The sequence below is a fragment of the Oncorhynchus mykiss genome, chromosome 25 (genome assembly GCF_057628025.1).
Source record: "Oncorhynchus mykiss isolate SJ-2025 chromosome 25, ASM5762802v1, whole genome shotgun sequence".
Classification (NCBI taxonomy): Eukaryota; Metazoa; Chordata; class Actinopteri; order Salmoniformes; family Salmonidae; genus Oncorhynchus; species Oncorhynchus mykiss.
The window spans coordinates 25,373,765-25,445,853 of NC_143046.1; the positions used below are offsets into that span (position 1 = coordinate 25,373,765).

The 72,089-nt window shown below is 42.9% G+C and overlaps 3 protein-coding genes and 1 pseudogene across 42 annotated transcripts; 2 read left to right on the forward strand and 2 right to left on the reverse strand.

Moving 5' to 3' along the window:
- Positions 1 to 4,030: 4,030 nt before the first annotated feature.
- On the reverse strand, positions 4,031 to 31,283 carry slc34a1a (solute carrier family 34 member 1a). 2 transcript variants are annotated; one of them, XM_036970061.2, is made up of 14 exons: positions 31,144 to 31,283; positions 27,408 to 27,488; positions 27,078 to 27,266; positions 25,009 to 25,155; positions 24,645 to 24,788; positions 23,611 to 23,722; positions 21,951 to 22,146; positions 14,696 to 14,791; positions 14,209 to 14,329; positions 13,437 to 13,604; positions 12,847 to 12,963; positions 7,467 to 7,591; positions 5,627 to 5,896; positions 4,031 to 5,436 (listed from the first exon to the last, which is right to left on the reverse strand). In XM_036970061.2, the coding sequence occupies exons 2-14, from the start codon at positions 27,466 to 27,468 to the stop codon at positions 5,119 to 5,121; spliced, it is 2,064 nt and encodes a 687-aa protein (XP_036825956.2). In that variant the 5' UTR covers positions 27,469 to 27,488; positions 31,144 to 31,283; the 3' UTR covers positions 4,031 to 5,118. The 2 variants fall into 2 exon arrangements, with proteins under 2 accessions (XP_036825956.2, XP_090075579.1); XM_090219453.1 differs by having other exon boundaries at positions 14,209 to 14,266; positions 31,144 to 31,259.
- LOC149971575 (somatostatin receptor type 2-like) lies at positions 11,451 to 12,256 on the forward strand (annotated as a pseudogene).
- A 4,375-nt stretch (positions 31,284 to 35,658) lies between the features above and the next one.
- LOC100136252 (regulator of G-protein signalling 14) lies at positions 35,659 to 52,833 on the reverse strand. 39 transcript variants are annotated; one of them, XM_090219197.1, is made up of 18 exons: positions 52,766 to 52,833; positions 52,441 to 52,581; positions 48,918 to 48,939; positions 48,628 to 48,776; positions 47,442 to 47,534; positions 46,080 to 46,223; positions 45,699 to 45,878; positions 45,529 to 45,565; positions 45,346 to 45,410; positions 44,940 to 45,149; positions 44,754 to 44,830; positions 44,544 to 44,670; positions 44,262 to 44,337; positions 43,919 to 43,959; positions 43,734 to 43,833; positions 43,370 to 43,515; positions 36,051 to 36,083; positions 35,659 to 35,933 (listed from the first exon to the last, which is right to left on the reverse strand). In XM_090219197.1, the coding sequence occupies exons 2-17, from the start codon at positions 52,555 to 52,557 to the stop codon at positions 36,051 to 36,053; spliced, it is 1,617 nt and encodes a 538-aa protein (XP_090075323.1). In that variant the 5' UTR covers positions 52,558 to 52,581; positions 52,766 to 52,833; the 3' UTR covers positions 35,659 to 35,933.
- Positions 52,834 to 54,236: 1,403 nt separating this feature from the next.
- LOC110504822 (uncharacterized) lies at positions 54,237 to 61,388 on the forward strand. The gene is made up of 8 exons (XM_021583649.3): positions 54,237 to 54,302; positions 54,521 to 54,584; positions 54,829 to 54,921; positions 55,851 to 55,901; positions 60,285 to 60,305; positions 60,411 to 60,683; positions 60,873 to 60,971; positions 61,067 to 61,388. Exons 1-8 carry the CDS (start codon positions 54,279 to 54,281, stop codon positions 61,126 to 61,128), a joined length of 687 nt encoding a protein of 228 aa, XP_021439324.3. The 5' UTR covers positions 54,237 to 54,278; the 3' UTR covers positions 61,129 to 61,388.
- The last annotated feature ends 10,701 nt before the right edge of the window (positions 61,389 to 72,089 follow it).

A 72,089-nucleotide genomic window follows, 5' to 3' on the forward strand; every position in this document is an offset into this window, starting at 1 on the left:
CTTGAGCTGCCGATAGAACCACCCATATATACAGCCATAGAAGGGCAGCGGGAGCAGCCAACTGAAGGAGGGGGATCAATCAGAATGACACCCAACCATGGTAGCCCTTTTCCAGCAGCTTCTCACCTGCCTTGAGAGGAGGGACGAAGACCTCAAGCAGGAGTTCCGGGGCCTACAACAATCTATCCTCACATCTCCTCATGATGCAGAACTCAGTGAGAGCCAGAGATTGGGTCTGCCAACACCTGGACAACGGAGGATTGACACAGCAGGGACTTCAACTCCACAGCATGGTCCCCAGCACCAGGAGACCAGTCCAGCCACACTAACGTCCACCCTCTAGCATTCCCGAGGAAGGAGCTGAAGATGCCTTCATACCAGCAGGGAGAGGACATTGATAACCTCCTACTGAGGTTTGAGCAAATGACCAAGATGTGGCGTTAACCAGAGGTGGAGTGGGCCTGCAGGCTTGTCCCATTTCTCATGGGCAAGGCCTTAGAGGCTTACACAGCAAAGGATGAGGGGTTGTCCAACGTCTACAAGGACCTGAAGGAAGCGGTGCTGGAGAAGTTTGACATCTCCCCAGAGAACCTACCATCAAAGCGTCAGAGCTGCATGGATGCCATCGGGTTAGTCACCAACGGAGACGTAGATGGGTTCGACGATGGGTTTGACCGGAGGGGAAGACAGGATGAGATTGGTGAAGTTGTCATCCTTGAGCAACTTCTACAAGTTTTCCCAAACGACACTCGAACCTGGGTCCGAGAGCACGAGCCCAAGGATGGGCTTATGGCGACCATGTTAGCGCTTCCGAACCTTAACTCATGTAAAGGGAGCCCACCACGACCTTGCAACAACCACTCCAAGGAGTTTCAGTGTGAGGAAGCGTTCATGCTGACACTGATAAAATGCTTTTGCTCATCCCTTGTTCTCCAGAGCCCTGATTTTCAGAAGAGGTTCCTCGTACAGGTGGACGCTTCGTGTGTGTGTGCGCGCATGTGCAAATAGTCTTCCTAAATACATCTGTATAGTGTCATCTCCCTCAATGTGAGCAAGACGAAGGAGAGGATTTTGGACTACAGGAAAAGCCGGGCCGAACAGGCCCGCATTAACATCGAAGGGGCTGTAGTGGAGAGGGTTGAGAGTTTCAAGTTCCTTGGTGTCCACATCACTAACCAACTATCATGGTCCAAACACATCAAGACAGTCGTAAAGAGGGCACAACAAAACCTTTTCCCCCTCATGACATTGAAAAGATTTGGCATGGGTCCCCAGAAAGCTCAAAAGGTTCTAGAGCTGCACCATCGAGAGCATCCTGGTTTCATCACCCCCTGGTATGGCAACTGCTCAGCATCTGACCGTAAGGCGCTACAGAGGGTAGTGCGTACGGTCCAGTACATCACTGGGGCCAAGTTTCCTGCCATCCAGGACCTATATAATAGGCAGCGTCAGAGGAAAGCCCATAAAATTGTCAGAGACTTCAGTCATAAACTGTTTTCTCTGCTACCGCACGGCGAACGGTACCGGAGCACCAAGTCTAGAACCAAAAGGCTCCATAACAGCCTCCAGGCTGACCCAGACACCATCATGAGGAGGGAAACCAGTAAGTCTACTGGTTCCTCCAGTCTGACCCAGACTGTATCATGAGGAGAGAAACCAGCAGGTCTATGGTCCCTCCAGTCTGACCCAGACAGTATCATGAGGAGAGAGACCAGCAGGTCTATGGTCCCTCCAGTCTGACCCAGACAGTATCATGAGGAGAGAGACCAGCAGGTCTGTGGTCCCTCCAGTCTGACCCAGACAGTATCACGAGGAGAGAGACCAGCAGGTCTGTGGTCCCTCCAGGCTGACCCAGACAGTATCATGAGGAGGGAGACCAGCAGGTGTGTGGTCCCGCCAGTCTGACCCAGACCGTATCATGAGGAGGGAGACCAGCAGGTCTAATGGTCCCTCCAGGCTGACCCAGACACCATCATGAGGAGGGAGACCAGCAGGTCTATGGCCCCTCCAGGCTGACCCAGACAGTATCATCAGGAGGGAGACCAGCAGGTCTGTGGTCTCTCCAGTCTGACCCAGACAGTATCATGAGGAGAGAGACCAGCAGGTCTATGGTCCCTACAGTCTGACCCAGACGGTATTATGAGGAGGGAGACCAGCAGGTCTATGGTCCCTCCAGTTTGACCCAGACAGTATCATGAGGAGGGAGACCAGCAGGTCTGTGGTCTCTCCAGTCTGACCCAGACAGTATCATGAGGAGAGACACCAGTAGGTCTATGGTCCCTACAGTCTGACCCAGACAGTATCATGAAGGTAGGGGCCTGACAGGGTGGAGGGTGGAGTGTAGGGGAATGACAGGGTGGAGTGTAGGGGACTGACAGGGTGGAGGTTGGAGGCTAGGGGACAGACAGGGTGGAGGTTGGAGGGTAGGGTACTGACAGGGTGGAGGTTGGAGGCTAGGGGACAGACAGGATGAAAGTTGGAGGGTAGGGGACTGACAGGGTGGGGGTTGGAGGCTAGAGGACAGACAGGGTGGAGGTTGGAGGGTAGGGGACTGACAAGGCGGAGGTTGGAGTGTAGAGGACTGACAGGGTGGAGGTGGAAGGGTAGGGGACTGACATGGTGGAGGTTGGAGGGTAAGGGACTGATGGGTGGAGGGTAGCGGAATGACAGGGTAGAGATTAGGGGACTGACAGGGTGGAGGATGGAGGGTAGGCGACTAACAAGGTGGAGGTTGGAGGGTAGGGGACTGACATGGTGGAGGTTGGAGGGTAGGGGACTGACGGGGTGGAGGGTAGGGGAATGACAGGGTGGAGTGTAGGGGAATGACACGGTGGAGATTGGAGGGTAGGGGTCTGACAGGGTGGAGGTTGGAGGGTAGGGGACTGACAGGGTGGAGGTTGGAGTGTAGGGGACTGACAAGGTGGAGGTTGGAGGGTAGGGGATTGACAGGGTGAGGGTAGGGGACTTACAGGGTGGAGGTTGGAGGGTAGGGGACTGACAGGGTGAGGGTAGGGGACTGACAGGGTGGAGGTTGGATGGTAGGGGACTGACAGGGTGGAGGTTGGAGGGTATTGGAAATGGGGGAAAGTAACTCACTGCCGGCGTGGAGTGGAGGGCTACTGACTGAATAATTGACGAGGTGGCAGGGTGGAGGGCTACTGACTGAATGATTGACGGGGTGGCAGGGTGGAGGGCTACTGACTGAATAATCGATGGGGTGAAAGGGTGGTTGGCTGCTGATTGAATGGCCGATGGGGTGGCAGGGTGGACGGCTGCTGATTGAATGGCCGATGGGGTGGCAGGGTGGTTGGCTGCTGATTGAATGACCGACGGGGTGGCAGGGTGGAGGGCTGCTGATTGAATGATCGACGGGGTGGCAGGGTGGAGGGCTGCTGATTGAATGACCGACGGGGTGGCAGGGTGGAGGGCTGCTGATTGAATGATCGACGGGGTGGCAGGGTGGACGGCTGCTGATTGAATGATCGACTGGGTGGCAGGGTGGAGGGCTGCTGATTGAATGACCGACGGGGTGGCAGGGTGGAGGGCTGCTGATTGAATGATCGACTGGGTGGCAGGGTGGAGGGCTGCTGATTGAATGACCGACGGGGTGGCAGGGTGGAGGGCTGCTGATTGAATGATCGACGGGGTGGCAGGGTGGAGGGCTGCTGATTGAATGACCGATGGGGTGAAAGGGTGGAGGGATCCTGAGGGGGGATGGATGATGTGGAGGAGTCTAAGGCCATGTTGAGTAGCCAGAAATAAAGTAGATGTTCTAAATGGAAAATGATCTTCTGTGTTCTTATTGGGAAGTTTAACTAGCATAACCTTTTAGAAACTGTTCTACTGTTTTGCCCACTAACTACAACACAGGTTTTTAGCTATATGATGTGATACTGACTTGATACTGCTATGACTTCAGACATGGCACGGCAAATATAGTGTTTTTCTCTGGATTTTTGTTAGTTATGATTGCTTTTTTTATTTGAAAGGACTGGCTACCGATATATCAATCAAATGTATGTACACAATGTTTGACAAGATATCATTGTTTTATTTAAATGTGGCTATATCATTAGATAGACACTTGTCAAGGAAACGATCAATGGCATATACAGAGAGCTGTATTATACAGCAAGCACTATATTAGTATCTTTGAATTTCTTCTAAATATTTTTTCCACCCATGTCTGACAAACAAGTTCCTTTTAGTGTTTCATATCATTGCACACTCTGCACTCTGGTTTTGTTCATGGAGCAAAGAGAGACACTGTTTACCTGAACATTTCATTCTGTTCCCAAAGTGCTAGCAAAGTATTTCTCCCCTACAGGGAACAGCATCATCAAGGGGCTTGAAGCATGATCTTCTTCTGCATAATCAACTGACTTCTGTGAAGCTACATTTGCTAGAGTAGGTGCACGCTTGTATGACGAACACATAAGCAAACCCACAAACAGACACATTTACACAGACAAAACACACCTACGATGAATATTTTAACCCACACAGTACACATTCATTTCATGTACACCCATCTGGTTTAGATTATCTGTGAAGTGAGCCCTCTTTGATTCCACTGGGATGTCTTGGAGTGCTTATCCATCCCAACCCCACTTAGGGAACTAGATACTGGCTAGGTAGAAAATATACTGGTTAGGACAATAGAATAATTCCATGTGACAGCGTTCGAAAATAAACAAATTCATTGGACCAGCACCGATGTTAACTAGCATAGCTGGTCCCATTTTTGCAAAGAGTTATGGGATATTAAAATCTGTTGTCTTAACCTCTGTTATCTTCAATCTAGACTACTGGATCCAGTCTGGTTCACTATGATAATAAAACATATTCACAGAAGAGGGTGAACAACTCCAGTCCTCAAGGACTATAAGATCTCCTTCTGGGCTTTATACTGTACAGTAATCTCCCAGGCACTTAATTTATCAATATGTGTCATTGATTAGCTATAGAGAGACTGCACAGCTGGCAGAAATCAATCATAGATTATAAGCCAAGGACCAGAACACTCTATGGCCCTTGAGGCCCAGAGCAGTGCACTCCTGAGATTAAATAGAAAATATTAAACCAACCCTTCCCATGTCAGACCAAGACCCATCTCCTTTAGAGGGGTGTGCTGTTACACCTCTCCAGACCCTTCAGTTTAAACACAGGTACACCTGGCTTTGTCTCATCCAGGAACTCAAAGACGGGGTGATCATACGCCAGGTCAGCCTTCCTCTGGGCGGATGCAATCTTGGGGTCAACATGGGTCGTTACCGCGTTCATGGGCGCCGCCTGGTCGTCTCCGGTTGCTTGGCCAGTGCTGCAGCAGCCAGTTGCCTTGGTGATGACCCTGTCAAGGGGTTTGAGGGAGCGCATCCAGCGAGGCAGGAAGTCCCAGCTCTGGAGACGGGCGGGCAGGTGGCCGGGGCTGTGAGCCTGCAGCACAGAGAAATGTTGTTACCAACCAACCATAGACCAATCAAATTTGATACATCTGAACTATTCAACCACTCCTGGATGACAATGAAAGTTGCGTAGAAAATCTTCGTAAAAATGTACAGTCTCCATTATCAATTTGACTTCAAATGTTCTCCAAGAATGGCTGATTACAGTATTTCTAACCCACCTGCATCAGGTTCACCAAGGCAATGAAAACAGTCACACCCACAAATGGTGCGCCCACTCCCACCATCACTCTCCAGCCAGCCAATGAGAGGCCTAGGACCAGGGACGGGAGGAGCAGGAAACAGATGAGGAGGTAGAGGACAGCAAACCAGCGGTACTTGGCGGTGCGTTCACCCAGGGCACGAGCCATGCGGATAGGGACACGTGTCACAGGGATGGGGTACCACAGCAGGATTCCCAGGATGTTGAAGAAGAAGTGACACAGAGCAATCTGGAGACAAGATGGTCAGTATTAGGTGTACATTTGAGAGGAAAGACAAGATGGACCATATTAGATGGACATTTGAGAGGAAAGACAAGATGGACGGTATTAGATGGACATTTGAGAGGAAAGACAAGATGGACAGTATTAGATGAACATTTGAGAGGAAATACAAGATGGACGGTATTAGATGAACATTTGAAAGGAAAGACAAGATGGACGGTATTAGATGGACATTTGAGAAGAAAGAAGATGGTCAGTATTAGATGGACATTTGAGAGAAAGACAAGATGGATGGTATTAGGTGGACATTTGAGAGGAAAGACAAGATGGACGGTATTAGGTGGACATTTGAGAGGAAAGACAAGATGGACCATATTAGATGGACATTTGAGAGGAAAGACAAGATGGACAGTATTAGATGGACATTTGAGAGGAAAGACAAGATGGTCAGTATTAAATGGACATTTGAGAGGAAAGACAAGATGGACGGTATTAGGTGGACATTTGAGAGGAAAGACAAGATGGACGGAATTAGGTGGACATTTGAGAGGAAAGACAAGATGGACAGTATTAGATGGACATTTGAGAGGAAAGACAAGATGGTCAGTTTTAGATGGACATTTGAGAGGAAAGACAAGATGGACGGTATTAGATGGACATTTGAGAGGAAAGTCAAGATGGACGGTATTAGATGGACATTTGAGAGGAAAGACAAGATGGACGGTATTAGGTGGACATTTGAGAGGAAAGACAAAATGGTCAGTATTAGATGGACATTTGAGAGGAAAGACAAGATGGTCAGTATTAGATGGACATTTGAGAGGAAAGACAAGATGGACGGTATTAGATGGACATTTGAGAGGAAAGACAAGATGGACAGTATTAGATGGACATTTGAGAGGAAAGACAAGATGGACAGTATTAGATGGACATTGGGGGAAAGACAAGATGGACAGTATTAGATGGACATTTGAGAGGAAAGACAAGATGGACAGTATTAGATGGACATTGGGGGAAAGACAAGATGGACAGTATTAGATGGACATTTGAGAGGAAAGACAAGATGGACAGTATTAGATGGACATTGGGGGAAAGACAAGATGGACGGTATTAGGTGGACATTTGAGAGGAAAGACAAAATGGTCAGTATTAGATGGACATTTGAGAGGAAAGACAAGATGGACGGTATTAGGTGGACATTTGAGAGGAAAGACAAAATGGTCAGTATTAGATGGACATTTGAGAGGAAAGACAAGATGGTCAGTATTAGATGGACATTTGAGAAGAAAGACAAGATGGACGGTATTAGATGGACATTTGAGAGGAAAGACAAGATGGACAGTATTAGATGGACATTGGGGGAAAGACAAGATGGACAGTATTAGATGGACATTTGAGAGGAAAGACAAGATGGACAGTATTAGATGGACATTGGGGGAAAGACAAGATGGACGGTATTAGATGGACATTTGAGAGGAAAGACAAGATGGACAGTATTAGATGGACATTGGGGGAAAGATATCTTTTGCTGTTTCTCAGCCCTTTTACTTGAATGTAAGTTGCAAACGGTCCATACCTGTATGGCAGCAGCCAGTTTGTCCCCAGGGCTGGCCAGGGCTGCCAGCAGGGCTGTGGTTGTGGTGCCGATGTTGGAGCCCAGAGTCAGTGGATAGGCCCTCTCCAGACTGATCACACCAATACCTGCAAACCAGGAGCAGGGTTCATCATTGTTCATGTGGCACACAGAAAAGCGTGTCTGCTGTAAGATGACCATAGGCTTACAGGTAAAATGCACATAAAAAGGTACATATTGGTGATACTGGTACAGTTTGAGAACCACTGGCTTACACCACCAACGTGTAGCCCGTCATCTGAACATGTATAACAACACTCATCCACCCAATATGTTTCAAGTTAGAATAGGAACCCACCTTCCTGTCCAAAGGTTGTCCAAGATTCTAACTAGAAAATTCAAGATGAACTGACAAACAAGATAATCATGTGTCATGAGTTCAGTATATTCAGATGTCCCATGAAAATACATATTGACACACAACATCCAACCAGAGCTTTTCCCAAACCACCACTTCACTGAGACTGTATTTGAATAGGAAATATTCACATGACAGAAAACCAGCTGTTCTAAAAACTGTCTGATGTCATTAACTCAGTACCACCTCTGGTAGAGCAGAGGTCTAAACATGGAGCTGACTTCGTTCCAGTCAACCAGTCCATTAATCTCTCTGTTAGAAATGGAGCAACTTGTCCACCTTAAACTATTCCACCTCCAACACTTCCTTCCTCAGTCCTTCAGCCTTCTCCTGGAACTGTGGACATCTAGCCTCTAGCGTGATCCTGTCTCTCTACTTCCTTCCTCAGTCCTTCATCCTTCTCCTGGAACTGTGGACGTCTAGACTCTAGCGTGGTCCTGTCTCTCTACTTCCTTCCTCAGTCCTTCAGCCTTCTCCTGGAACTGTGGACATCTAGCCTCTAGCGTGGTCCTGTCTCTCTACTTCCTTCCTCAGTCCTTCAGCCTTCTCCTGGAACTGTGGACGTCTAGCCTCTAGCGTGGTCCTGTCTCTCTGCTTCCTTCCTCAGTCCTTCAACCTTCTCCTGGAACTGTGGACGTCTAGCCTCTAGCGTGGTCCTGTCTCTCTGCTTCCTTCCTCAGTCCTTCAGCCTTCTCCTGGAACTGTGGACGTCTAGCCTCTAGCGTGGTCCTGTCTCTCTGCTTCCTTCCTCAGTCCTTCAGCCTTCTCCTGGAACTGTGGACGTCTAGTCTCTAGCGTGGTCCTGTCTCTCTGCTTCCTTCCTCAGTCCTTCAGCCTTCTCCTGGAACTGTGGACGTCTAGCCTCTAGCGTGGTCCTGTCTCTCTGCTTCCTTCCTCAGTCCTTCAGCCTTCTCCTGGAACTGTGGACGTCTAGCCTCTAGCGTGGTCCTGTCTCTATGCTTCCTTCCTCAGTCCTTCAGCCTTCTCCTGGAACTGTGGACGTCTAGTCTCTAGCGTGGTCCTGTCTCTCTGCTTCCTTCCTCAGTCCTTCAGCCTTCTCCTGGAACTGTGGACGACTAGCCTCTAGCGTGGTCCTGTCTCTCTGCTTCCTTCCTCAGTCCTTCAGCCTTCTCCTGGAACTGTGGACGTCTAGCCTCTAGCATGGTCCTGTCTCTCTACTTCCTTCCTCAGTCCTTCAGGCTTCTCCTGGAACTGTGGACGACTAGCCTCTAGCGTGGTCCTGTCTCTCTGCTTCCTTCCTCAGTCCTTCAGCCTTCTCCTGGAACTGTGGACATCTAGCCTCTAGCATGGTCCTGCCTCTCTGCTTCCTGATCGGAGTTCCAGGGAACATCGCAGTGATGTTCAACCTTCGTTAAAACCACAATCTTTCCAGTTTGAGCCGGAGACTGAGTTTATCAACTATCAAAGCAGAATTACTTTCCCATTGTTCCTCAATTATAGTGTATGATACACAATTTTCTAGCTCTGAGTCTCTACTTACTGTATATCCAATGTAAAAAACACAATTTCAAATTTTGCTAGTCAAATGGCTACCCAGACTATTTGCATTGCCCACCCTCCCCTCTCCTCACCACGGCCACTCTCTGTTGTCATCTACGCATAATCACTTTAAATAACTCTACCTACATGTACATACTACCTCAACTAACCGGTGCCCCCGCAAATTGACACTGTACCGGCACCCCCCTGTATATATTGTTATTTTTTACTGTTGCTCTTTAATTTCTTGTTACTTTTATCTATTATTCTTATCCGTTTTTTTTTTAAACTGCACTGTTGGTTAGGGGCTCGTAAGTAAGCATTTCACTGTATGGTGAAATACCTGTTGTATTCGGCGCATTTGACTAATACAATTTGATTTGATATGCTACGTAAGACCGAATCGATCCGGTCAGTCACATTTTAGCAATTACTGTAAAGGTCCTGTGTGTAGCTGGTGTAGAGAGTCAGGCGCAGGACAGCAGATATGAGAGCAATCAAGGTATTTTACTCAAAAATACACAAATACAAAGCAATATAGCGAGCCCACAAAAACGGACCGATTTACAACGAACAATTACTGACAAACAAACATGGGGGAACAGAGGGTAAATAATGAACAAGTGCGGGATTGAAATCAGGTGTGTAAGACAAAGACAAAACAAATGGAAAATGAAAAGTGGATCGGCGATGGCTAGAAGGCTGGTGACGTCAACTGCCGAACGCCGCCCGAACAAGTCGTGACAATTACATTTACTTTTGATACTTAAGTATATTTAAAACCAAATACTTTTTGATTTTTACTGAAGTAGTATTTTACTATGTGACATTTTCTACTAAGGTATCTCTACTTTTACTCAAGTATGACAGTTGTGTACTTTTTCCACCACTGACCAGTAGTCACCAGTCATCCGAAAGCCACAATCTTGTAGAATTTCCAGACACTCATTGGTTATTTCAACAGTGTAATATACGAATGTACGATTACTTAAGTATTTGTATTTGATATACTTATTTTCTGTGTATTTGAGTATTTTCAAATACACAGCCCACTACAACTACTTAAATTAGAAGTAGGTTTAAATACAAGCCAATACTTTCCAAATGTATTTGCAAATACATTCCAACATTCAACTATTTTCAAACAAACTTTGGCTAAATACTTATTTAAGAATGTATTTGAAGGTAATTGAAATATAAGAAGAGAGAGATCTGCACACCGTCAAAATGAGGAATAATGAGTCTTAGACTGAGTCTTAGATGCAAATATAAGTATGACATATTGGGCAGTGGAGGCTGCTGAGGGGAGGACGGCTCATAATAATGGCTGGAACGGAGCAAATGGAATGGCATTGAATAGATAGAAAGCGTGTGTTTGAAGTATTTGATACCATTCCACCAATTCCGCTCCAGTCATTACCACAAGCCCACCCTCCACAATTAAGGTGCCATCAACCTTCTGCGATATTGGGACAATGTACATTGTTTACATTATAAATGAAAGAACATTTCCATTTCCATTTCCTAAAATACTCCAGAGATCAGATATGAAATCGATATGAGGGGTTGATTTTACTTTCCATGTGTTAGAGCAGAAACAACTCTGATTGTTCATTGGTTGCTTGGTTATCCAACATTCTCCAGGTAAATTAAAATAAACACATCGTCATTTGTGGTTTCACATAAGAAGTTCAGGATATTCAGAGGGCCCATGCAAAGTCCCACTGACACACAACATCTAACCAGGGCCTTTCCATAACTACCAACTCACTAAGACTATATTTGGATAGCAAATTCACTGGACAGAAAAACAGCTCTTCAGAGTACTGTACCTCCTGTCAGATGAGAACAGTACTTTATATGACAGCCTAGCGCGGTCATGTCTCTCTGCTGCCTAATCAGCATTCCCAAGAACATCCCAGTGATTGGTTGTCCTTCGCTAAAACCAAGATAGAGCCAGTTTGAGCCAGATGCTGACTGTTTCTGATCTACTTGAAACCCTGTCTCTTTGTATGTTCATATAGAATATATACCATTTAGCAGACATTTTTATTCTAAGCGACATAGTCATGCTTGCGTACGGGTGGTCCCAGGAATCAAACCCACTATTCTGGCATTGCAAGCTCCATGCTCTAGTTTCTGAGCTACAGAGGATCACATTTCCATGCTATTCTTCAGTAGTTTCTAAGCCAGCCTGCTTACTGTGACACTACTGAGCATTCAATGCTACCTCCTGTTTCTCTACCCCACAGCTGGGTCAGACTGGCAGAGTCAGGGGCAGGGAAGACAGGTCTGCTGGCTGTCCTTTGGGGACTAACAGGGGTTGTGAATATGTCTTCTAGGGTGATGTTACCGGATTTGAAGCCAGATGAGAGTGGACAGGTACAGTGTCAGTATGTTTTCACATCAGACACTCAGGAAATGGCCGGTATACTCCTCAATACTGTCCTGGGATTTGTTGTTCCCTTCTCGTGGCGTCCGCCTATATCCACCTCCACAGAAAGGTGAACCAAACAGCCTTCTTCAGGAGTCCCAGGATGACTAGGTTAGTGACCAGCATCATTGTGACCTTCATCATTCCATGCACTCCTCACCATGTCATGAATGTGCTGGGAGTGGCAGCCATCTTTGTGGGGGATAAGGCTATGAGAGGGTTCTGGGAATCCAATTGGATAATTGTTGGATCTCTGACCTACAGCTGCTTGGATCCATTCCTCTACGCCTTCACATCCAGTAACATCCAGCCAGAGAACAGTATGATTCCAATGTGTCTTACAAGTCACTGATCAACTGAAGATTTACACCCATTTATTGTTATATCAGCCAATGAAATATTCCCTTTGATTTAAGAAACGTGATTTATGCTGTGCCTTACTGAGATTTGCATAACTGGTTAACCTGATGATAACCCAAAAAAAGACCTATTAATCCATTGTTCATGTTTTTGTAAATATTCAAACCATATATCAAATGAAGATGCATGAGGAAGTTTTACTCTGGCTTCATCAAACTATGTGATGTGAAGTGGGTCAATGTTTATCTGATTGTACTTGTTTACCTGCCTGCTGTCTTTCTAAGGTATATTAACATGTTATCTCACAGACCACAGGGGTTTTAGAATGGACCAGCATGTCAGCAATGAGATACAACTAGAATGTATGTCTCTGTGTGAGTTCATAGATTGTGTTTGTAGGCTAGGTATTTCAGGTATACATCAATGCTTTTTCTAAGAATAGATTTCATAACCCATGTGAATCTGTTTGTCTTGTCCAAACTATTGACCTTCTCTTCTACCCCCTGAACCACTGATTTGAATAAACCAAATTGATAAATGGCCTTTATCTATGATTATTCTGTCTATAACAATCACAATCAATCATTATAGAAAACCTACAAATGTTGTTTTAATTGTTATTCATGCAAGAATGGGGTAGGTAGATGTTCCCCTAGCCAGAGGTCACTCACCTATAAGTGGTGTCAGGGCAGAGGTGAACACAGAGCTGCTCTGCACTACAACGGTCATCCCTGCTCCCACAAACATGGCCAGGTAGCCCGCCAGCCAGCCAAACGGATATGGCAAGTCTACATTGAAACGGTTAGAGCAAGATCCTGATTAGGTCTACCTGTCTGTCTTTCTTGTCTGTCTGTAAATCTTGCTAGTGGATTTCAGAAATAGGCTGGATTTAGACAAAATTAGACTTTGTTGCTGTGGTAACTAGTGACGACCCTGATTAGGTCTGTCCGTCTGTCTGTCCGTCTGTCCATCTGTATGTCTGTCTGTCTGTCGGCGTGTCCGTCTACTCTGTCTGTCTGTCTGTCTGTCTGTCTGTCTGTCTGTCTGTCTGTCTGTCTGTCGGCGTGTCCGTCTACTCTGTCTGTCTGTCTGTCTGTCTGTCTGTCTGTCCGTCCGTCCGTCCGTCCGTCCGTCCGTCCGTCCGTCGGTCCGTCTGTCCGTCCGTCTGTCTGTCTTGTCCATGTAAAATGTATTGCTAGTGGAGGTTATATTTAGTATGTTCAGACTTGGCATTCTCAATCTATCGCCGACCGGCGCCCACCTGTGTTGATGACCTTTTGGATGACCTTTGCCACTTGACCTTGGAGGAGCGAGTTGAGCAGCTTGACCAGGAGCACCAGGCAGGTGCAGAGCAGGGCCAGGGAGCCGGCCAGGAGGATCAGCCCCACCGTCAGGTCTGACAGATGGGCATCAGCAAACAGATGCCTACCTGGAGAAAACCAGGAGCACCCGACAAATAACACAACAATGTTCTTGTCTGTAGTTCGATTGGTAGAGCATGGCATTTGCAACACTAGGGTAGTGGGTTCGACTCCGGGGACCACCCATATGTAAAAAATGTATGCACACATGACTGTGAGTCTCTTTGGAGATAAGTGTCTGCTAAATGGCATGCATTATTTTCTTTAAGATGTAGGATCTTAACTTGAGCACTCTTTTTTGCTGAAAATGTTCCTGCACAGCAGTAAAAGCAAAAGTGTAGTGTATTCAAGGTTTTAATTCTTCTAAAGTTTGTAATTTCCATTTTAAAAATGTCAGATTTGCGCTACAAAAAATATCCATTAAATATAATTCACATTTCTTGTTGCTGCAGGATTCTTATCCTGCTGTAGCAAACTAGCTGAAATTGAGATTCTACATATGTATAAAGTTCTTATTCTGCTAAAACAATGAAAATTAACTATAAATAACCCAAATCTAAAAATAATCTAATAACCTTAAAGAAATAATAAGTAAAATAAGTGTGATGTCAAAAATAGTATATAAAACTATACATATGTCAGTTTAATGTAAGTAATTTATGTTGGATTTACATTTCTGGATGTTAACCTCGGAGGGGAGATTCTGAGTGGTCCAGGTGATGTCACCTTCCTGCAAGCAGAGGTGGGCGGAGCTACAGTTGTAAGAACCAGGGATGCTGATATTCATAGAGGACTGATAGAAAAGAGAATGGGAGAGAGTTTAGAAGCATATAAGATAGATAGGAGAGAGAGTGCGAGGTAGAGAGAAGATAAACATAGCAAACAGTATGCCTTATGTCTTATCATTCACAGACAGTATATTCATAAATCACTGTGATAGTGACAGAGAAAGTCTCATCAGCGACAGAGCTTATCGCACCAAAGCCTTAACAGCTGGTGGGGGTGACAGGCTCAAGAGTGACGGTGGTGACAGTCATGATAATGACGGTGTTGGCCGTGACAGTGTTGAGACCGTGATGTGGTGAGGCAGAGGGTCTGGGAGTGAAAGTGATGACAATGATGACAGTGTTGAGACATTGATGGTGTTGAGGGTCTGTACCGTAACTAGCCCGGTGTGGCACCACTTCTTCACTAGGCTCCTGTTCCTCATCCTCTCATCTCCCATGGCGATGCCGGTGATCACCTGCCTATCCAACTGATGGCGACAAGACAGATTGGTTGTTTACTTTTATTTTATTTGAGTCATTTAGCAGATGTTCTTATCCAGATAGACTTACAGTTAGTGCATCCATCTTAAGATAGCTAGGTGGGACAACCACATATCACAGTCATAGTAAATATATTTTTGTAGTGGATGCGAGCTTCGAGTGAAAGTCATTGGAGTGTGCGGAGGAGCGGGGTGACATGGGAGAACTTGGGAAGGTTGAACACCAGGCCGGAAGCAACATTTGGGATAAGTTGCAGGAGTTTGATGGCATAAGCAGGCAGCACAGCCAACAGGGGGAGCCCAGCCAACATGTTCATGACAGGTATTCATTAGGTGTTATATTGACAGTTTTTTATATTGTATTATGAGTTTAATAACTGGTTAATACATGTATGATACGTTTAATGACTGGTTAACTTCTTTGGGGCTGGGGGGCAGTATTGAGTAGCTTGGATAAAAAGGTGCCCAGAGTAAACTGCCTGCTACTCAGGCCCAAAAGCTAGAATATGCATATAATTAGTATATTTGGATAGAAAACACTCTGAAGTTTCTAAAACTGTTTGAATGATGTCTGTGTATAACAGAACTCATATGGCAGGCAAAAACCTTCATATGGCAGGCAAAAATCTAACCAGGAAGTGGGGAATCTGGGGTTTGTAGTTTTTCAAGTCATTGCCTATTGAATATACAGTGTCTATGGGGTTACATTGCACTTTCTAAGGCTTCCACTGGATGTCAACAGTCTTTAGAACCTTGTTTGAGGCTTCTACTGTGAAGGAGGAGAATGAGAGCTGTTTGAGCCAGAGGTCTGGCAGAGTGCCATGAGCTGATCACTCGTGCGCCCGTGAGAGGTAGCTGCATTCCATTGCATTTCTAAAGACAAAGGAATTCTCTGGTTGGAACATTATTGAAGATTTATGTTATAAACATCCTAAAGATTGATTCTATAAATCGTTTGACATGTTTATACGTACTGTAATATAACTTTTTTGACATTTCGTCTGAACAAGTGATCATGCATTATGCATTTGGATTACTGGGCTAAATGCGTGAACAAAAAGGAGGTATTTGGACATAAATGATGGATTTATCGAACAAAACAAACATTTATTGTGGAACTGGGATTCCTGGGAGTGCATTCCGATCAAGATCATCAAAGGTAAGTGAATATTTATAACGCTACTTCTGACTTTTCTGACACCTCTCCTTCTTTGGAAAATGGCTGGATGTTTTTCTGTGACTAACGCTGACCTAACATAATCGCAAGGTGTGCTTTCGCCTTAAAGCCATTTTGAAATCTGACACAGCGGTTGCATGAAGGAGAAGTTTATCTATATTTCCATGCATAACACTTGTATCTTTTATCAAGGTTTATTATGAGTATTTCTGTATTTTGATGTGGCTCTCTCCACTTTCACCAGATGTTTGTTTGAGACAATGCATTTCTGATCATGACACTCTAGACCCAAACTGCTACAGACCTATACTAGATCTATCCTACCCTGTCTTTCTAAGGTCTTCGAAAGCCAAGTTAACAAACAGATTACTGACCATTTCGAATCCCACCATACCTTCTCCGCTATGCAATCTGGTCATGGGTGCACCTCAGCCACGCTCAAGGTTCTAAACGACATCATAACCGCCATCGATAAGAGACATTACTGTGCAGCCGTATTCATCGACCTGGCCAAGGCTTTCGACTCTGTCAATCACAGCATTCTTATTGGCAGACTCGACAGCCTAGTTTTCTCAAATGATTGCCTTGCCTGGTTTACCAACTACTTCTCTGATAGAGTTAAGTGGGCCTGTTGTTGGAGGGCCTGTTGTCTGGACCTCTGACAGTCTCTATGGGTGTGCCACAGGGTTCAATTCTCGGGCCGACTTTCTTTTCTGTATAATTCAATGATGTTGCTCTTGCTGCTGGTGATTCTCTGATCCACCTCTACGCAGACGACATCATTCTGTATACTTCTGGCCCCTCCTTGGACACTGTGTTAACTAACCTCCAGACGAGCGTCAATGCCATACAACTCTCCTTCCGTGGCCTCCAACTGCTCTTAAACGCAAGTAAAACAAAATGCATGCTTTTCAATCGATCGCTGCCGGCACCTGCTCGCCCGTCCAGCATCACTACTCTGGACGTCTCTGACTTAGAATACGTGGACAACTACAAATACCTGGGTGTCTGGTTAGACTGTAAACTCTCCTTCCAGACGCACATTAAGCATCTCCAATTCCAAAATTAAATCTAGAAGCGACTTCCTATATCGTAACAAAGCGTCCTTCACTCATGCTGCTAAACATACCATCGTAAAACTGACCATCCTACCGATCCTCGACTTCGGTGATGTCATCTATAAAATAGCCTCCAACACTCTACTCAACAAACTGGATGCAGTCTATCACAGTGCCATCCGTTTTGTCACCAAAGCCCCATACACTACCCACCATTGCGACCTGTACGCTCTCGTTGGCTGGCCCTCGCTTCATACTCGTCGCCAAACCCACTGGCTACAGGTTATCTACAAGTCTCTGCTAGGTAAAGCCCCACCTTATCTCAGCTCACTGGTCACCATAGCAGCACCCACTCGTAGCACGCGCTCCAGCAGGTATAACTCACTGGTCACCCCGAAAGCCAATTCCTCCTTTGGTCGTCTTTCCTTTCAGTTCTCTGCTGCCCATGACTGGAACAAATTGCAAAAATCTCTGAAGCTAGAGACTCACATCTCCCTCATTAGCTTTAAGCACCAGCTGTCAGAGCAGTTTACAGATCACTGCACCTGTACTTAGCCTATCTGTAAACTGCCCATCTATCTACCTGCCTCATCCCCATACTGGTATTTATTTATTTATTTTGCTCCTTTGCACCCCAGTATCTCTACCTGCACATTCATCTTCTGCCGATCTACCATTCCAGTGTTTAATTGCTATATTGTAATTATATTGTAATATATTGTAATTGTAATTAATATATTGTAATTACTTCCTCACCTTGGACTAATGCCTATATTCTTCACCATGGCCTATATTTGTATATAGACGTTTTGTTTTATTTTGTTCTACTGTATTATTGACTGTATGTTTTGTTTATTCCATGTGTAACTCTGTGTTGTTGTATGTGTCGAATTGCTACGCTTTATCTTGGCCAGGTCGCAGTTGCAAATGAGAACTTGTTCTCAACTAGCCTACCTGGTTAAATAAAGGTGAAATAAAAATAAATAAAAATATAATACACCAATTTCAAATGAGGTTTTTGGACATAAAGATTAACTTTGTTGAACAAAACACTCATTTATTGTGTAACATGTCATGTGAGTGCCATCTGATGAAGATCATCAAAGGTTAGTGATTAATTTAATCGCTATTTCTGATTTTTGTGAGCCCTCTCCTTGGCTGGAAAATGGCTGTATGTTTTTCTGTGACAAGATGCTGACCTAACATAATCGTTTGGTGTGCTTTCGCCGTAAAGCCTTTTTGAAATTGGACACTGTGGATGGATTTAGAAGAAGTTTTTCTTTAAAATGGTGTAAAATACTTGTATGTTTGAGGAATTTTAATTATGGGATTTCTGTTGTTTTGAATTTGGCTCCCTGCAATTTAACTGGCTGTTGGCGAGGTGAGACGCTACCGTCCCACATATCCCAGAGAAGTTAACACCTGTATGATGAGTTTAATGACTGGTTAACACCTGTATGATACGTTTAATGACTGGTTAACACCTGTATGATACGTTTAATGAATGGTTAACACCCGTATGATGAGTTTAATGACTGGTTAATACCTGTATGATGAGTTTAATGACTGGTTAGCACCTGCATAATGTGTTTAATGACTGGTTAACACTTGTATGATACGTTTAATGACTGGTTAACACCTGTATGATACGTTTAATGACTGGTTTAATGACTGGTTAGCACCTGCATTATACGTTTAATGACTGGTTAACACTTGTATGATACCTTTAATGACTGGTTAACACCTGTATGATGAGTTTAATGACTGGTAACACCTGTATGATGAGTTTAATGACTGGTTAACACCTGTATGATGAGTTTAATGACTGGTAACACCTGTATGATGAGTTTAATGACTGGTTAACACCTGTATGATGAGTGTAATGACTGGTTAACACCTGTATGATGAGTTTAATGACTGGTTAACACCTGTATGATGAGTTTAATGACTGGTAACACCTGTATGATGAGTTTAATGACTGGTAACACCTGTATGATGAGTTTAATGACTGGTAACACCTGTATGATGAGTTTAATGACTGGTTAACACCTGTATGATGAGTTTAATGACTGGTTAACACCTGTATGATGAGTTTAATGACTGGTAACACCTGTATGATGAGTTTAATGACTGGTTAACACCTGTATGATGAGTTTAATGACTGGTTAACACCTGTATGATGAGTTTAATGACTGGTAACACCTGTATGATGAGTTTAATGACTGGTTAACACCTGTATGATGAGTTTAATGACTGGTAACACCTGTATGATACGTTTAATGACTGGTAACACCTGTATGATGAGTTGAATGACTGGTAACACCTGTATGATGAGTTTAATGACTGGTAACACCTGTATGATGAGTTTAATGACTGGTAACACCTGTATGATGAGTTTAATGACTGGTTAACACCTGTATGATGAGTTTAATGACTGGTTAACACCTGTATGATGAGTTTAATGACTGGTAACACCTGTATGATGAGTTTAATGACTGGTAACACCTGTATGATGAGTTTAATGACTGGTAACACCTGTATGATGAGTTTAATGACTGGTAACACCTGTATGATGAGTTTAATGACTGGTAACACCTGTATGATGAGTTTAATGACTGGTAACACCTGTATGATGAGTTTAATGGCTGGTTAACACCTGTATGATGAGTTTAATGACTGGTTAACACCTGTATGATGAGTTTAATGACTGGTTAATACCTGTATGATACGTTTAATGACTGGTTAACACTTGTATGATACCTTTAATGACTGGTTAACACCTGTATGATGAGTTTAATGACTGGTAACACCTGTATGATGAGTTTAATGACTGGTTAACACCTGTATGATGAGTGTAATGACTGGTTAACACCTGTATGATGAGTTTAATGACTGGTAACACCTGTATGATGAGTTTAATGACTGGTTAACACCTGTATGATGAGTTTAATGACTGGTTAACACCTGTATGATGAGTTTAATGACTGGTAACACCTGTATGATGAGTTTAATGACTGGTAACACCTGTATGATGAGTTTAATGACTGGTAACACCTGTATGATGAGTTTAATGACTGGTAACACCTGTATGATGAGTTTAATGACTGGTTAACACCTGTATGATGAGTTTAATGACTGGTAACACCTGTATGATGAGTTTAATGGCTGGTTAACACCTGTATGATGAGTTTAATGACTGGTAACACCTGTATGATGAGTTTAATGACTGGTAACACCTGTATGATGAGTTTAATGACTGGTAACACCTGTATGATGAGTTTAATGACTGGTTAACACCTGTATGATGAGTTTAATGACTGGTAACACCTGTATGATGAGTTTAATGACTGGTAACACCTGTATGATGAGTTTAATGACTGGTAACACCTGTATGATGAGTTTAATGACTGGTAACACCTGTATGATGAGTTTAATGACTGGTAACACCTGTATGATGAGTTTAATGACTGGTTAACACTTGTATGATGAGTTTAATGACTGGTTAACACCTGTATGATGAGTTTAATGACTGGTAACACCTGTATGATGAGTTTAATGACTGGTTAACACCTGTATGATGAGTTTAATGACTGGTAACACCTGTATGATACGTTTAATGAATGGTTAACACCTGTATGATACGTTTAATGACTGGTTAACACCTGTATGATGAGTTTAATGACTGGTAACACCTGTATGATACGTTTAATGAATGGTTAACACCTGTATGATACGTTTAATGACTGGTTAACACCCGTATGATGAGTTTAATGACTGGTAACACCTGTATGATGAGTTTAATGAATGGTTAACACCTGTATGATGAGTTTAATGACTGGTAACACCTGTATGATGAGTTTAATGACTGGTAACACCTGTATGATGAGTTTAATGACTGGTAACACCTGTATGATGAGTTTAATGACTGGTAACACCTGTATGATGAGTTTAATGACTGGTAACACCTGTATGATACGTTTAATGAATGGTTAACACCTGTATGATACGTTTAATGACTGGTTAACACCCGTATGATGAGTTTAATGACTGGTAACACCTGTATGATGAGTTTAATGACTGGTAACACCTGTATGATGAGTTTAATGACTGGTAACACCTGTATGATGAGTTTAATGACTGGTAACACCTGTATGATGAGTTTAATGACTGGTTAACACCTGTATGATGAGTGTAATGACTGGTTAACACCCGTATGATGAGTTTAATGACTGGTAACACCTGTATGATGAGTTTAATGACTGGTAACACCTGTATGATGAGTTTAATGACTGGTAACACCTGTATGATACGTTTAATGAATGGTTAACACCTGTATGATACGTTTAATGACTGGTTAACACCTGTATGATGAGTTTAATGACTGGTAACACCTGTATGATGAGTTTAATGACTGGTAACACCTGTATGATGAGTTTAATGACTGGTTAACACCTGTATGATGAGTTTAATGACTGGTAACACCTGTATGATGAGTTTAATGGCTGGTAACACCTGTATGATGAGTTTAATGACTGGTAACACCTGTATGATGAGTTTAATGACTGGTAACACCTGTATGATGAGTTTAATGACTGGTAACACCTGTATGATGAGTTTAATGACTGGTTAACACTTGTATGATGCGTTTAATGAATGGTTAACACCTGTATGATACGTTTAATGACTGGTTAACACCTGTATGATGCGTTTAATGACTGGTTAATACTTGTATGATAATTTTAATGACTGGTTAATACCTGTATGATATGTTTAATGACTGGTTAACACTTGTATGATGAGTTTAATGACTGGTTAATACCTGTATGATAAGTTTAATGACTCGATAATACCTGTATGATACGTTTAATGACTGGTTAACACTTGTATGATGAGTTTAATGACTGGTTAATACCTGTATGATAAGTTTAGTGACTGGTTCAGTGATGACCTTCAGTAGCTCAGGGGCGTCCTCTCCAGTCTGGATGTTGAAGCTGGTGACTACGATGTGGGCCAGGTGGGTCATCAGCCCTGTAGCCACCTCCATCGGCAGCAGCACCAGCACAGACAGCCAGTTGAAACAGTCATGGATGGTAGCCCCAGCAAACGCACTGAACACAGAGACAGAACCCAGTTGTGTGTTGGTTAATTGTGTGTTTGATCTCCTCCAATAATTTACCTTAGCGGTGTTATGGGTAATTGTACTGATGACTTTTAATAATATGCCCTTACGCATTACTTGTTTCGTCATGTACTTATGTGACTGAGTTATGTGACTGAGTTATTTAAGTTAGTTTAGTGAAAGTGTCCATTTCACTTTAAATGGACAATAAAGTGTTTTAACTCGGAGCAGAAAGGTCATTGTGATACTCATCCCCAGAAGATAAGATATGCATATTATTAGTAGATTTGGATAGAAAACACTCTGAAGTTTCTAAAACTGTTTGAATCATGTCTGTGAGTATAACAGAACTCTTTTTGCAGGTGAAACCCCGAAGACAAACTATTCAGATTTATTTTTTTGAGGTCACTCTTTTCAATGGGTTTCATTGGAAATCCAGATTTCTAAGGGACCTTCTTGCCGTTCCTATCGCTTTCACTGGATGTCAACAGTCTTTAGAAATTGGTTGGGGTTTTTCCTTTGTGTAATGAAGAAGTATGGCCACCTTGAACGAGGGTAACTTGAAGTGTACTGTTAGATAGAAGCGTGTGACCAGAAAGCTAGCTACAGTTTGTTTTCCTCCTGTATTGAACACAGATCATCCCGTCTTCAATTTTATCGATTATTTACGTTAAAAAATACCTAAAGTTGTATTACAAAAGTAGTTTGAAATGTTTTGGCAAAGTTTACAGGTAACTTTTGAGATATTTTGTAGTCACGTTGCGCAAGTTGGAACCAGTGTTTTTCTGGATCAAACGCGCCAAATAAATTGACATGTTGGATATATATCGACGGAATTAATCGAACAAAAGGACCATTTGTGATATTTATGGGACATATTGGAGTGCCAACAAAAGAAGCTCGTCAAAGGTAATGCATGAATTATATTTGTATTTCTGATTTTTGTGTCGCGCCTGCAGGGTTGAAATATGCTTCTCTCTCTTTATTTACTATGGTGCAGTCCTCAGATAATATCATTGTTTGCTTTCACCGAAAAGCCTTTTTGAAATCTGACATGTTGGCTGGATTCAAAACAAATGTAGCTTTAATTTGGTATCTTGCATGTGTGATTTCATGAAAGTTAGATTTTTATAGTAATTTATTTGAATTTGGCGCTCTGCATTTTCCCTGGCTTTTGGCTAGGTGGGACGCTAGCATCCCACATATCCCAGAGAGGTTTATAAGGTTAGTGATATGGGGTCAACAGGCTTGAGAAATGTCATTGCTGCTGTTGATAGGCTTATATATGGTTAGATGATGTTATACTGTTAACATGACAGCACATGGACTGGAGAGAAGTACAGTTGTACAGTTCACTGCACAGCCTCTCTCCTCTCCTCTCCTCTCCTCTCCTCTCCTCTCCTCTCCTCTCCTCTCCTCTCCTCTGCTCTGCTCTCCTCTCATCCCCTTGTACCGTTTGAAGTCATTTCTCTCCCCTGCCTGCATCATGGCTACGATGGTGTTGGTAACCGATGTCCCAATGTTGGTCCCCATGATGATAGGAACGGCAGACCGGACCTCCAACACTGTCAGAAGGAAGGAAGGAAGGAAGGAAGGAAGGAAGGAAGGAAGGAAGGAAGGAAGGAAGGAAGGAAGGAAGGAAGGAAACAGACAGACAGACAGACAGACAGACAGACAGACAGACAGACAGACAGACAGACAGACACACACACACACACACACACACACATAGTTACACAACCTCCCATATTTATGTAATGACTTTGGCTTCTTCTCAAAGACTGCATAAAGTGCCATGATTATGGTAATGCTCGGGCTTAAATATTATCAAACCTGACCCTTCCTATTTCAAAATGCTTTTAATGGAGGGAAAACTAAAGGTAATTTGCAGGTGAGTGGAGGCAACTCAGTTTTTAACTGAAGAACTGGTTTTATTATTGCTGGGGCCTATTATGCAGATGATGACCCTTTGCGCATTCACACATACATACAGCTCACAGACAGACAGGAGGCACAGGGAAGCTGGGCGGTTGTAATTGCCCATAATTCCCCTGGTGTCCTCTCTGAGATTGGCTGCTGAGACAGAGACAGTCCTGGCATACTGATGTACCATAGCCACTGGTCACATGCACACAGTGAATGAGAGGTCTCTGTGGATAACCCCTATTGGCAGCAGAGCAGCCCACCCCAAGAGACTGTTATACATAACTAAGCACTGACAATGATGAGAGAGCTCCACCACTTTGTTTCAAATTCATAAGCATCTTGTTTCACTGGTCCCTTTAATCCTATTCACTCAGTTCAGATTTACAAGCCATGTTTTCACCCTCATGCAGACCAACACAAGCCCAAAAACATGTATGCACACACCCACAAGACTGCAGGCACACACACACACACACACACACACACACACACACACACACACACACACACGCCTGCACGAACACACACGCAGATGCAGAATCTCTCTCTCCATGTACTCACATCCTGAGGAGACGAGGCTGACGATGATGGAGGTGGATGTGGAGGAGCTCTGGACCAATACAGTGACCAGTATCCCCACCACCAGCCCTGCTACTGGGTTAGACAGCACCGCATTGTCTTTGAAGATGTCCCCTGCTACCTTACCTTCAGTCACACACATACAGGATGTACAGCTCTTAACACATCTCCTACACCATGACAATGGTTTTCTCATCATAGTCATCAAAATGCACGAGTCAGTTAATCTGACAAAGCACACCCAGAGAGGAGAGGACAGAGTGCAAAACATCCTAATTATAGTGAGACACAAAATCCCTCATTACCTAATTCATCTCGGAGGGACAGTTGAGTGTAATCTACTCACCCCCAGCCAGCTGGAACGCTGAACTTAGTGTGTCTAATGAACAGACAAAGAAGAAGAGGAGGAGGAGGAGGAGCGGGATCTTGGAGCAGTTGATGAAGAATTCTCTGACTCTGTTGGGACTGAGCTCCATGTCAGGTTCTGCGGTGGCTGTTGATCAAAACAAGAGAAACAACCAGAGAACGAAAGAACAAGAAATAAAAAGATAGAAAGAACAAATGTATTATTACAATGTTTCTTCCTGAAGAACAAACCAACATTTGTCCTAGTTTAGAAACAGTATCGCTTTGACAAGACAAGGCAACAACGTAATGACAAAATAAGTCAAGCCTCTCCCCATTGTGACCTAATGTTTGTGTGTATGTACTGATATGTACTGTACATATAAGAGATAGATGCACACACACACACTCTTAACACACACTCATTAGTAATCTTTAGTTGTATTGTTTCTTTATTATTAATTGTGTACATTTGTGACTTTAGTTGTAGTTTTAGATATATACACAGTATATACACTCAGTGGCCAGTTTATCACGAAAATGGATTGCTTGTACCAAAACTGAGTCACATGGCCGGGGCTTGCATCGAGGCATCGAGGCATTCAGTTACTGTTCGATTGAACGTTTGAATGGCCAAACGAGTGACCTAAACGACTTGGTATAATCGTTGGTGCCAGACACGCCGGATCCAGTATCTCAGAAACAGCTGCCCTGCTGGGCTTTTCAGAAGTTGAAGGAGAATGGCAAGAATTGTGCAAGCTAACAGGCAGGCCACAAACAGACAAATAACAGCGCAGTACAACAGTAGTGTGCAGAATGGCATCTAGGAACGCACAACTCGTTGATCCTTGTCAAGGATGGGCTATTGCAGCAGACAATAACACCAGGTTCCACTCCTATCAACTGAAAACAAGAAGAAAGCGGCTCCAGTGGGCACGCGATCACCAACACTAGACAATTAAGGACAGAAAAAATCTATGCCAAGGCACACTGAAGCTGTTCTGGCAAGTCATGGTGGCCAACGCCCTATTAAGACATTTTATGTTGGTGTTTATTTTATTTTTGTAAGGTTCTGTATTTATTTTCTTAGTCAACCTTGTTTTGTTGTGTTCTTGAATGTAGCCCTGTCTTTCAATGTAGCCCTGTCTTTCATTTTTGTTCATTGATTTCACGTGTTAGTTACTCACCCGGTCTCATCAGCTCCTTATTTAGTTCAGTTCATTCTGTTTGTGCCTTTGTGAGGTATTGTTCATTTTGACTCTACTAAAGCCTTTTCCTAGCTCGTTTGTGAGAACCAGTTATGGTCTTCAGTCCTGGTTTTGATTAACCTGCCTGTTTGCCTACCAGTGTATGACCATTGCCTGCCTGTGACCACGATTCCTGCCTTCTGTGAAGGCGAAATAAACACCTGCCACGCTCTGTGCGTGAATCTACACCTTTTTCTCCCTGAGTATTCATTACAATTGTGGCAGTTACCTGTAGCAGCAGGCTACACAGAGAATGGAACAGCTGGAAAGGGGAAACGGCTTGAGTCGTAGAAAATTGAATAAAATATTGCGGATAAAATTTGGATGATCACTTCACTGAGAGCTTGGCTGTTTCTAAAAGGACGAATTAGGGTGTTTTTGGAACCTTTGTTCATGTTTTTTCGGGGGCCCCATAGTACAAAAGGAGGATGAGGAAGTGATTTGCTGTTTTGGATAAGTTTCTCAAAAACATGAAATCACAAAAAAGGTGTCTAGACCCTTCTATAATATACCATTTACATAAATGTGTTTGTAAAAAAAAGGAACATTTTCCTTTCATGTTTTAAATGCATGTAAATTGTAAAGTATTTGTGTCTGTAATGTATTATTCACTGTGCCAGATCCCAGGAAAACTAGCTGTCAGCATTGGTGTGGGCCCATTGGGAGCCTAATAAAATAAAATAAAAATGACAGACTAATAGGTTATCACAATGACTCTCTTCCACGTTCACTACACAGTATCTCCTCTTGTAGGAGTGTTGACGTATATACAGTGTAATTGCATGCAGGGGGAAAATGTGTCTGGAACTTCAGAGTGCTGTACCTTGCTCTTTGGGGGGACTGTTCCCTTCCCTTGGTTTGGGGGAGGAGGTGGGTGAGGTTGGTTCATCCTCCTGGCTGTACCCCTCCAAGCTGCTGATGAGGTCCAGAGTGGACCCAAGGCCTGACTCCCTGTCCTCCTCCAGGAGATGTTTGGGACGCAGGGAAGCGGGAGCGCCATGGGTCCGTCCCCCTAAAACCACAGTTGACATTTCACTGAATTCAAACAATTAATTCTGAATTTGAGGTTGAAGACAAAGTATTTATTGACAAAGTGCCTTGAATTCTCTGGGCACACTTTTTGATATGATAAAATATCACTCTTGGAATTTACCGTTGTAGTTCATCATGGGTTCCACGCTGGATGAAAGTATTGTGATTAGACGAGAGGACATGATGACTTCACTGTATAGGGCTGTAGAGAAAGAGTATTTTATTTTATTTGGCCATTTAAAAAATATAAAAAATGCTACACCCAGCAACAAATATACACAGTACCAGTGAAAAGTTTGGACACACCTACTCATGCAAGGGTTTTTCTTTATTTTTACTATTTTGTGCATTGTTGAACAATAGTGAAGACATATGAAAAAACACATATGGAATCATGTACTAACCAAAAAAGTGTTAAACAAAATCAAAATATATTTTAGATTTGAGAATCTTCAAAGTAGCAATCCTTTGCATTGATGACAGCTTTGCACACTCTTGGCATTCTCTCAACCAGCTTCACCTGGAAGGCTTTACCAACAGTATTGAAGGAGTTTCCACATATGCTGAGCACTTGTTGGCTGCTTTTCCTTCACTCTGTGGTCAAACTCATCTCAAATCATCTCAATTGGGTGGAAACAGGGAATTGTGAAGGCCAGAACATCTCATGGAGCACTCCATCACTCTCCTTCTTGGTCAAATAGCCCTTACACAGCCTGGAGGTGTATTGGGTCATTGTCCTGTTGAAAAATAAATGATAGTCCCACTAAGCGCAAACCAGATGGGATGGCATATCGCTGCAGAATGCTGTGGTAGCCATGCTGGTTAAGTGTGCCTTGAATTCTAAATAAATCACTGGCAGTGTCACCAGAAAAGCACACCCACACCATCACACCTCTTCCTCCATGCTTCACGGTGGGAACCACACATGCAGAGATCATCCGTTCACCTACTCTGAATATCATAAAGACACTTTGGTTGGAACCAAAAACCTCAAATTTGGACCAAAGACGTATTTCCACCAGTTTAATGTCCATTGCTCGTGTTTCTTGGCCCAAGCAAGTCTCTTCTTATTATTTGTGTCCTTTAGTAGTGGTTTCTTTACAGCAATTCGACCATGAAGGCCTGATTCACACAGTCTCCTCTGAACAGTTGATGTTGAGATGTGTCTGTTACTTAAACTCTGTGAAGCATTTATTTGTGTTGCAATTTCTGGAGGCGTGTAACTCTCATGAACATATACTCTGCAGCAGAGGTAACTCTGGGTAGTCTTTTCAAGTCCTTTCAAGTCTTAAAGTAATGATGGACTGTCGTTTCTCTTTGCTTATTTGAGCTCTCCTTGCCATAATATGGACTTGGCTTTTTGCCAAATCGGGCTATCTTCTGTATACCACCCCTACCTTGTCACAACACAACTAATTGGCTCAAACACATTAAGAAGGAAAGAAATTCCACACATGAACTTTGAACAAAGCACACTTGCATTCCAGGTGACTACCTCATGAAGCTGGTTGAGAGAATGCTAAGAGTGTGCAAAGCTGTCATCAAGGCAAAGGGTGGCTACTTTGGAGAATCTAACATTTAAAATACATTTTTATTTATTTAACTCTTCTTTGGTTATTACATGATTCCATGTGTTATTTCATAGTTTTGATGTCTTCACTATTATTCTACAATGTAGAAAATAGTAAGAAATTAAGAAAAACCCTGGAATGAGTAGGTGTGTCTAAACTTTTGACTGGTACTGTATACCAACAACTGTCTATAGCCATTGTGGTCCTCTTTTGTGGGCAAGGGTAGCAGGGAAAAAATAATTGACATGGGCGCTATTTGCCATACATTCAATTCGAACTCAAGATGGGAGCAGTTAAATAATGAAACCATAAGGCCAACCCTCTGTAATTCCAGATGAGTCCTTAATTTATTGCAAATATGCCAATTTTAGTCACTAGCTATAAGAGGAAAAAAGTCAACACTAGCTTTAATTCCAAGGTTGAGACAGACTGCAATACCTACATATCAGAGAGACATGGAACAGGGACAAACACTGCCCTTACCTTTCGTAACCCTCTCTGCTTTCACTGTGCTCATCCTTTCACCAGCTAACTAAAGAGAAGGTGCGATAGCAGCCAATTAAATGTGAACAAAGGAAGACTACATTGTATTAACTGACAGCAGTCCTTGATGTAAGGGGTCAAAAGTCCTCTGCTCTCTGGCAGTACTCAGATAAACTTGTCTTGTAGACATGATCCCTACCAGTAAAGGCCTTGAACACCTCTGTCCTCAGAAACATCTATGTCCTCAGAAACATCTATGTCCTCAGAAACATAAATGTAACATAAATGTCCTCAGAAAAATCACTGTCCTCAGAAACATCTCTGTTCTCAGAAACATCACTCCTCAGAAACATAAATGTAACATCACTGTCCTCAGAAACATCTCTTTCCTAATTTTCCCCTCTAAATTTCCCGTGCTTATGGTCGTCAGACTGCCGGCTGACACTTTCTACAGAAATCAGACTACCTTCCTTCAAAGTTGTCTTGTTCTCTCTGTAGGGGAAAGCTTTTTTCATGTCTAAGCTGTCGCTTAGAGGTTTTCAGATTGGGGACACCTGCGGAGTTGTTACAGCTAATGTGTTCTTAAAAGCCTAGAACCTTTTCTGTGACTGTGAGTTGAGTACTTATTTTAGAGTGACGGTAGCACTCAGATGTTCTGTGCCATCTTGCTGGTTGAGCTGTTTTCTGAGTGTGTGAGGAATCCAGGCACCAACAGAGTTACAGCAGGTTAATATATAAATCTACAGAAAGATGTGAGTGCAACTCTGAATTCCTTTATGTGAGTGTGTGTGTGTGTGTGTGTGTGTGTGTGTGTGTGATCGTGTGCGAGTGCTTGCGCGACTGCGGGCGTGTGTGTCTGTGTGTGCCTTCTCATTCTGCCTACATGATGTACCTCTCCAAGATGAGAATTATTTTGTGGTTTGTATTCATTGTAAATAATGATGAGTGAGAAAGTTACAGACGGTCAAAGATAATAGCCCCAAGACATGCTACCCTCTCCTGTTATTGGTAATGGTGAGAGATTAGCATGTCTTGGCAACAAACAAAAAAATATTGTAGAAGTGTTTCAAAACATATTATATTATTTTTTACGTTAAAAGTTACTCCAAAATGACAATACATTATTTATCATCCATTTCTATTGGGCAAAGAATCTTCTGAGACAACCAAAACGAACTGCAAATGCATCCAACATTTTTGCAAAGTCACAAGCTTGATGTAGTAGTTGCATGCTAGGAATTTGGGTGTGTATATGCGTGCGCGTGTGTGCACGTGTGTAAGTGCGTGTGAGTATGTGCGATTGCCTTCTAATTCTATCTACATGGTGTACCTCTCCAAGATGAGTAATATTGTGAGGGTTTCTTGAAGCACAGCAAATCCCTTGAATCAATTATTAATAGGATATAATTAAGCAAGCATCATGATGGATGGGAGCTCTCCAAAGACAAAGCAATATGTATTCATTGGAATGGAGTTACGCATTTACATTTTAGTCATTCAAAAATGAATCGTTTATGCAACTCATTTAATGTCTTATGTATAAAGGTTGAACAGCTTCGAAACACAGGGGTTGCATCCATGGTAAAGTAATGTGATGATCATTACCCTTAGTTTGTAGACTACCAAAATTATACTATCACATCACTACATAGACCTTATAAGGTAGATCGCACATCACTACATAGACCTTATAAAGTAGATCTCACATCACTACATAGACCTTATAAAGTAGATCTCACATCACTACATAGACCGTATAAAGTAGATCTCACAACAGTACATAGATCTTATAGTAGATCTCACCTTGGTTTGTCCCTTAGCGTAATGTTCCTTTGATGAAGTGTATCACCTAAAGTCACTCTCAAAGAAGAGACTCTTCATGAGGAAAATGAAAAGCCAGCCGTATTATATACCAGCTGACTGAGTTTAACGTTTAAAAAGGGACACCACTTGTCTTACTGATTAACTGGTCACATCATTGGGCCTCACACCATTAATCAATAACAACAATTGAGAACATTAATATCACATAAACTGAGGTATTCAGGATAGTGGCTGTTGTGTTGTACCATGTTAGTTTATGTCATGGTTGAGCTGAGGTGGTTGTTCAGTAGGGCATCATTTAATATAGAGTGTAGAGTGTAAATTAGAAACTGAAAAATAGAAAATAGAATTTTTTTCTATTTAATTAATAACTCAAATGATGTGCTTCTAAAAGCAGGGTAAATCTGACACCTACTGGTGAGAGTGGAATATTCAAAAATTTCTCCATTATAGACTGTCCGGTAATTCAAGGTGAGGTTCTCTCCACATTATGAATCTAGAGTGCTTATTATGTATTTCTCATCAAACAGCACTGGTGACCTGAGAAGACTCAGACTCAATGCTTTAATGGAATAAGATGGCTTACTGAAGATCTTCTGAACACACAGCAAGCGAGCGAGAGAGAAAAATAGAACATTCAGGGCATCCCGTAAGTTCCCCAGGGTAAAGGCCTCCAGAGAGTGGGAGTTGTCGGATGTTAATTATTACTCTGTTCACAGAACTTTCATATCAGCAGTATTTTCACCCAGATCTTCTGAACCCAGGCCAGTAATAACCCCTGACAAACAAGAGAGAAACTGACACAGTGTCTCCATTCCTCCTCAGGGGAGATGGGAAGGTCCCCCATGGAAGATACAGGATCATGATATTTGTAGGTCTTCAGGTGGTATTGAAAAGAGATTAACATGGAGGTTAGCAGGTGGGAGACAAATCCTGGATTTTACCATCACATACACAAACCCGTGATAGAGGCAGTCTGGCACAGGTCCAGGATCACCAGGTAAATCCTGGGTAATGTTGCTAGTTCAGGTGCCAGGGCATCGGGCATTGTCTCTGCTGCCCAGTGTGGCACGGGGAGAAACAACACAGAGCACTAGTGGGCCAGCTATAACACATGCCAGCCATAACACATGCCAGCCAAACTACTGCTACCTTCAAACATGCCAGTGTAACACTGAAAACAGTACCAAGAGAACAGTGAAACATGACATTGACATTGCAACAACTTAAGGTAAATGAAAACATGACAACTTGATTAAAATCAAGGATGCGCCATATACCGTACACCTAGTGTGGAAGTACATTGGAGTCCGCAATGATTGACACCCTTAAATAAAGATCAATAATAACTGTATAAAATAATTAACATACTTAGCTGTACTGTACTTTTACTAATACAGTTGCAGAGAGAAAGAGATTTTGTTTAAGAACACTTTTTTCCCAAAAAATAAGGGGGGTCAAAATGATTAAATCCTCTAAAGATTCTTACAATTAGTCAAAAGTTCAGTGTTTGGTCCCGTACTCCTTGCACGCAATGACTACAAGCTTGTGACTCCACAAACTTGTTGAATGCATTTGCAGTTCGTTTTCGTTGCGTTTCAAATCTTGTGCTTGATATAAATGAATGGTAAATATTGTGTCATTTTGGAGTCTCTTTTATTGGAAATAAGAATGTTTCTAAACACTTCTACATTAATGTGCATGCTATCATGATTATGGATAATCCTGAATTAACCATGAATAATAATGTGTGAGCAAGTTAGAGGGTCAAAGATCATACCCAAGACATGCTAACCTCCCCTGTTATTGGTAGTGGTGAGAGCATTTACAATAAAAGGTACTCCAAAATCACATTATTTTCCATTCATTTATATGTGGGGAAAAAATCTGAAATAAACTGAAAATGCATCCAACAAGTTTGTCAAGTCATAAACTTGATGTTGTCATTGCATGCAAGGAATATGGGAACAAATACTAAACGTTGGACTACTTTTTTATAAGAATGGGGGGGATCAATCAATTATGTTTCACTGAGTTGTGGCTGAACGAGGACATGGATAATATACACAGTTGGCTGGGTCTTCCATGCGTCGGCAACACAGAACAGCTACATCCGGTAAGACAAGGGATGGTGGTCTATGTCTATTTGTCAACAACAGCTGGTGCGTGATCTCTAATATTAAGGAAGTCTCAAGGTTTTGCTCACCTGAGGTAGAATACCTAATGATAAGCTGCAGACCATGCTATTTACCAAGAGAGTTTTACTATATTTTCTGTAGCTCTCCATTTACCACCACAAACCAATTCAGGTACTAAGACCACACTCAACAAGCTGTAAAGGCCATAAGCAAACAAGAGAATGCTCACCCAGAAGCAGCATTAAAAGGGAAACCCAGACGCGAGCTCCAAAGTGAACCTATGCAAGCCTACCAGAAGAGGTAAATGTCTTCTATGCTTGCTTCGAGGCAAGCAACACTGAACCATGCATGAGAGCACTAGCTATTCTGGACAACTGTGTGATCATGCTCTCTATGTCAGATGTGCGTAAGACCTTTAAACAGGTCAACATTCACAAAGCCAGAGGGTCAGATAGATTACCAAGAAGTGTACTCAGAGCATGTGCTGGTCAACTGGCGAGTGTCTTGACTGACATTTTCAACCGCGTCCTGACCAAGTCTATAATACCTACATGTCTCAAGCAGACCACCACAGTCCCTGTGCCCAAGAACTCCAAAGTAGCCTGCCTAAATGACTACCACCCCCGTAGCACTCACGTATGCAGCCATGAAGTGCTTTGAAAAGGCTGGTCATGGCTCACATCAACACCATCCTCCCAGAAACCCTAGACCCACTACAATTTCTATACCTCCCAAACATATCCACAGATGACCCAATCTCCATTACACTCCACACTGCCCTTTCCCACTTGGACAAGAAGAACACCTATTGCGAGAATGATGTTGACTACAGTGCAGCTTTCAACACCATAGTGCCTTCAAGGTGCAGCACTAAGCTAAGAACCCTGGGATTAAACATCTCCCTCTGCAACTGGATCCTGGACTTCCTGATGGGCCAACCACAGGTGGTGAGAGTGGGCAACAACACATCTGCCACGCTGATGCACCATTGATTGCATCACCGCTTGGTATGGCAACTGCTCGGCATCTGACCGCAAGGCGTGACAGTGGGTACTGCGTACAGCCCAGTACATCAATATGGCCAAACGTCTTGCCATCCAGGACCTCTACACCAGGCGATTTCAGAGGAATGCCCTAAAAATTGTCAAAGACTCCAGCCACCTTAGTCAAATACGTTCTCTTCTACTGCACGGCCAGCGGTACCGGATCGCCAACCCTATGTCCAAAAGGCTCCTTAACAGCTTCTACCCCCCAAGCCATTTGACTGCTAAACAGTTAATCAAATGGCTGACCAGACTATTTACATTGGCCCCCTTTTAACACTGCTGCTACTCGCTGTTAATTATCTATGCAGTCACTTTACCCCTACCTACAGATTACCTTGACTAACCTGTACATACATACCATTAGCCCCTGTACATAAGGAATCATAGCTTTCACCTGGATTCAATCCAATTGTCACATGCGTCAAATTCCACAGGTGCAGACCTTACAGTGAAATGCTTACTTACAAGCCCTTAACCAATGTTTTATTTATTTTTTATAAAGAAAATATTTAAATAACTGCAGTAAGAAAAGTAACAACAAAATGAGGCAGGGGCTACTCTTTGTGTTAGTTCTCTTACTGCAGTTATTGTATATTTTCTTTAAAAAAAAAAAATCTGCAATTGTTGGTTAAGGGCTTGAAAGTAAGCGTTTCACTGTACCTGTTGCATTCAACGCATGTGACAAATAAATGTGGATTTGAATCCAGGTGAAATATATGATCCCTTACTGAAGTCACTTGTCAAATCCACTTCAAATTCATTTAGATGAAGGGGAGAAAACCGGTTAAATAATTTTTTTGTTGAGACAATTGCAACATGGTTTGTGTGCGTGTTCCATTCAAAGGGTGAATGGGCAAGACAAAACATGTACGCGTCTTTGAACTAGTAGGTGGTGGTGTGGTAGGTGTCAGGCGCATTGGTTTGCATTAAGAATTGCAATGCTGCTGGGTTTCGCCACACTGAATTTGCCAACACATCACAACTGCGGGAAGCATTGGAGTCAACATGGGCCAGCATCCTTGTGGAATGCTTTCGAGACCTTGAAGAGTCCATACCTCGGCTGTTCTGAGGGCAAGTATAGTCATTATTGCTTATCTTTATCAGGGCGTCAATTTTAGACCCCACTGTACGTACACACAGCGCTTTTTTTTTTTAAATCACACTTCTCCCCAGCCCAACTTTGTCCCTCTTCTGTGAACCATGTTGACAAACTTTCTTGCTTAACTCAGAAAATGTCATGCTTCTTACTGATAAAACATTGTGTGATTATCTTCAGTATTTTGATCAGTTCTAAAGGGAAGAGACTGGTCCACTCAACAGAATTGCTTTATTGTGAAGAATACACATTCAGTTTGGTAAGTACAGAACCATCATAGGTACCCTGTGTGTTTCTCTAATTACTCACCAACTCAGTGTTTGCTTTAAAGTAAATGTGGAAAGGCAAGTGACTGTATGCATGTATGCACGCATGTATAAATAATGAGCAGATGGAAGGCTCATGGCCCGATATTCCTGCAGGGCCAAGCCGTCGTCACTTCAGCTCCTCTGTGGAGGACAAGGGCGTCTCAGAACCTTCTGGGCCCTCCTAAAAAGGCGCACACAGTTTGGGACGTCACGGTATAAAATAACACAATTAAATCTTGCATTAGTGACTATTGATTCTGGCAATGCTGTTAGCAAGTAAGGATTCCAAACCACACACCTAGACTTTGTCCAGCCCACCTGGAAGGGATTCCTGTGAGACAAAATAGATAATAGGTTAGAGATGTGTCACGGAGAAGGAGAGGGATGAGGCAAGGGGAGGCTGCTCACCCCCCTAGTAGGCTGGATTTGGACCTGTTCTTCAACTGTTTCTGGGGGGGGGGGGGGGGGGGGGGAAATAGACTGGATAGACATAACATAAAATACAGGGAGAGTGGCTCAATCAGAATCACACCAGTGAATAAAGCCTGGAGGGAGCAGCACAGCCAAGTGCTGAATGAAACCGGATTTATGTGGCCTGTTCAAATGCCAGCCAGGAGTTACGATGAGACAGCTGGAACAATCTTTGATCTTCTGCTCAATGGCTGGGCAATCCTCCGTTAGGTCCACAGTTATATCAAATCTAGGGTTGGCTGTACACAAATTATTTAACTCCTGTGGCCAATCGGAGGATGAGAGGATTAGCTCGTTAGTGCTTATATGTCAATGAACTAAGTCCACCAAGTGGCGACACTCACCAAGGGAGAGTATTCAAATCCTATTTTATTTGGTCACAGGCACCGAATAGAACTTACAGTGAAATGCCTACTCATAAACCCTAAATCAACAAGGCAAGTAAGATATACAAATACAAGCTAGTACTCACTTCACTGGAAGAAAAAAAAAAGAGCAGCAGTAAAATAAACAGTAGCAAGTCTAGGTACAAGGGGTACCAGTACATAGTCAATGTGCTGGGGCACAGGTTAGTCAAGGTAATATGTACATGTAGGTAGAGTTACCCTGACTATGCATAGATAATAAACAGGGAGTAGCAGCAGCAGAGAAGGGGGGGAGGGGGGGGAATGCAAATAGTCTGGGTAGCCATTTGATTAGATAGTCACGTGTGGCTTTAAGCTGTTTAGAAGCCTCTTGGTCCTAGACTTGGCGCAACGGTAGTGCTTGCCATGTGATAGCAGAGAGAACAGTGACTACTGCTGGAGTCTGACCAGTTTTAGGGCCTTCCTCTGACAGGTATATAGGTCCTGGATGCCAGGAAGCATGACCCCGGTGATGTACTGGTAGTACGCACTACAAGCTGTAGTGCCTTGCGGTTGGACTCCGAGCAGCTGCCAGACAGTGATGCAACCGGTCAGGATGCTCTCGATGGTACAGCTTTGAGGATCTGAGGACCCATGCCAAATATTTTCAGTCTCCTGAGGGGGAATAGCCTCTGTCATGCCGTCTTCACAGCTGTCTTGGTGTGTTTGGACCATGATTATTGGTTAATAATAATAATAATAATAATAATAATAAGTTCCTTGGTGTCCACAACCTGCTCCACTACAGCCATGTCGAGCAGAATGGAGGCACGCTCAGTCCTCCTTTTCCTGTAGTCCACAATCATCTTTGTTTCGATCACGTTGAGGGAGAGGTTGTTTTCCTGGCACCACACAGCCAGGTTTCTGACCTCTTCCCTATAGAAGACCAGAGTCTAGTCCTGTGAATGGTGTTTTTCAAATCATGTTGTGGTAGAGTGACAAGCGATTGAGCCTGTGTAGGTGAAGGCACCCTGTGGATGAGGGTTTATAATCCCCAACTTCCTGCTCCCTGTAGGATTCAGCCCCATCTCATTAACTATTGATGAGAGGTGGTATACAGTGCCTTGCGAAAGTATTCGGCCCCCTTGAACTATGCGATCTTTTGACATATTTCAGGCTTCAAACAAAGATATAAAACTATTTTTTTGTGAAGAATCAACAACAAGTGGGACACAATCATGAAGTGGAACGACATTTATTGGATATTTCAAACTTTAACAAATCAAAATCAAATTTTCTTCCCATTCCTCCTTGCAAAACAGCTCGAGCTCAGTGAGGTTGGATGGAGAGCATTTGTGAACAGCAGTTCAGTTCTTTCCACAGATTCTCGATTGGATTCAGGTCTGGACTTTGACTTGGTCATTCTAACACCTGGATATGTTAATTTTTGAACCATTCCATTGTAGATTTTGCTTTATGTTTTGGATCATTGTCTTGTTGGAAGACAAATCTCCGTCCCAGTCTCAGGTCTTTTGCAGACTCCATCAGGTTCTTCCAGAATGGTCCTGTATTTGGCTCCATCCATCTTCCCATCAATTTTAACCATCTTCCCTGTCCTTGCTGAAGAAAAGCAGGCCCAAACCATGATGCTGCCACCACCATGTTTGACAGTGGGGATGGTGTGTTCAGCTGTGTTGCTTTTACGCCAAACATAACGTTTTGCATTGTTGCCAAAAAGTTCAATTTTGGTTTCATCTGACCAGAGCACCTTCTTCCACATGTTTGGTGTGTCTCCCAGGTGGCTTGTGGCAAACTTTAAACAACACTTTATGGATATCTTTAAGAAATGGCTTTCTTCCCACTCTTCCATAAAGGCCAGATTTGTGCAATATACGACTGATTGTTGTCCTATGGACAGAGTCTCCCACCTCAGCTCTAGATCTCTCCAGAGTTCATCCAGAGTGATCATGGGCCTCTTGGCTGCACCTCTGATCAGTCTTCTCCTTGTATGAGCTTAAAGTTTAGAGGGACGGCCAGGTCTTGGTAGATTTGCAGTGGTCTGATACTCCTTCCATTTCAATATTATCGCTTGCACAGTGCTCCTTGGGATGTTTAAAGCTTGGGAAATCTTTTTGTATCCAAATCCGGCTTTAAACTTCTTCACAACAGTATCTCGGACCTGCCTGGTGTGTTCCTTGTTCTTCATGATGCTCTCCACGCTTTTAACGGACCTCTGAGACTATCACAGTGCAGGTGCATTTATACGGAGACTTGATTACACACAGGTGGATTGTATTTATCATCATTAGTCATTTAGGTCAACATTGGATCATTCAGAGATCCTCACTGAACTTCTGGAGAGAGTTTGCTGCACTGAAAGTAAAGGGGCTGAATAATTTTGCACGCCCAATTTCAGTTTTTGATTTGTTAAAAAAAGTTTGAAATATCCAATAAATGTCGTTCCACTTCATGATTGTGTCCCACTTGTTGATTCTTCACAAAAAAAAAAACAGTTTTATATCTTTATGTTTGAAGCATGAAATGTGGCAAAAGGTCGCAAAGTTCAAGGGGGCCAAATACTTTCGCAAGGCACTGTAAATTGACTCCTTATTACCATGACGTCAAACGTTAGCCACAATCACCACATGTACCGTTCCATTTCCATGCAGCATCTAACCATTAATCTGGTCTAAAAAAAATAAAACACATCCCTAGCCCAGCAATAGATTAACACTTTTTTCAAAGAGCTGCACCCCAACACCAGCGTCGGCTTGAACAGTACAAATACATGGGCCACAATACACTGAGCCACACTACAGTTGATGCCTCATTACTCTTAAAAGGGGCAATGTATAGTACATCATAGTGCAACATTGTATTGAAATGTATAACGCATCATACTGTAACGTTGTATCGCAACAAAGAGTTCCTGGCATGAGCATTTCTCCCTCAAAAGGTGGATGGAGTTTTCTACGGTAGTCTGTCAGTCTGAGGCAATTGATCTAGATGTTGATTTCAGGCCTGACTGGACTCTTTCCTCCTCATCCCAGAATCCCTTGTGTTATAGAAGTGCTATTTAAAATGAGGACCTGTAGAATAAAGTTGCCCCAGTGGAACACTGAACACTCAGAAAACACCGCCTATCGATTAGTCCACATGACTGACTCCGTAACAGCCAAGGTGACAGATCCAAATTGGACACTTAGGTGTGTGTGTGTGTGTGTGTACTATCCACACACAGCATCATAAGCACACAAACACAACATGAGGAATGTCCTTACAGACTTCAGCTAGGTTGGCAAAAAATATATATATATATATATAAATAATTCACCCTGTCTGCAACTCAAGTTTCTTCCCCCCACCATGAGAGAGACAGAAAAGGGTAGCTAGGTTTCCTTACAATTGGCGATAGATTTATGCAAATATTCTAAATTCTGCTGCATTTTCCCAGGGATAACATTAGCTATGCTAGATGTTAGGGGGTTAAGGTCAGGGTTAGCTAACATGCTAAGTTGCTAATTAACAAAAATCCTAAAAGATCTCCATGAAATTCAAACACGCATTATAAACCCGATAATCCTAATTACGTTTTCGCCTCAAGTAACCGTCTGTTTTTTTGTAACCACACCAAATGTATCATATACTAATTTGAGCATCTTGGATTTACATTTACTACGTTAAGTTTAGTCTGAGACCAGGCTGACCGGTGTGTTTCTACCAAATGATTTACATTTTTTACATAAGTCAGTACGTGATGATGTAGTGCACACAACATTTACTTCTGCCACGTAGGTGTTCATGTACCGAATAAAAATCAAAAGTTCAATGTGTTTCCATTATATTTCACTCTACCGATAGTGGTAACAAGACAATTTATGTTTGATCCAAAAATGTGGTCTGGGCCTTCATATGGACGGTGTGACAAACGCAGAGCCTCTGGAGGAATGCAGAGGTCAAATTGAGCACCGTCATGTGCCTCCGAAATTTTGTAACAATGCTGAGGGCTCCGTATGGACAATGGTTAACGGTAGGTGGGGTGCTCAGCAAAGCACACGTTGCCCTGACTTCTGCAGAGGCTGTATCACCGTAACTGCAGATGTTGGATTGACCATGCAGCGCCTACCCTACCTGCTCAAGTCTGTGTGCCAAGGCCAGAGTAGGCACATTTAACAGTTATAGACGCTGCATGGTCAAATCTACAGTACGCATTCACCACCTGCTGTTCTGAGTGAAGACATCATTAATCTGCAGTTCTGAATGATGACAGCCTGCCATCCACTCTTACACAGATATGACCTGATATTTACCTCAGTATTGAGTGCACTTATTCCCACAACCACATGGTATTTTCAAACTCATTCGACCCCCCCCCCCCCGCCCAAAAAAAAATGACATTTACCACCCCTCCTCCACAAAGTAGTACCTGTCAGAGGCACATTATCACTTGAGACAACCTATTGGGTGTCATTTAGCTACAGCAGCAGAGTATTAGAGTGGGTAGAAAACCCCACAGTCCGGTCTGTCACTCAGGTGGTTCCAAACACCTACTAGGCAGTACCCCAATGTCATAGTCAATTCATACCTAATAAAGAAACTGACAAGCAGAAACGTGGAGGGCCGAGTGTCACCACCTAGCTAGCATCGGCGCTGGTGACAATTCGATCAGAGATGTGGGAATTGGAGTCACTATTACAGCCTACGAACACATACGAAGTCATGAGAATCACATAACCACCCCACTGAGTCCAAGGACGTGTCCTACACAGTACATGATCACTGGCCAGCAGCTTTACTACAGTTATATCCACCCTTTCTACGAATCCTGAAAGAGTTATCAATGCTGCCTCACTCTCCCTAGCATTTAGTCACAGCTCAGCCATAAACGGCTCACCTGATCCTGAAATCAGTTCCTTACAGTCGCCACCATTTCAGAGTTACCATAGAACAGTCTCCACCCCCCACTGGCCAAGCATACAGCCTGCCGCTGTGTTAAGCCTATAGCCATTAACTCACCAACTGTTTCTACAAGCACTTACTGTCTAATGGATGGGTCTAGTTTTACACAAGCCATGCATTCCAATCCATAGCCTAATGCCTGCCGGAGTATCTCAGCACCCGTTAAATTAAAAGGATTGAGTTAAGAGGTAGGACAAATATGCCACCACCTGATTTATATTCTACACATACATAGACCGGGATAATGTACATTACCGCAAATATGAAACACATTTTAACTACAGTGAGTGCCATTTTCAAATGACAAAGCGTTCACACCCACCACGCTTACCTTGTCCACTGCCTGGTCTTATGGCACTACGTGAATGTTACATATGGGTCTGCATGAGATAAGGCAATTTGGTCTAGATAGCTGACAGCATCAATTACAGCTAAGCATCATCCGAGAGCGAGATAAAACAGACAGGATGAGAGAGTACATGTAGAGCACCGATGACTGAACACGTCCAGAAATTGCCGGAGGAAAATGACAGATTGCACATCTAGTGGTTTGCATCCTCTGATCAGTCCGGTGTGTGTAATATAAAAAGGTGAAGACACTACTCCATTAACTTTTAAATTTCTCTGAAGGATTGTCTTTCTTTGACCGAACAAAAATGAAGTGTAATAACTAATGCTTTCAAAACTATTTCACACCATTCCCATCCAGAGACACACACCCCATACAAGGGAAGTGGCTTCAGAGGGGCACCGTCAAGCAACAAGTTTATGGAGATGAAGCCAAGCTGCGATTGGCTCCTAGACAGGTGACGAACCAGTCACAGCGCAGTCCAAGTGGCATGTTGAATTCAGATGACGTCACTCAGATCAGAGAACTAAAATAGTGTGTAATTACGTTGGATGCGCGTAGTATGTCCTTGAGACATTACACTGACGGACATGAGTGTAACCAGTCAGCTAGAGGTACATAGATCAATGATACTTGATTTATTAATGTGCAATGAATGGAAAGGTAAGTTAATACTGAAGTTAGACCCTGAATAGCACTCTGATAACAGACAGAAGGATTGACCGTCACAGAGGACCTGGCATTCAAAGGATTGACCATCACAGAGGACCTGGCATTCAAAGGATTGACCGTCACAGAGGACCTGGCATTCAAAGGATTGACCGTCACAGAGGACCTGGCATTCAAAGGATTGACCGTCACAGAGGACCTGGCATTCAAAGGATTGACCGTCACAGAGGACCTGGCATTCAAAGGATTGACCGTCACAGAGGACCTGGCATTCAAAGGATTGACCATCACAGAGGACCTGGCATTCAAAGGATTGACCATCACAGAGGACCTGGCATTCAAAGTGCAAACACAGCAAACAATGTGCTCAAAAGTATTACATGCCAGATAGTCAATTAAACGAACTCACAAGAGAAAAGTGCTAAAATAAAACCAGTTAAATCTCAAATCACATGTACTCAAAGTGCTTAGTTAAATATAAAGTTCAACTTAGAGATGCAAGACCCTCATGAATTAAGTCATTCCTTGATTCCAAAAGAACTGAATTCAGGGGAGGAATTGGAACCTATAACAGACTCTGCATTTCATTACATTTTGTACAAAAGTATGACAAGACATGTCTCTGAGCTTAGACAATCATAGGCAAAGTGCTAGACTATTGCTCTTAATAGTTGGGGTCTTCATGTATACAGTTTGTTAAAATTTTAACCCCCCCACACGTTTGGAACCTGATGAGTGACAGACTCCAGACTCCAACAGGGGTGGGAGTGGAGTTGGGATGGTTCTGACTCCTCAGTGTCTGTGGGTGCTCCATCCCCCTGTCACCTCTCCAGCCTCCCCCTGTTGAGTCTCCTGGTCGTGGACAGGTGGTTTCAGGAGAAACTGGGGCAGCTCCAGGTGTTCCTTGGTCAGCAGGCCTCTCTGGTCATCCACCCTACAGGCCTGGGCCCTGGATAACAGCTCTATCATCACTGAGAGACGGGAGGGAGGAGGCATGGAGAAAGAGAAATACATGAAGTTTCTCAGACTAGGGCTAACAGCTACTAGGTCATCTATAGGGTTTAGTCCCATTACAGCTACTAGGTCATCTATAGGGTGTCGTCCCATTACAGCTACTAGGTCATCTATAGGGTTTAGTCCGGTGACAGGTGCAGTAAATAAGCCATGGCCCCATGGTTCTGACTCGTACCCTCCATCTCATGGTTTTTCCTGACCCTGGGCTTGGCTCCGGGTCCGTCTGCCTGAGGAGACACATGGACCTCTGGGCCTACTGGAGATCTACCGCTCTCCTGAAAAGTGTTCAGAACACCACACACATTTTACTTTAAGCTTTGGACTCCCAAACATCCTGGCTGTCAACAGTGCAGGACTCACCTGTGTGACTGGAGTTTGGCCACTGATCCTGGGACTGCCAACTGGAATGACAAGAGAGTAGTAAGTTCTAGATAGGCTACTGTACACATTATGGGGTTTGACATCTGGGAAAATCCCAAGTGTCACATAGAAGAATAAAACATGGACACACAACCAAGTATCTCCCAGTAATGAGTAGTCCTCAGGGAGTGACCACTTATCCAAAGTGAAGGCAGTTGTGGTTACGGAGTTTAAAAAGGTCTGGAACACCAGTTAGGACACACAACACCAGAACAATGCCCGGTCCTGGCCACCATCGGGACAAAGCACTAGTTAACATGTGTGCTAATATGTATGTATTCACCTTTGTCCAGCTGCAGCTTCTTATTGGCCAGTTTGAACACACTAGTGTTCATGCTCAGTGGCACATCACTCCCACTCTGCAAAACAGGATATGTTCACACAAACCTCTCACACTCAATCTTATTTTCCCTAACCCATACCTTAACACTTAAACCCCCTAGAAATAGCATTTGACCTTAAGGGGATGAACTAAATGTACCCTGTTGGTCAAATGTGTTTGTTTACTATTCATGGGGACTTCTCCTCCCTACAAGTACAAGTAAACACGTCCATACACACCCACCATGGTGACCCGGGCCTGGTGTGATGCGAGTTGGTGTTTCTGTAGTATCGCAGACAGGGCATCCTGCAGAGTCTTACTGGACTTCACCATGATGCCCACTGTCTTACCAGTGAACACCACCTCCAACCTGAAACACACAAACACATATCAACACAGCACACAAGCACTGAGGGTCAGTAAGACAGAAAGAGGAAGTGACAGATGACTCACGCAAACGTCACCCTCAGCTCCAGGGAGACTTGCTGGTTCCTCAGTATTGAACAGTCCTGCTCCAGAGATAAGGGCTTCTATAGGAGGACATATTGGTAACTGTCATTTAGGATGTTGAGAGGTGACGTGAGCATTGTTGACACCATTTAAACCTCTGGCTGGAAGACAACTCCCATTTTGGCTCACCCTGTCCTTTCCATGGAGGTAGATAATGATGTCTTTGAGGGGGAAGCCTCTCTTCTCACAGAGGCCAGACAGCATTTCTCTGAGGGGGAGGCCGGGCCGTATGGGGGCCAGGGATGCACTGCCATCAGGCAGGTAGACACAGCAGTAACCTCCCTCCACACTACCGCAACCATCACCCTGCCCCTGGTCTGAGGGACCAGAGCGACCATTCTAGACAAGAGAAGTCAGGGAGAAAGGGGGGCAGGTAGAGAGGGAGAAAGGGGAGCAGTAGAGGTAGTGATGGAGGGTTGAGAATGAATGGTTATACTTGATCTTCCATGTCTCTCACACACACACACACACACACATATTATTTTGTTACCTAATCTCCTCCCACATCCCAGATGACCAAGTATGATGAATTTACCTCTACACTGCTGTTGAACATCCGATAGTCCTTACGAGACACATTCACCTTGGTGTATGACAAGTCTACTGAGAGGGGAGAGAGTGACGGGGAGGAGAGAGAAACAGACAGAGGGTAAACATAAACTAGAGAATATCACAGAGTTAGACAAGAGATGAGGTTTATGGCTGAGGGGAAGCCTACCTCCCCACGATCCCCTCTTCTCCCGCTGCTTATCCCTCTGATGAACACAGGTTACAAGCTATTACGCAAACACACAACCACACACACATCCAAATTGAATAATTGAAATGGTCCTCATTAACGGTCAAAACGTTGCTTTCATAGTCATTGTTGAAGTCCATCCATCCCACCTTCTTGTTGTCATTGAGGGAGCGGCTAAAGGTGGCCATGTTCTCCCATGATCCTGTGCTGGTAGGTTCAGCGGGGATGTTGGGTAGTGGCCTGCCCTCCACACTGGCCAGGGTACACTTCTGGTAAAGAGGGGAGCGGACGAAGCGCCTGTAGCTGTCCATCTTCATCAACTTTAAAATCTGATCCAGGGAGGCAGGGACAAAGACACCAGTTACTGGAATGGCACTGGACTTTCCACACTATTACACTAGAGTTGGTCATGAGTTTGAGGTGTTCTACAATCGCCTTCAAACAAAACTGAATTCCAAGCGTGTAACATGCACTAGCTAGCTGGTCTCTGTGAGCTGTGTATACGGCAGGCAGATGGCAGCAGAGCTGACCTGTTTCTGGGCCTTGTCAAACATTCCAGCTGTAGGCTTCAGCAGGTCCTTCTCCTCCACGCGAGCCGTGTCGTCGATGTTCACAGCGTAGGGAGCGTGGTCAGACAGGTATGTCTGGAAGATGGCATGAGCCTCCTCACTTAACTATGGGAATAAGATGAGTCCCAAGTGACACCCTATACCCCATTTAGGGCCCTGGTCAAAAGTAGTACACTATCAGAAGTAGTGCACCATATAGGGAATAAGGCCATTACCAGTGATGCATCAGTCCAGCTCTACAATCTGGTACAAACAGACACACAACTCTCCTTCCTCAGTCCCTACTGTAACACATCTATTCAACATACCTGATGTGACTAGGGGGCAGTATTTTCATTTTTGAAGAAAAAAACATTCCCGTAGTAAACGGGATATTTTGTCAGGACAAGATGCTAGAATATGCATATAATTGACAGCTAAGGATAGAAAACACTAAAGTTTCCAAAACTGTTAAAATATTGTCTGTGAGTATGACAGAACTGATGTTGCAGGCAAAGCCTGGGAAAATCCAATCCGGAAGTGCCTCATGTTTTGAAAGCGCTGCGTTCCAATGTGTCCCTATTGAGCAGTGAATGGGCTATCAACCAGATTACTCTTTCTCCGTATTCCCGAAGGCGTCTACAACATTGGGACATAGTTTTACGCATTTATGTTGAAGAATACCCGTAATCGGCTACATTGCGCAAGTGGTCACCTGATGCTCCCAGAGAGATTCTCGCGTAAAATACAGAGGTAGCCATTACTCCAATCGGTCCTACTGAAAAACGAATTGTCCCGTCGGATATATTATCGAATAGATATTTGAAAAACACCTTGAGGCTTGATTATAAACAACGTTTGCCATGTTTCCGTCAATATTATGGAGCTAATTTGGAATATGTTTCGCCGTTTTCATGACTGCAATTTCCGTTGCCTACAAAAACAATATTTTTGGAAAAAAGGAACATTTGCTATCTAACTGGGAGTCTCGTGAGTGAAAACATCCGAAGCTCAAAGGTAAACGATTTAATTTGATTGCTTTTCTGATTTCCGTGACCAAGTTACCTGCTGCTAGCTGGACAAAATCCTATGCTAGGCTATCGATAAACTTACACAAATGCTTGTCTAGCTTTGGCCGTAAAGCACATTTTGAAAATCTGAGATGACAGGGTGATTAACAAAAGGCTAAGCTGTGTCTCAATATATTTCATTTGTGATTTTCATGAATAGAAATATTTATGTCCTTTGCGTTATGCTAATTAGTGTCAGGCGATGATTATGCTCCCGCATGCGGGATGGGGAGTCACTAGAGGTTATTAAGAGAAGACAGGAATAAGCCCATACCTCTTTCATCTGGGTGGGTGGAATCTCCCGGAACTTTTCGCAGGCCTGATAGAACAGGATATTCTCCGCACTCACCTCTGACCTCAGGAAGGCCTGCGTGACAACATAGACCTGATGAACAGATGACCTACCATACAGCTCCCATCAGATCTGATCAACAGATGACCTATTCACTAAATAACATTTAAAAGATGACTGTATGCCTCAAAATATTTAGCTGTACAACCTGGAATAGTATTTGTGAGTTATGATGAGGCATCGCTGTACCGCTGCCATATCCCGCAGGTCCAGAGAGTAAATCAAATGCACCTATAGGTCTACGGCTAGCCAATCAGATACAGGCATCAGTTCGGTAAAATAACAATTATTTCAATGTATGCTTACTCAGCTGTGGCGCAAATAATATAAGTGATCTGTTACCAGTGTGATCATAAACTCAAATTTAGAAATGGTTACTTGTCTGAGAATAACATTGGCTATGCTTGAATTGCCCTGCCAAGATGCAGGGATAATGCATTGGGCCTATAGCCTACTGCACAAACCTCGGTACACAACTGTTTTAAATAGGTTATTGTTAAATAGGCTTGCATTTTTTTTTCTTTTCATCTGAGCAGTAGATCTCAGCTAGCAGGTATTTTAACTTTTTAACCCCTTTCTCTCCCCAATTATGAACTTGTTTCATCGCTGCAACTCCCCCAATGGGCTCAGGAGGTGAAAGTTGAGTCATGCGTTCCCCAAAACAATGCCCCGCTAAACCACACTTCTTAACACCCGCCCGCTTTACCCGTAAGCCGGCTGCACCAATGTGTCGGAGGAAACACCATTTAACTGATGATCGAAGTCAGCCTGCAGGTGCCTGGCAGGCCACAACGAGTCGCTAGAGCGCGATGAGCCATGTAAAGCCCCCTCAGCCAAACTCTCCCGTAACCCGAACGACACTGGGCCAAATGTCTGCCACCCTATGGGACTCCCGGTCGGTTGTGACAGCCTGGGAACGAACTCGGGTCTGCAGTTACCCCTTAAACACTTCAGTGCATTAGACCGTTGCGTCACTCAAGAGGCCTAACATTTTATAATAAACAAGGTATTTTAATGGTCATTAGGTTTAGGGCACAGCATGCTCTTCAAAATAAGCTAGTTCTCAATTAAAAGCAATGATTTCTGAAGCTGAGTGCGTGTGGCTCACCTTGAAGTAGCATACTCCCATGGGGTCTTCCAATAGCGTCTCGAAGGACACAGCCCAGCTGACGACACTGCTGGCCTGGGCAGCTCCCCCTTGGGCCTCTGGCAGACTGGTACAACTGCCCCCAGAGCCACGACCAGACATGTTCAGCTCTGAGAAAATCACACACACTAATAAAACCCATCCACACCCTGAAGCCTCAGGGAAGCAGACTGACACTACTACCCGCACAGGCATGCTCATATTTGAGAAACAGCTCTGAGACAGACAGGCACAAACACACACAGGCTTACCGCCATCTGACACTGCCTGGCTCTGCAGAGACAAGGGGAAAGTGTGTCAGTCTCAGTCAAATACAATATCACATGATCCATCAATACAACAGTTCCACAGACGTTAAAATCTAAAGTCAGTAATGTAAAAGTGGAGACCAACCTTCGTGGAATAGAAATACAGACCAACGTTATGGACCAGAATAGCATTCAAAACAGGAACAATCTTACAATCACTCAACCAGGTATTGACAATGAGAAATCTCAGGCAGTGAATGAAGGACAAAAACACACCAATGCAGCATCAGGAAGTGATAGTGAAGACAAACAGCTGCATGTCTTTGATCTGACAGCTCTCCTCTACGTTAGAGCACTCAAGCAGGCAAGGCCCCAGCTCACACAGGAAGAGTGGGTGTCACTACTGCTCTCATTCAGCTTTCAGGACAGAGAATGTTTTTTTTTTTTCAGCTCCAGTGAAGCTTATACGTCATGTTCTTTCCCAAGGAAAGGTGAATTCGGGACAGGAATGTGCATGCTGTACTGAATGCAAACAAAAGACAAGCAGACATTCTACATTTCAGAGCACACTCGATGGACCTAAGCAAACCCTACAGCCTCATGCATAAGGTGCATGCTAACTGCTAAGATGAGGAAACATAACTTTATGAGTCCACTAGGAGTGTTCTGGTTCTGGGGAGGTGTTCATAAAGCATCTTAGAGTAGGAGTGCTGATCTAGGATCAGGTCCTCTCTGTCCATGTCTTATTAAGATCCGAAGTTAACTAGTCCTAGATCAGCATTCGTACTCTGAGACGCTTTATGAATACGGTCCCTGATGAAAGACAAGATCCTTGAAAACTCACTGTTGTGTACAATAGTGACGCTGCAAATGACGACAAGATGCGTCCTTCCACGAGACCACCATAAGCATGCATTTCTTTGAGCGTGGGCACTCCAATCACGCCACTCCTCGTATCCACCCGGACTCACTTAAGATGTCTCAACAGCCTCCTGAGGATATGAGTAATTTCCCTGACATCACCACCCAGTGTTATGTGACTCAGTCATCAGTGATTGCGCCACAGAGGCAGAGGGACGGGTGGAGACACCACCACATGCCATAGAGATTGGATGTGATATCGCTGAGGGCAATCTGTAAACAATGTCTGTATACTTTGACAGTGGCTTAGATGCCTAGTCAGTTTCACTAACAGCCAACATTGTCTTGTAGCAGCTTTGGTATCACACCCCAGTCTACTTGGCAGCAGCTTCATAGTTAATAAAAAAAATCACATGGTCTTCGCCTGAAAGGCATTACTCAAACAGAAACAGCGGTTTAAAGCATAGCCCTTTTCTCCATTGATAGCGGAGCACAAATGTCAGGAAACCCTTTAAAAGCAGGTTAAATCTCCTATGGAAATAGCAATTATGAAAACGTTTTAAAAACAAATTCTAATAAAGTCAACAGTTGGAGACTGGATGAAGACACTCCAAACTTTTAGAATGTTTATAATCCAGATGTTGACTGAATTATAGCACATAAAACATTTCTGGCACAGACCGATGGAGTTCAGTAATTTGGGGGAATTAAGGTTTCAATTTGTCAAATGTCAGTCTATTTTTTGCGAACGCACTCATACATTGTATCAGGTATTTTGTTAATATGTTGCAGACATAAATCACTAATCTGAGTGTTCATTTTCAGAAGTAGCTTTCATTTCAACGCATTTGTAAACATTGCAACTGTATAAAATTACTTCAATTGCATAAAAAAAATGAACATCCATCAAAGGAGCTCTTTGTGATGTAAGTGTCTAGACGATGCATTAAATCCCTGTCAAAAGCTTTAGCGTTCTTAGAGATTCAAAGGAAAGACAATGTATCCCATTTCAGGCATTATGCACAGACAGGTCATTACAAACACTTCCACAGTTGTAATGTCGGGATCAGTGTCCCTTCCACGGGACTGATGAGCTAACGCGATTAGCATGAGGTTGTAAGTAACAAGAACAGACATATCCGATATTGGCAGAAAGCTTAAATTCTTGAAAATCTAACTGCGATGTCCAATTTACAGTAGCTATTACAGTGAAATAATACCATGCTATTGTTTGAGTGCACAATTTTGAACATGAAGTAATTAAAACAAATTAGGCAGTCTCGATTCCAAATTTTGAACAGAAATGCAGTGGTTCATTGGATCAGGCCAAAACGTTACACACTGCTGCCATTGAGTGGCCAAAATCAAACCACACCTGGGCTGGAATAATACATTATGGCCTCGCCCTTGCATTTCAAAGATTTGTACAAAAGAACAGTTGTTTTTTTCTTTGTATTGTCTTCCACCAGATCTATTGTGTTATATTCTACTACATTCCATTAACATTTCCATAAACTTCAAAATGTTTCCTTTCAAATGATAACAAGAATATGCACATCCTTGCTTCAGGGCCTGAGCTACAGGCAGTTAGCCTTGGGTATATCATTTTAAGCAAAAATTAAAAGGGAATAACACCTTAGAAGAAAAAAAAATGGCACAGAGTATGGAAGAGTTGCAGGAGTAAAACAAAAGGAATCAATCCTACGAGATTTGTGTCAAATGAATTTTGCTCCCCTCAAACACAGGAAATAGATGGCTGAAAAAAAACAGATCCTGAGGTGGGTGGGGCATGCGCATTGGCAATAGATCCTTAGGTGACCCAGAAGGAATCTTGACTTGAGGCCAGCTCTAGATAGGGCAGTGGAGAGCAATCCAGAAGGACTCAATGTTTTGAACAACGCAGATAGAATTTTGTTGAGTTGACTCCTGCTATACATGGTAGAGATACATGTCTGTTCACATGATATATATCTATCTGAACAGTATGTAACATTACACCTCACTGAATTCAACCCAAGTCTACAGAGAAACAGACAACTTACCATGTGACCAACACCAGGAACACCCAGAGTCTTTATGATCTTAGACATAGCTGAAGTACCGGTGGGAATCCAAAATTATGCGCACCCATTGAGGGTGTCACAGCGAAGTGATCCACCCTGCACTGACACACTTAGGTCCTCCTCATTCAGGACTCCCTGTCATTTCCTGTCTGAAAGGAAGGGTTGCTGTGGCAATGGGCCGCAAAAGGGGAAGCAGGGTTACAGTGATCAAACTGCTTTCATCTTGGCTCTTGAGAAACTCTCTGATGTGGGTGGTGTGCTTGTGTTCCTGTCCTACTGTATTTCAGACTAGACAGTGTAGGCTGTGAGACTTAACTCAGGTGAAAACTCAGAGCAAATATGGCTACCTGATATAGCACCAACAGTGCATTATGAGAACAGGTTGTGGATCCAACCACAAGAGCTGTGACTGCGCTTCCCACCCCATTAGAGATAGCGTTGTCACCAGCCAGCCCTATAATTGCCAGTGGATAAAGGCACATCCAGTCAAAGATTAAAACATTCAATAGGCTACTCAAAGTAAATATTTCCAGAAGAAAATTGTCTAGTTTATTTCCAAAAATGCCAACGAGTTGTTTGAGTCTTTCTACAATTAGGCATACCTTTATTTGAGTTGGTGGACAGGTATCGTTGTAGGCGTTCAGTTTCCCAAACTTGTACTGAGCAGTTCTCTTCGCCAGCCAAGAGAGACTTCGGCAGAGCCCGCTGAAGGCCACCATCTTCCGGAGAAAAAGCTTTTGGGACTGAATTAAAATGTATTTGCATAGCACTATGTGAGAGAGGTGTTTGATAAGAAAGCAGTTAAAAATATAAACTACTGCTTGAAGAGTCTGCAAATATTGAAAAGGAAAGATGCATTTGAAGAAGATATACTATTTAGAAACATAAGAATATATGTTATAATTCAGACATAGACCCATAGCCTACCTACAAAAACTGTTTGGATCACCAATTTAGTTCACCTTGCCTCTCTCCAAGTCAAAGTTCAGGGCACGGTGCTAGAAACACTTATGGATCAAATCTAAAAGCCAATGAAGTAGAGCCAATCAAGTGGAGCCAATCAAGTGGAGCCAATCAAGTGGAGCCATTCAAGTGGAGCCAATCAAGTGGAGCCAATCAAGTGGACCTTAAATGCATGTCCGGCGCGTGATCAAAATGAAGAAATAGCAGCTCATCTCTCTTATTCTTCACCTTTTCGTACTAGTGTGGCAAACCAACGTTTACAGAACAGATTCTCTTTTTTTTATGAGGTAGGACATGGCACATCCACATTGCTGCTTTAGGGGACAGTGCTGTAATCTCTCAGCCCAATAGAATGTCATTCCATCAGCAGAGGAGAGCAGAGCAGAGAGGCTGTCACAGGAATATATGGGTCAGGGGACCTTCTCCTGCCCAGACTTATAGGAATTGATTTATTTGAGCTCTCTGGGAGGAGAAAAATGTGTTTATCCTCAGTTAGGCAGGCCTGAATAAATGACGGCAAATCACTGCAAGTTTTAAATGGTAAAAGAAACCAAAACAGGGAGAAATGTGATGGGTAACTGTATTTGTTTGATCAACAGCACTCTCTGGTGGCCACAGAGGAAGTGAATCTGAAGTCCAGAGAACAGACCTTTATGGCTTTAGAGCCAGACTGACAGGTAGTGAGGAGAGTTGAACTTCATGTCCCATGATGCAGTGTACTTTTGTACTGTACTGCTCATAATTTGTTTGAAATGTGCTGTCTGTGAAAAGGGCTCCTGATCCTTTGGAAGTCAACACACAATTTGCATGGTTCAACTATAAAGTCAGCAATTAATTCTGATAAGAGGTGCATTGACATCAGTCTTCATGCGTTATAGTGTGTATGCATGTGCAAATATGTGTTGGAGGCAGACATGATGCCAAAATATGAAATATTATAGCCATGTCCAGGTTTGACCGCTGGCATTTTGTTCTAACCAACTCGGTGGCCTTAGGGGGGACACTCTAACCACAAGGTTGGGAGTTCAATCCCCTGCTGAATCATACCAAAGGGTGTAAAAATGGAACCCGATGCGTCTCTGCTTGGCACTCCACATAAGGCGCTAGATTGAAGGTAAGGCCATGCGATAGACTAGAGTCCTGTCTAGCGGGTCCATCAAACTGCCTCATGCTACAGAAACTAAAGACCTGCTCCTCGGGCAAGGAGACTTACTAAATGTGTTCTGAATCATGTAAAACAGTCCAATAGCACCACCGACAGTCTTATCACTCCTTTTCATGAACATCAAACTCCAGGTGCCAAGCAGGGCACAAATATGTTCCGGTATTATCTGTATATTGCTTGTGTTACTGTCTGGTAGCAGTGGGCTGTGGGTGGTGAGGTGATTTGCATTCATATCAGTGTTTATATCAGCCACAGTGTACAATAACTTTCTGTAGAGATGCTCACTCATTCCTCGTCCAGGGAACTCCGTGCATGACCAGAGATCCAGCACAAGAGGTAAAATATTTTATTCAATGTAATGATGTAGGCTAATGTATTTAATAATCCTATCAACAGGTTTTATTTTTAAAGTTTTTAGTAACATTTCTAGGTTTTTGACATTGAGAATGTCCTGAATTAAATATTGTTAGTGGGTTTCATTTACATTTGAACCCATTTCTATTTTGATGAATTTTTGAATGAATAGAAACTGAATGACATCTCATCTTTGTCAGATGGTACCAATGAAGGCGAGGACAGGGACAGGCTTGTATTCACTTGCTTGCCTTCTCATGATCAGTAAGGAACAATCCCATTTCCCTTTTAAAAAAATCCAGTTTGATATTACCTCGTGAATATTCTGGATTTATGTTTATTTAATTTATGTTAGTTACTGTTGAAGCCTTCACTTTTTGCCCTTCTCTGTCTCCTGTGACCCAATCCTCTATACACACACACCTCTCTCTTTCCCTTTATCCCTGCTGTCATTCTTCCCTCCCTTTCCCTCTCTCCGCCTCAACCTTCTCAATATATTTCTCCGTAGGTAGTGTCTGTTCTACCTGTGTTCCCTTGATGTGTCTAAAGTGCAACTTAACCCACTCACCTGGAATATCTGCTGCGGGATTACCAGACAATGGTAACCATTCCACCTCATTACTCCATCCTAGGGTTGCAAAGGGAGGGCATATTACTGGTAACTAAGTTTACCATTAAACTGACAGGTTTCTGTAATTATTTCTGGCCCTCTGTGTGGCCTTATTTTCCATGTGATATAAGATAATCAAATTAGATCATTTTAAAATAAGAAATAGAATGACAAAACTATAAAACCTTATCCTAAATATAAACCATCAACTTAGTGAATACCATTGGTGTTTGATAAAGGGTTTCAGCATGAACATCCTTTTTTTAATGTATTTCTCTATGTCAATATGTCTTTGGAGTAAATGTTCATGTGCTAAATTGGTGGCAGTTGTGAAAAGTCAATAGGTCGAAGAGTTAATGAAAAAAGCATCTTATCAACAATGCATTATTTTCATTTAATTAGGCTTTTGTCTTGAACCATATGCTCTATCCACTAGAAACTCATGGACAATATGGACACATATATAAAAATAAATCCTCTATATATATATATATATATATATATATATATATATATATATATATATATATATATATATATAAAAAAATTATATTTTTTGTTATGCAATTATATATTTTTTTTAAATATATATATATATATATATTTGTATATATATATATATATATATATATATATATATATATATTTATTAACATTTTTTAAACGTATTCAAGTATAAATTACATAAATTTGAATAGATTGCCATAAATTACATGTTAATGACCTAAATTACTGAATGTTCCGGTAACTGTTAAATTACCGGTAGCTTGCAAACCTTCTCCTTCCCCTGACCTTCAGACTTTTACATTAGACCATTACAGTATTTTAGCTTGTTGTATTTCTGTGTTAACTTGATCTTTCTTGAAACTCAGACAAAATCTATATTCAAAGCTTTCTTCCTCTCCATCCAACTCCCTCAGCCATCTGTGACATCCTGTGCTCAGACACTACCCAATGCTTCAATGCTACTAGTAAGTATTCATTTCATATACGCCCTACTGCCAATGGATAGTTGAGTTATCAATTTTTATATGGTGGTTGTTTGAAATGTTAGTGGAATATGAGTGATTGTGTCATGGCATCAACTACACATATATACATACACACGTAGTGGCTTGCAAAAGTATTCACCACACTTGGCATTTTTCCTATTTTGTTGCCTTACAACCTGGAATTAAAATAAAACAAGAAATAAAAGACAATACTTACCAAAGTCCCAAGGTCAATACTTTGTAGAGCCACCTTTTGCCGAAATTACAACTTCAAGTCTCTTGGTATGTCTCTATAAGCATGGCACATCTAGCCACTGGGATTTTTGCCCATTCTTCAAGGCTAAACTGCTCCAGCTCCTTCAAGTCGGATGGGCTCCCCTGCTGTACAGCAATCTTTAAGTCATACCACAGATTCTCAATTGGATTGATGTCTGGGCTTTGACTATGACATTTAAATGTTTCCCCTTAAACCACTCGAGTGTTGCTTTAGCAGTATGCTTAGGGGCATTGTCCTGCTGGAAGGTGAACCTCCGTCCTAGTCTCAAATCTCGAAGACTGAAACAGGTTTCCCTCAAGGATTTCCCTGTATTTAGCACCATCCATAATTTCTTCAATTCTGACCAGTTTCCCAGTCCCTGCCAATGAAAAACATACCCATAGCATGATGCTGCCACCACCATGCTTCATTGTGGGGATGGTGTTCTCAGCGTGATGAGGTGTTGGGTTTGCGCCAGACATAGCGCTTTCCTTGATGGCCAAAAAGCTCAATTTTAGTCTCATATGACCAGAGTACCTTCTTCCATATGTTTGGGGAGTCTCCCACATGCCTTTTGGCGAACAAAAAACGTGTTTGCTTATTTTTTGTCTCTAAGCAATGTTTTTTTTCTGGCCACTTCTGTAAAGCCCAGCTCTGTGGAGTGTTAATATTTACGTGGAAGGGTACTGTTAGTCATGTTAATTGTAAGCAAATGGTAGTTTAGAAACTCATCAAGACAATCAGAATAATTTCTTCAGGCAAGTTCCTGTGCCTCCACCACCATGCTGACTGATGGAGTTCCTGTGTCTCCACCCGAATGCTGTAAACCTCCAGTTCTGCCATCTGTAATACATCAGCAACAATATGATGGAGTTGAACATCTTTATTCAGACCCTTGGTTCAGAAGTTGGAACACACAGGTTGTGTATTTAAATTATGCGTTTATTTACAGAGCAGACAAACACTCAAATTGTCTGGCGCCATTATTATAGGTCACAACTGTCCATTCACTCAGATCTCAGACGTTCCTGAAGACATTGCTGCAATAAAATACATTTTGTTATGCATCCCTTTATACTTGTACCCGGCAACTTTTGCAAACTCGTTTCACGAAACTAGGTGTATGTCGCTGGTCACTACTTCACAGGAGAGCCGGTTGAAAGTTACCTTTAAAAAAATCTAAAATGTGTTTTTTTTGGCAGAAATGCCTTCTGGAAAATGAACTTCCATGTGCCTTAATAACAAATGTGTGCCATCTCTAAATACAAATACAATTGTTAGATTAAGAGCCTAGTTGGTTTAGCCACAGAAAAAAACAGCAACCTTCCCACTAGCCATGATTGACTGAGATAATGAGTGGGCTGGACAAGCCGAGAGATGAGTTTGGATTGGTCTGCCATATAGCACGCTTCTTCGGTCTATTTGAGCTGGGCAGTCTGTCTAGGTAATCCTGTCTAATGCGGCTTTAAACTTTTTATTGTGTAGTGAAACTGCATAAGTGTTGCTCTCCACTTTCTGGAGGACCGAGTTCTGAAATCAGTGGAATTCCAGGACGATAGCTAAGGAGATGGAGAAAACACCTGTCTCCAGATTACATCTTCAAACTAAGTGTACTGTTAGCTACCTAACGTTAGCTGGCTGTATGATCTCAGAGCCGTTTGCTTTGCTAGTTACAGCCTAATGTTAGCTAGCTAACATTGAACCTGGTTGGTTAGCTACCTGAAGATTCATCCAGGGTAGTAACGCCATGAGTTGGGGTTATGGTTCATTGTTGAGCTAGCAAATGTCTTAACAAAATATTACATTTCAATAGAATGCCACTGCAACAGCTGTTGTCAGCTGGTAAACTCGCTCTGGCCATCTACTCCGATTTCAGAGCACTGGTAAAGTAGTCTGGCTAGCTACGTTTTCAAATGTTACATTTCTAATTTTGACAATCGTTTTCAGTTAGTGTACTGTAAGCTAGCTAGCTAACGTTAGCTGGCTGGCTTGCTAGCTAACGTTACGTGTATGATCTTATTCGTATCACAGAGCCATTTGCTTTGCTAGTTGGTGGTGGTTGGTTAGCTACCTGCAGATTCTTGTAGGGTAGTAACGTCATGAGTTGGGATTATGGTTCGTTGTTTAGCTAGCTAGATGTCTTAAAGACTCAACTATGCAAGTAACCATTTTGGGTGTGTTCGTAAATTCAATCTGGCCATCTTCTCCGATTTCAGAGAACTCGTCTGTGTGTGCGAGAGCGCAGAATAACGAATTTATGAACGCTCAACACCCGTTAAATATGGCCTAAGTAACTGTCAGCAAAAAAGCATAATTAAATTGTTGCCAGCTGCACAGTCACCAACGCTCTGGATAACCAGCTCTGCTAGGACGAGTAAAATGGTCAGAGTGAGTGGGGTGTTCTCATTTGTGTCTCACTCGGATCAACCCACTCATCTGCCAGAGAGTCCAGTGCAGTGTGCGCTCTGTACGCTCTGAGAGCAAAACGCTCTGAATTTATGAATGGACAATCTGACAGCACAGTTGCAGTCACCAATGCTCTGGATAACATACAAACAGCCTAACCAGCTTTGCTAGGGTGAGTTATGGTCAGTGAGCTGTTCTCTCTTTTGTGTCTGGAAGTAGCTAGCAAGTTAACCAGTTAGCTTGGGTGCTTGACTACTGCTGTTAGTACAGAACGCTCGGATCATCCCTTAAAGAGATAGGTGGGGCTAAAGCGGGTGTGAACGTTGCTGTACGGATGTAGACAAAGAAAAACCCTCCACTAGGTACTAAAACATTCAAAGGCCACTTTCTCAAGTGAGGTTACAAGTTTATCAACTTTCAAAGCAGAATAACTTTCCCACTGTTCGTCAAATGCAGCGTATGATCTACCATTTTGTAGCTCCGTGTCTCTGCTTTTTACAAGGCTTGTAATTTAAACAATTTTATTTGTATTTACAGATGGCATACACATTATTAAGGCGCATGAAAGTTCATGTTCGAGAAGGCATTTCTGCCAAAACATGCATTTTGATTTTAAAGTTGTGAAGTTGTGACCAGGGACATAAGCCTAGTTTCCTGAATCGGGTCACACGTATGGAGAGGAATGAGGTTCCCCAATAAGATTGAATTGGTTCGCTAGCGAAGGAGAAGTAATGTCAGCTTATGATCGATCACGTGTGACTTTGAAAGATAGAACATAAGCACTAACCTAGTAGATAGATCAGCAGATGTTCCCAGGTCCTGTTTTGAGAGAGCCGTCTTGAACAACTTTACTGTATGCACTGTCAATAGAAAAAGCAGAGCCATGTCTTTGCGATCGCAACAATCTCCTCAAACCAACTCAGCAATTTGACTCGCGAGTCCGAATTTGCAGATGTAGAAATGCACATGCCCAAAGAACAGCTTTAAGGTTGAGGGAGAGTGTGTGAGAGAGACATCTACACGAGCTCAGCCATCCACACAAATGCAAGCATGTGCTGTAAGAATTATACAACATGACGTCACAATCAGAAAGATTGGGAACTATTACACACTAAGAATATTTTTACCTGGCAACAACAACTACTATACCCCATTGAAAGGTACTTAAATATTTTGTCTTGTCCATTCACCCTCTGAATGGCACTCGCACCCAATCTGTCTCAAGGCTTAAAAATCCTTCTTTAACCTGTCTCCTCCCCTTCATCTACACCAGGGGTGGGCAACTCCTGTCCACGAGGGCTTGATTGGTGTCACATTTTTTCTCCGTCCCTAGCAAACACAGCTGATGAATTAAATTGCATTCTAAACTGAAGATCAGTTTGATTAGGTGATTATGGGAGTCAGGTGTGTTAGCTGGGGCTGGGGCAAAACTATGACACCAATCAGGCCCTCGATGACTGGAATTGCCCACGCCTGATCTACACTGATTGAAGTGGATTTAAAATGTGACATCAATAAGGCATCATTGCTTTCACTTGGATTCACCTTGTCAGTCTGTCATGGAAATGGTTTTACACGCAGTGTTTACATGGCTCTCTGACATTATATTTCTGAGATAACATTGAGGAGGAGATGAAGATATATTGTACACCAGAGGCAGGGACTCTAATATTCTCTTTTTTCTTATTTGCCTCTTTCAGTTCAACAGTACTGCTCAAAAGGTAATGTGTGTGTGTGTGTGTGTGTCAACCCAAAAAATCACAACTCTTGACCCTAACTATGACAACACTTTTTAACCCGTTCTTAACCTCTCTTTAACCCAACAGATTTTAAAGTGTTACTCAACACCAGTTCTGGGTTCAAAGTGCAGGAGGGTGATAACCTCGACATTGAGTGTTCCCATAACCTGCCGGTGGAACCAAAAAGCCCGCTGGTCTTTGTCTGGCTGATGGATGGCGTCCACCTGAAGGGCAAGAACAGTAGCATGCTCACCGTGAAGAAGGTTGGTATAGATACCTCTGGCAAGGAGAAATATGCCTGCACCATCCAGAGTCCCTGTGGCAACTTCACCTCAGAACCAAAGGAGATTGAAGTTGAAGGTAGACATATTCGCCAATCATATTTGAGACTTGACTATTTACAATGTTTACATTTATGATTGGATTTGGATCTGTCAAGATATTGCTTTGTCTTACTACTCTGCAAATGAGCCTATTGTGTGAAAAGTGTTTTTATTTCCTACCAATTCCTGGGGATGTCTGTCCCTCTGCTGTCTCCATGTGTGTCAGACGTGACGATGTTGGTCATAGTGATCTGTGGTGTGTCTGCTGTGGTGCTGATCCTGGCCATGGGTATAGGCATGAAGATCATGCTGAAGATGGAATTTGGTGAGTGATCCCAACAAGAGAAACCAAGAATAAAACTGAAAATGTGTAACTTTGCATGTGACGTAAACTCTCTCTCGCTCTCTTTCTCTCTATAGCGAAGACAAAGAACAGGAGGCAGCAGAATGCTCAGAACCTACAGAGAACTACAACAGAGTAGTGTTTCATTTTCTGCAAATTCCACCAAATGTCCTACATGAGAAAATGGCAAAAATTTGACATGATTACACTGTAAATGGATAAATATGTAGCTAACAATTTTATTGTTGTATTTGCAATTTAATCAACACAATTTTATCTCAAAGTCAGTGTTTAACATGGAGAGCCACAGATATGTTGATCCTCTGGCAGTGCCACACAGCAAGTTTGGAGATTTGTCCCAATAAATAATATGCCAAATTCATGATATTTATTAATAAACATTTGTGTATGTTTGTATTTATACGCTGCTCAAAAAAGTAAAGGGAACACTTCAACAACACAATGTAACTCCAAGTCAATCACACTTCTGTGAAATCAAACTATCTACTTAGGAAGCAACACTGATTGACAAATTTCACATGCTGTTGTGCAAATGGAATAGACAACAGGTGGAAATTATAGGCATTTAGCAAGACACCCCCAATAAAGGAGTGGTTCTGCAGGTGGTGACCACAGACCACTTCTGAGTTCCTATGCTTCCTGGCTGATGTTTTGGTCACTTTTGAATGCTGGCGGTGCTTTCACTCTAGTGGTAGCATGAGACGGAGTCTACAACCCACACAAGTGGCTCAGGTAGTGCAGCTCATCCAGGATGGCACATCAATGCGAGCTGTGGCAAGGTTTGCTGTGTCTGTCAGCGTAGTGTCCAGAGCATGGAGGCGCTACCAGGAGACAGGCCAGTACATCAGGAGACGTGGAGGAGGCCGTAGGAGGGCAACAACCCAGCAGCAGGACCGCTACCTCCGCCTTTGTGCAAGGAGGAGCAGGAGGAGCACTGCCAGAGCCCTGCAAAATGACCTCCAGCAGGCCACAAATGTGCATGTGTCTGCTCAAACCGTCAGAAACAGACTCCATGAGGGTGGTATGAGGGCCCGACGTCCACAGGTGGGGGTTGTGCTTACAGCCCAACACGTGCAGGACGTTTGGCATTTGCCAGAGAACACCAAGATTGGCAAATTCGCCACTGGCGCCCTGTGCTCTTCACAGATGAAAGCAGGTTCACACTGAGCACATGTGACAGACGTGACAGCCTGGAGACGCCGTGGAGAACGTTCTGCTGCCTGCAACATCCTCCAGCATGACCGGTTTGGCGGTGGGTCAGTCATGGTGTGGGGTGGCATTTCTTTGGGGGGCCGCACAGCCCTCCATGTGCTCGCCAGAGGTAGCCTGACTGCCATTAGGTACCGAGAAGAGATCCTCAGACCCCTTGTGAGACCATATGCTGGTGCGGTTGGCCCTGGATTCCTCCTAATGCAAGACAATGCTAGACCTCATGTGGCTGGAGTGTGTCAGCAGTTCCTGCAAGAGGAAGGCATATATGCTATGGACTGGTTCCCCAGACCTGAATCCAATTGAGCACATCTGGGACATCATGTCTCGCTCCATCCACCAACGCCACGTTGCACCACAGACTGTCCAGGAGCATGCCCAGGCATTGTAGGGAGGTCATACAAGCACGTGGAGGCCACACACACTACTGGGCCTCATTTTGACTTGTTTTAAGGACATTACATCAAAGTTGGATCAGCCTGTAGTGTGGTTTTGCATTTTAATTTTGAGTGTGACTCCAAATCCAGACCTCCATGGGTAGATACAGTGCCTTGCGAAAGTATTCGGCCCCCTTGAACTTTGCGACCTTTTGCCACATTTCAGGCTTCAAACATAAAGATATAAAACTGTATTTTGTTGTGACGAATCAACAACAAGTGGGACACAATCATGAAATGGAACGACATTTATTGGATATTTCAAACTTTTTTAACAAATCAAAAACTGGAAAATTGGGCGTGCAAAATTATTCAGCCCCCTTAAGTTACTTAATACTTTGTAGCGCCACCTTTTGCTGCGAGACATGCCTCTCATAAACAGAAGTAGTGATGAAGTCAATCTCTCTTCCACTTTCAGCCAGGAGAGATTGACATGCATATTATTAATATTAGCTCACTGTGTACGTCCAAGGGCCAGTCGTGCTGCCCTGTTCTGAGACAATTACAATTTTCCTAAGTCCTTTTTTTGTAGCACCTGATCACACAACAGTAGTCAAGGTGCAACAAAACTAGGGCCTGTAGGACCTGCCTTGTTGATAGTGTTAAGGCAGAGCACTTCTTTATTTTAGACAGACTTCTCCCCATCTTAGCTACTGCATCAATATGTTTTGACCATGACAGTTTACAATCTTGGGTTACTCCAAGCGGTTAAGTAATCTCAACTTGCTCAACTTATACATTATTTATTACAAGTTGAGGTTTAGGGTTTAATGAGTGTTTGTTCCAAATACAATGCTTTTAGTTTTAGAAATATTAAGGGACACGTTATTCCTTGCCACCCACTCTGAAACTAACTGCAGCTCTTTGTTGAGTGTTGCAGTCATTTCAGTCACTTTAGTAGCTGACAGGTACAGTATAGTGTTACATAGACACTCTGACTTTACTCATAGTCAGTGGCATGTCGTTAGTAAAAAATTTAAAAAGCAAGGGGCCCAAACAGCTACCCTGGGGAATTCCTAATTCTATCTGTATTATATTTGAGAGGCTTCCATTAAAGAACACCCTCTGTGTTCTGTTGGACAAGTCACTTTATCCACGTAATAGCAGGGGGTGTAAAACCATAACACAAGTTTTTCCAACAGCAGACTATGATCGACAATGTCAAAAGCTGCACTGAAGTCTAACAAGACAGCCCCCCAATCATTTTATCATCGATATCTCTCAGCCAATCATCAGTAATTTGTGTAAATGCTGTGCTTGTTCAGTGTCCTTTCCCTATAAGCATACTGCAATTCTGTTGTCAATTTGTTTACTGTGAAATAGCATTGTATCTGGTCAAACACAATTTTTTCCAGAAGGTTACTAAGGGTTGGTAACAGGCTGATTGGTCGGCTTTTTGAGCCAGTAAAGGGGGCTTTACTATTCTTGGGTAGCGGAATGATTTTAGCTTCCCTCCAGGCCTGAGGGCACACGCTCTCTAGTAGGCTTGAAATGAAGATGTGGCAAATAGGAGTGGCAATATACTCTGCTATTATCCTCAGTAATTTTCCATCCAGATTGTCAGACCCCAGTGGATTGTCACTGTTGATAGACAACAATCATTTTTTCTCCTCTTCCACACTGACTTTACAGAATTCAAAAGTACAATTCTTGTCTTTCATAATTTGACCCGATATACTTGAATGTGTAGTGTCAGTGTTTGTTGCTGGCATGTCATCCCTTAGTTTGCTTATCTTGCCAATGAAAAAGTAATTCAAGTAGTTTGCAATATCAGTGGGCTTTGTGATGAATGAGCCATCTGATTCAATGAATGAAGTAGCCGAGTTGGCATTTTGTCTCAAAACTTCATTTAAGGTGCCGCAAAGCTTTTTACTCTCATTCTTTATGTAATTTATATTTTGTTCATAGTGTAGTTTATTTTATTTTGTTTATTCACATCCTTTCTTCATATGCAGTACGTTAACCAATCAGTTGGGCTGCCAGACTTAATTGTCATACCTTTTGCCTCATCCATCTCAACCATACAATTTTTAAATTCCTCATCAATCCAAGGGGATTTAACAGTTTTTACAGTCATTTTCTTAATGGGTGCGTGCTTATTAGTTACTGGAATAAGGAGTTTCATAAATGTGTCAAGTGCAGAGTCTGGTTGCTCCTCATTACACACCATAGACCAGTAAATATTCTTTATAACATATGAATCACTACAAAACTTATTGTATGACCTTTTGTATACACTATATTAGGCCCATCCTTTGGAACTTTGGTTTTCCTAGATATGGCTATTTTATTGTGATCACTACATCCTATAGATTTGGACACTGCTTTAAAGCAAATATCTGCAGCTTTAGTAAAGATGTGATCAATACATGTTGATGATTTAATTCCTGTGCTGTTTGTAACTACCCTGGTAGGTTGACTGTTGCAGGCACTGGTTACAGTTTGAAGTTTTTTCCTGAGTGGGCAGCTTGATGATAACCAGTCAATATCTAAATCACCCAGAAATTATACTTCTCTGTTGATATCACATACATTATCAAGCATTTCACACATATTATCCAGATTCTGACTGTTAGCACTTGGTGGTCTATAACAGCGTCACACAAGAATGGGCTTTAGGTGAACCTGTAGCCATATTACTTCAACAGTATTTAACATTAGATCATCTCTAAACTTTACAGGAATGTGGTTCTGAATGTGGAACGCAACACCGCCTCCGTTGGCGTTTCTGTCTTTTCGGTAGATGTTATAACCATGTATTGCTACCACTGTATCATCAAAGGTATCATCTAAGTGAGTTTCAGAGATAGTCAGAATATGAAGGTCATCTGTTACAAGTAAGTTGTTGACTTCATGGACCTTGTTTCTTAGGCTACATATGTTAATATGGGCTATTTTTAGCACTTTTCTGGGTTGCTTGATTGTTTTTAATGCTTATCGGAGGTAGACTTACTCATGTTATTTACATTGGAGGTGATCGTGCAGGGTGAGCTGCATAAAGTGGTCTTCCTGCTATTGCACACCGTCTCAGTGCTAACAATGTAACTCTGGTTTATAGGCTCATGATTACTGCTCACAATAGCTGTAGGATAAACATATGTATTCAGTGCAATTAGGGTTACATAAATGAAATTACTTACGTTGTGTTTGCCAATGCCCCTAAGATCATGTACATTTAATGCAGCATTATGACAACTCATTGTCACAATGGTAGGGATTAACTGAGCTAGTCTTGGATAATTTACCAGTCATTGTTTCAACGCAGCCTTGAAATGCGTGGACAGAGTCCAGGAGCCAAGATATGGATGGACTCCGTCATTCCTGTAGAGTATCTTCTGTTTCCAGAAGGTGTCAAAGTTATCAATAAATGTGACTCCAGCAGAGCTACAGTAGTCTTTTAGCTAGACGGGTAATACCAGCAGTCTGCTGAATCTTTCACACCCGCAGCCCAACGATGGTACTGGACCTGAAATTATTGGCCGTTTTTTTTGTCTTTTAATGCTAAAATCAATTCTTTAAAATACATTTTAAATTGTTCCTAGCTAGCCCTCCTGATGTCGTTTGACCCCACATGGACTACGATAGTGTCAGCTCACGGCATCTATGATAGAACAGTCGGAAGCAGCCTTGTTATGTCCTGTAATCGTGCTCCTGGGTAGCACAGGGTTTTTGCCTTGGGAACCGAGATATTTCTCACCATAGTGCTGCCTATGATGACAGCTGGTGATGTTGAATGGGCCGGTCTCTCAGGCAGCCTCACAGCCTGGTTACTGGGAGCTCAGAGGATCTGAACCTGAGGTAGAAGACACCGGAGAGGGAGACAGAACTAAGGATGAAGGTGCAGGTGCAGGTACCTCTGGATCCAATCTTGATTGGGAAGCCACCAAGGATGAAGTCGCCGGAACATCTGGATACAGGGCGGCAAAGCTGTTCCTGGTCTGTGTCAGTTCCAGGCTCAGCATCTCCATTGGAGACCCCCGTTGCCAGAGGATGCCTTCTTCAACTTCGTCCATGGCTGGTTGGTTGGGTCAAGAACAGCTCCATTCTCCAGGGAAGGGGCCAGTCGGCTTGCACCGGCCAGTCGGCTGTGGAGAGCCGACACCGAGGCAAAACTTCCACCAGACCAGAGCACCATCCGGCTGCTGGGGTGGAAGAAAAATAAAAAGTAGGTGGGTGTGGGTTCCCCAGTAGCTTATTTAGGTTTGCTACTTGCTTGCTAAGAGTAGCTACTTCACTCCTGTAGTCATCTGCAAACAAGCAGATGCTACATTGAAAGTCAGTGTGGTCCACATTGTCCCGGAACAAAGCAAAGCAAACACAGCACCTGTAACGCTGGAAAAGTTCAATAGCAGCATCCATTTCAGACCACCGAGCCAGCTAGGCTAGCTGGGCTTTCACGTCTCTCCCCCTATATGGAATCTGGCAGGATCCCGGGACAGATAGCAGTTCTCACAGCAATTAAGCCCAACAGAGCTTGCTGGATTCAAAATAAAATAAAAGTATATAAAACACTGTCATCTTTTAAACCGAGGTCTTTAGTTCAGGTTTCAGTGTTCGACAGCGTTCAACAACAACAATCATACGTTGCACTAGGGATTGCCAGTAATGTGTGTGTTTGAGATGGTAACTCATTACTGCATTACTATTACTGTATTACTGAGATGGTAGTTCATTACTGTATTACTGAGATGGTAGCTCATTACTGTATTACTGAGATGGTAGCTCATTACTGTATTACTGAGATGGTAGCTCATTACTGTATTACTGAGATGGTAGCTTATTACTGAGATGGTAGCTCATTACTGTATTACTGAGATGGTAACTCATTACTGTATTACTGAGATTGTAGCTCATTACTTTATTACTGAGATGGTAACTTGTGACTGTATTACTGAGATGGTAGCTCATTACTGTAAGGAGAACAGCCATTCCCAACAATCCCATGATATAAATTGTGGGCCTTGAGGATGATTATTGCATGTAGTAAATATGTAATGGCTATGGTGAAATTATACTTTTGGAAAACTATGTGAATGTTTCTGGCTCATTATTTTCATCTTCCAGATCTATGTCATAGACAGCGCAGACAAACAGCCATTTGAGGAGACGGGACTGGTAAAGATGGCACACCTCAGATCTATAATAGATGTCTGCAATAGCAGTCTGTAATAGCTATCAGTAGTAGCTGTCTATAATAGATGTTTGTAATAGCTGTCTGTAATAGCTGTCTATAATAGCCATCTGTAATAACTGTCTAGCAGATTTGATGACATTCATTGTCTTATCATGTCTAATTGCTATCATTACCTACTGTCAATAATCTGCATCTGTACGTCTCTGTCTCTCTTTCGCTCTCTATCTTGTCTCTATCTCAATCTCTCTCCCTCTCTCTCTCCCTCTCTGTCTCTCTCTCTGTCTCTCTCTGTCTCTCTCTCTCTGTCTCTCTCTCTATCTAAAGGGCGTGCCAGTGCTCATCTTTGCCAATAAACAGGACCTGGTCACTGCTTCGCCCACTGAAGGACTCAACCTGCACACGTATCGGGACCGCCAGTGGCAGATCCAGGCCTGCTCAGCAGTGTCCGGGGAAGGAGTACAGGTCAGTGTTAATCACACAGTATAAATGGAATTAGACCGAGTTATTGACTGGTTGATTACAGTGCATTAAGGTGCGCTTAAGCCAGAATCAGGAAATCAATGCATTCTTCAGGAAGGATTGTGTAACACAAATGAGTTTTACATTAGGATGAGGATACATATGTAAGGTAGAACACCTAAAATGCAATATCATTGTGAAGAACTTCCTGGTTGATAATATTTGAATTTGAACCTATTTCCTTTTACTCTCTCTATTTCTCTCTCTCTCTCCCGTCTCTATCTGTATCTCTCTCTCTCCCTCTGTCTCTCTCTCTCTCCCTCTGTCTCTCTCTCTCTCCTCCTCTCCCTGTCCATCACAATAGCATGACATGAACTGGATTTGCAATAACATTGTAAAGAAGAAATAAACCAGCCCTACTGTACCAATCCTCTTTTTCACCAGAAAGAAACACACCCACCTCTTTTATTTTTTACATTGGTTGTTTTATTACTGCACTGTGTGTGAGATACCTTATTTTAAAGAGTGCTCCAATGAAAGATTTTGGCCTTAAAATTTGAACGAATGGTTTGTTTTTATATTTACAAATAGGCCCTATATTTGATTATACTGTAATGAAATTATCTACTTGCCTTAAGTTGGCTTTGTTCTCCATTTATGTGCATATAATTTCTGTTTTATCCTATATCTGGAAGCTTCCAATGGGGTGTCTGTTTTTTTATTTGTAATGTAACACAAGGAGAGAACTGACATAACGTCATATTGTTTGAGTCATTCAGTTTGATAAACACCAGAGTAGTGTATATGTATAAAGTCTGTATGAAGAGATTTTTTACATTTAAAGCGCTAGTTATATTTTCTTCTCAGTCTGTTTGGTTTTAAATCCTCTGCCAAGTGGTAAAAGTGTCAATCTTTTTCACTCCTGCTCATGGAACACCTCAGAGTTTTTAATGAAGAATAGCCCGTCTCTCCGATACACTGGTACACAATATCGTGGACGGAGGTCTTCACACCCCACTCTCACGGAGGAATGTGGCTATGTCACACACCTTCTTGTTGACTATACTATACGACTATACACCCCTCGTTTTCCCATCACAGACACCAGGGCCTTGCTCGCCAGGGCAACCATGAGAGATAAACTCTCGCTACGTTTGGTTCTGAGGTCAACGAATATGATCTCTTTCTCAGTGCCTGTCATATGGTCTGGTACCATTGCCACCTTCCGGCCTCCAACGGTGACCCCCTCCTGCAGGAGACTTCCTCTGTCTTTACCCACCACAGCCTTCACTTCCTATGGACAGATGGCTGCCAGGATACCCCCAGGCTTGGAGGCCCAAAAGGCCTTGTTGTCATACAGGCCCATGATGGCTATGTCCTGCACAAACTAGACCCACCACTCCCTCCGCTTAATGGATTGTTTAATGATAGTTGTTTTGACTGTTCAGCTGTATGTGGCTGTGTTGAGTTGACCAGCTACACTAAATACAAGGCAAATCTTAATTGCTAGCAAAATGGCTAATTATGTGTTACCATAGCAATATAATATTTGATCAAGGAATTTCCATAGCAACCTGTATGCCGATTTGATAAGCCTACAGCTTATAAAAGATACCCTTCTGTGTCTGACTAATAATATCTATTCTTGCAACATCCTGCTTGGTCACATGATATTGAAGTGAACCTGTGTTACCTACAGATGGCGGTATTGTAGTGGCTGAATATAAAGTCATGCCATCACAACCTGTGACGTGACCAATTGAAATGCAGAGAGAATGTGGTTATGACACATCACAAACAGAAACATCACAAGATTAGCCTGTTGAATCACACATGAATCTTGGCAAGCCTTCGTGGTGATGACTCAGAGAAAAGCTACATTTCACTTCCTACACAGTCTTCTTAAACCTAATCCCATATCTCACATATAATGACCCCGGAGGAGATGGCTGTCGTTTTACAGGCTCCTAACCAATTGTGCTATTGTGTGTTTTTTTTTGCATCCTTTGTAACTTTTTTGTACGTAATGTTTCTACCACCGTCTCTTATGACCGATATGAGATGACTCAACTCGTACAGGACGAAAATATTTTCTTTAACGATTCATACGCTATGATGAACTTCAGATAATGGGCAAGGCCAAAATCCCCGTCATTCGCATGAAGAAGAGACAGAGATTTCGGGGACGTAGGCCGGGGTGGGTAATCCACCTCTACCATCAGTCCTATTAGCCAACGTGCAATCATTGTTAAATAAACTGGATGATCTCCGATCAAGACTAACCTACCAACGGGACATTAAAAACTGTAATATCTTATCTTTCACAGTATCGTAGCTGAACAATGCCATGGATAACATATAGGTAGTTGGGTTTTCCATGCATCGGCAAGATAGGACAAGAGGTGGCGATCTGTGTCTATTTGTCAATAACAGCTGGTGCACAAAATCAAATATTAAGGAAGTCGCTAGGTTTTGCTTGCCTGAGGTAGAGAATCTCACGATAAGCTGTAGACCACACCGAAGTGGTTATCTATATTTTTCGCAGCTGTCTATTTACCACCAAAAACTGATGCTGGCACTAAGCTGTATAAGGCCATAAGCAAACAAGAAAATATTCATCCAGAGGCGGCGCTCATAGTTGCCGCAGACTTTAATGCAGGGAAACTTAAATTTGTTTTACCTCATTTCTACCAGCATGTTACATGTGCAACCAGAGAGGGGAAACAACTCTAGACCACCGGTAGGCCACACGTACAAACCTCTCCCTCGTCCTCCATTTGGCAAATCTGACCATAACTCTATCCTCCTGATTCCAGCTTACAATCAAAAACTAAAGCAGGAAGTACCAGTGACTTGCTCAAAAGGGAAGTGGTCAGATGACGCAGATGCTAAGCTACAGGACTGTTTTTCTAGCACAGACTGGAATATGATCCAGGATCCTTCCGATGACATTGAGGAGTATACCACATCAGTCACTGGCTTCATCAATAAGTGCATCGAGGACATTGTCCCCACAGTGACCATAAAAACATACCCAAACCAGAAGCCATGGTTTACAGGCAGCATTTGCACTGAGCTAAAGGGTAGAGCTGCCACTTTCAAGGAACGGGACACCGGACGCTCATAAGAAATCCTCCTATGCTATAGAAAGCCTATAGGGAGGAGGTCAGAGGCCTGGCTGTGTGGTGCCAGGGTAACAACCTCTTCCTCAACGTGATCAAAACAAAGGAGATGATCGTTGACTACAGGAAAAGGAGGGCCGAGCACACCACATTCTAATCGACAGGGCTGTGGTGGAGCGGGTTGAGAGCTTCAAGTTTCTTGGTGTCCACATCACCAACAAACTATCATGGCCCAAACACACCAAGACAGTTGTGAAGAGGGCACGACAACGCATATTCCCCCTCTGTAGTTTGAAAAGATTTGGCATGGGTCCTCAGATCCTCAAAAAGTTCTACAGCTCCATCAAGAGCATCCTGACTGGTTACATCACTGCCTGGTATGGCAACTGCTCGGCCTCCGACTGCAAGGAACTACAGAGGGTGGTGCGTACGACCCAGTTCATCACTGAGGCCAAGCTTCCTGCCATCAAGGACTTCTATACCAGGCGGTGTCAGAGGAAGGCCCTAAAAATTGCCGAAGACTCCAGCCACCCTAGTCATAGTCTGTTCTCTCTGCTTCCGCACGACAAGCAGTACCGGAGCGCCAAGTCTAGTTCCAAGAGGCTTCTTAACAGCTTCTACCCCCAAGCCATTAGATTCCTGAACAGCTAATCAAATGGCAACCTGGACTATTTGCATTTCACTGTGACACATGTGACAAATACATTTGATTTGATTG

Coding starts and splice junctions, on each gene's coding strand:
- slc34a1a (XM_036970061.2), bottom strand. CDS start 27,468: ATGTCCTCTCGTCTAATCACAATACTTTCATCCAGCGTGGAACCCATG. Junction 7,592..12,846: donor TGCCCTGACACCACTTATAG/GTGAGTGACCTC, acceptor CCTGGTTTGCAG/GTATTGGTGTGATCAGTCTG. Junction 5,437..5,626: donor CCTTGGTGAACCTGATGCAG/GTGGGTTAGAAA, acceptor TCTGTGCTGCAG/GCTCACAGCCCCGGCCACCT.
- LOC110504822 (XM_021583649.3), top strand. CDS start 54,279: ATGACCAGAGATCCAGCACAAGAG. Junction 54,585..54,828: donor TGCTTGCCTTCTCATGATCA/GTAAGGAACAAT, acceptor ATTTCTCCGTAG/GTAGTGTCTGTTCTACCTGT. Junction 60,306..60,410: donor TCAACAGTACTGCTCAAAAG/GTAATGTGTGTG, acceptor TTAACCCAACAG/ATTTTAAAGTGTTACTCAAC.
- LOC100136252 (XM_090219189.1), bottom strand. CDS start 52,557: ATGGTGGCCTTCAGCGGGCTCTGCCGAAGTCTCTCTTGGCTGGCGAAG. Junction 44,831..44,939: donor ACCTCCATGGAAAGGACAGG/GTGAGCCAAAAT, acceptor GTCCTCCTATAG/AAGCCCTTATCTCTGGAGCA. Junction 43,834..43,918: donor GCCAAACTCCAGTCACACAG/GTGAGTCCTGCA, acceptor AACACTTTTCAG/GAGAGCGGTAGATCTCCAGT.